Genomic DNA, 72,089 nt, shown 5'->3' with positions numbered 1-72,089 from the left:
GTGAAGGTAATAGGGGTGATGAAGAAGTGATGGGTAAGTACGGCATCCAGGAAAGGAACTTGGAGGGACAGATGAAGTGTTAATTTGGCCAGGCACTCTTCCTGATTGCATATTTTTTTAATGCATTATGTAATTCTGTGATGGATAAATGAGTATCAAGACTGTCTTAAGTTTTTGTGTTTAACTGAGGAATGTTTAGATCAATAATACAAGTTTCAATTTCTTTTTGGTGTGGGTTGCTCGAAGATGCATATAAGCCGCTATAATAATTGGAAAATATTTCACTTATTTCTAGCGGTGACTGTGTACAGTTGCCATTAAAATCTTGAATGGCTGTAATTTATGATTTTTCCTTATTGCATTGAAGTTGGTTTGCGAGAAATTTGCCTGATTTATTATTGTACTCCAAGTTAGTGTATAAATTCTGTTCTTTTTGATATGATGATGTCTAATTGATGTTTTGCCTTTTGAAATTAGTTTCTAACCATATCAGTTGGATTAATTGCATATTCTTCTGTGAGATGTTTCATTTTTTCCACAATTTCCTTTTCTAATTTTAGTTCTTGTTTTTTTTTTTTTTTTTTTGTACGTATAGAGTATGATATGATTTGACCTCTGCATTTCCTGGTTTCCCACAGCAGAGATGGGGATATGGTTGGAGAGTCATTGATTTATATAAAAAAAAAAAATCATCCCATTCTTGAAGTCCAGGGGCCTCATGTACAAAAGGTGCGTACGCACAAAAACGTGCCGTACGTTCTTTTTCACGGCAAAGTTCAGATGTATCAAGAATGAAAAGACCGTGGAAATGTGCGGTGCCTCACGCCAACTTCATGACTGGCGTAAGCACGTTTCTACAGCTGTTGGTGCTTTGGTGACACTTAGAGGTGATGCTGGGAAACTGTTATAATAAATCTGCAAATCAGAGACACATGAACAATTAGCACTGATGAACTCATCCCCAACAACATTTGATTTCAACAATGTAAACGATGCTAGGACTCTGAATTCACTTGTTTACCAGTGTATTTAATGAATCCCTGATATTTGTGGACACCTATTAATTGATCAAGGAGATCATTTCTCATTTCTTGTGACTCCAGCACATGCACTGGAAAAAAAAGTCCTTTGAATTTACTTAATTTGAACATGTACATCAGTTCCACATGATTAAAATGTGTTAAAATGACATAATTTACCCCTCTTCTCCTAAAAACAAAACATGATTTTTTTCAGTGTGTGTGTCCTGTCCTGTGTGTTAAAAAATAAATTGAGTAATCAAAAAGGAGTCAAAGTTTTTGATATCCTCTTTGATATGCTGATGTGCTTCTATTTGTATTGAAAAGATTTATTACAAATACCATACATATAACATTTACGCATAAACCTTTATCTCACAGGGCTGAGTGTAGGTTACTGTATGAACACATTTGTTGTGAGTAATAAAAAGTAGATGGTATTCATCTTGTGTGGTAATCAGTCAGCCACGTGTACTCCCACCACCCCTGAAAGAGCAGCGTCACCCTGATTGCAGCGACTCTCTCCGCGAATGGGATAAGGCCTTCCCCGCCGGTTCTTCCACCTGTTTTGGCCACACTTTGGCAGTGGGCAGCTGTCCTCCACTTCACCTCCACCTTAATGTGTGACCACTACATTTTTAGTTCAGCCTGTGTGCGCTGTTCCGACCCCACAGCATTGGGACAACAGCGTGACATATACAGACCCTTTCAAAAAAAATCTTTATATCATGGAAAAGTTTATTTCTTTCCATCATCTCATGATCTGTGCCCTGCAGTTCATTTTTTGGAGCTTGGGTGGCGCTTTGTGCCTTGCTCTCTCTCTTACTCTCTCTTGCTCTGTCTCTCTCTCTCTCTCTCTCTCTCTCTCTCTCTCTCTCTCTCTCACTCTCTCTCTCTCTCTCTCTCTCTCTCCCTCCCCAGCAATCACCACCTCCTCGCTCGCGCACCTGTTTCCAATCAGCACTCATCACTGCCTGTCTGCATTTAAGCCTGTCTGACCCAGGTATCTGGCACTGGAGTATTCGTACTCGTTCGTGGTACACAGGCCGACTCTCAAGACTACTCCTCCTGTTTGTAAGTTGATTACCTGGCTATCCGCACTAATATTATGCTCTTGTGTTCTTCTCCGCTTCTTGTATTCCTCCTGTGTCTCTCCAACTACGCTGTCAAGCTCGTCCACCTGCCCACGCTCCAGCCTCCTGTCAGTTCCTTGCTCCTTCGGATTACCCTCATGTGTTGGACATACTAACCTCGAGCTACTCTTAAATAAACCATTCTCCTCTACTCCCTCCGCCTCAGTCTGCTTTTGGGTCCTCTCCAACACCATACGATTATATATCGTGACAGAATCCTCTGGCCATCATGGACCCAACGACACCGGAGGTGTTGACGGAAGCACTCGCCCACCAAGGCACTCACATCGGCAGACAAGATAATGCTCTCCACGAAATCGTAGACTCATTAGGTGCTCTCACACAACAAGTATCTCTCCTGTCCTCCCAGATGCACTCCGGCAACCCCCACCTCAGCAACCCTCCCGTGAGTATTCCTTCCGAGCCCGTAGCCTCCGACCAACCCCTCCTCCCATACAAAGAAATTCAAGTTCCTCTTCCCAAACCTTACTCTGGGGATTTAGGTTCCTGTGGTCAATTCCTGTTAAACTCTTGTTAAATGCCATTGACCTCCTGGCTGGAGCCCTTCTCCCCTCCACTCACCTCTTTAACATTTCCCATCCCGAAAAAGAGGCTATGGAAAATATCCACAACTCCTTTGCCTCCGAACTCATCCGGCCCTCTTCTTTGCCCCGGGTCGCCCTTTTTTTGTTGAAAAGAAAGATACCACTCTCAAGATACAATTCTCACCTCCACCAGCTCCCCATTACAGTGGACCCCTGCCGCATCCCAAGCCTCCGAGCGCCTGAAGGAACTTTTCACCAGTGCCCCCATCCTAGGACACCCCGACCCATCCATCAAGTTCATTGTAGAGGTTGACTCCTCGGACACTGGAGCTGGGGCCGTCCTCTCCCAGAAGGACCCCAAATCCCAAAAACTACACCCTGTGCCTTCTTTTCCCAGTCGCCTTTCTCCGTCTGAACGGAATTATGACACTGGAAATCGTGAGCTGCTGGCCATCATTTGGGCTCTGGAAGAATGGAGGCACTGGCCTGAGGCTTACCGTTTCTTCATTTATCATATGGACCGACCACAAGAATCTCGCCTATCTCCATCCCGCCAAGTGTCTTAACCCCGCCAAGCTCGTTGGGCCCTTTTTCTCAGTCGTTTCCTCTTCAGCCTGTCCTTCCGCCCTGGTTCTCGTAATGGCAAGCCTGACGCCCTCTCTCGCCTCTCCCCCCTCCAGCCCGGTAGAATCGGAACCCATCCTTACTTCCTCCTGCTTCATTGGGGCTGCCACGTGGGAGATAGAACAAGTGGTAGAAATTGTTCAGATATCCCAACCAGATCCCAAGACCGGACCACCAGACCGGCTCTTTGTGCCCAATTCTACATGCTCTGAAGTACTTCAGTGGGCCCATAACTCCAAATTTACCTGTCATCCTGGAATCACCCGTACCATCCAATTTATCCAACAACACTGCTGGTGGCCCAGCCTGGTAAAAGACACCCGAGAGTTCTCGCTACCCCGCTCCGTCTGTGCCAGAGAAAAAGCTTCGTATCAGCCTCCAGCTGGTCTGCTGTGCCCCTTATCCATCTCGAGGCGCCCTTGGTCCCATATTGCCTTGGACCAGCCAACCCCCCTCTACAGGTAACACCATCATTCTTACTATCATTGATCGTTTCTCCAAGTATGTCCATTAGATACTCCTTCCCAAGTTACCCTCTGCCTTCGAAACTGCGAACCTGCTAGTCCTTCACGTATTCAGACTTCACGGCATCCCCATTGACATCGTATCAGACCGAGGTTCTCAGTTCTCCTCCCAGGTGTGGAAGGAGTTCTGTAAAGCGGTGGGTGCAGCAGTCAGTCTGTCTTCAGGATACCACCCACAATCAAATGGCCAGACGGAACGGGCGAATCAAAATCTGGAGTCCGCTCTTTGCTGTGTGACTGCACCCAATCCCGCCTCGTGGAGCACCTTTCTCCCATGGGTGGAGTACGCCCACAACTCCCTCACCAGCTCCGCCACAGGTATGTCTCCCTTCATGGCATGCTATGGTTTCCAACCTCCTCTGTTTAAAGAACAGGAGCACACAGTGGCGCTTCCCGTGGTGAGGGAGCACCTACGACGAGTCCAATCAATTTGGAAGGACGTCAGGGCTGCCCCAGCTCGTTCAGCCGAAGGAAATAAGTGGCTGGCGCATCTTCATCGCTCTCCCTCGCCAGTATACAAGGTGGGTCAGATGGTTTGGCTCTTCTCCTGTGATCTCCCTCTCCAAACCGTATCCCATAAACTCACAGCACGCTTCTTTGGTCCCTTTCCGATCACTAAAGTCATCAACTCCACCTCAGTACAGTTGAAACTTCCCCAATCTCTCAAGATCCATCCGACATTTCATTTATCGCTGCGCAAGCCTGTCTCAACCAGTACCGTTAGGCTCCAGCCGTATCCCCCCTGCATCATCGACAACCATCCTGCTTTCACGATGTCACGCATTCTTGATGTGCGGCCCCGGGGCCTGACTCAGGGATCCGGCGCCAGAGTATTCCCACTCGTTCGTGGTACACAGGCCGAATCTCAAGACTACTCCTCCTGTTTGTCGATTACCTGGCTATCCACCCAAGTACTTATTCTCTTTTGTTCTTCTCCGCTTCCAGTATTCCTCCCGTGCCTCCCACTTTGCTCCTTGCTCCAACCACGCCGTCAAGCTCGCTCCCGCCTCCTGTCAATTCCTTGCTCCTTCGGATTACCCTCATGTGTTGGACATTCTAACCTCGAGCTACTCCTAAATAAACCATTCTCCTCTACTCCCTCCGCCTCAGTCTGCTTTTGGGTACAGTCCACTACCATATGATTATATATCGTGACACAGAATTCCATTCAAAATGTTAAACTTTCATAGATTATAGATTCAGGGCCCACAATTTAAACAATTTCAAGTATTTATTTGTACATAATTTGGGCTTCCAGCTCATAAAACCCACGAAATCAGGAATTCAAAAAATTTGAATACTGTGACAAAATCAGCCCAAATTTTGCAGCCACATAAATGTTTTAAACAGAGTGTCACACACTAATCAGCTCCTAAACTCTAAGCACCTCCACAGGTTTCCCCAGGTGTCATTAAATTGCTTCAGTTTGGTTCAATTGTCTCAGTTGGGTTCAATATGGGTAAGACAGGAGACTTGACAACTGGCCAGAAGACCATCATTGACACCCTCCATAGGATGGGTAAGCCACAAAAGTTCATAGCAAAGGTCTCAACTGGGCCAAGGAGAAGGACTGGACTGTCGGCCAGTGATCCGAGGTCCTCTTTTCAGAGGAAAGTAAAGTGTGCCTTTCATTCGGGAGTCAAGGTCCAAGGTTTTGGAGGAAGACGGGTGAAGAACAGAACCCAAGCTGCTTGAGGTCCAATGCGAAATATCCACAGTCAGTCATGATTTGGGGTTCATTGTCCAGTGCAGGTGTTGGTAAACTGCTTTCTTAAATACGAGGTCACCACAAACGTCTACCAGAATGTTTTAGAGAACTTGATGATTCCTTCTGCTGAGGATCTCTATGGAGATGCAGATTTCATCTTCCAGCAGGACCTGGCCTCTGTCCATACTGCCAGAAGCACCAATACCTGGTTGGATGCCGATGGCATCACAGTGCTTGGCTGGCCAGCCAACTCGCTGGATCTAAACCCCATTGAGAATCTATGGGTTATTATCAAGAGGAAAATGAGGGGCACCACACCCAAAAACAAAAAAGAACTGACAGCAAGCATCAAGGAAATATGGTTTCCGTAACTCCCAGGCAATGCCACAGGCTGATTGCTTCAATGCCACGGTGCATCAAGGCAATGATTCAAGCAAAGGGATTCCCAACCAACCAAGTATTGAAGATTAACATATCGTTTTGAAAGTACCATATTTTGATTGATTTAATGTGACCCTAATTTCTTTCTTTATTTCTACAAAAACTGAGAAGTAAACGGTGATTTCTTCACTGTATTCAAATTTTTTGAATTCCTAATTTTGTGGGTTTCATGAGCTGGAAGCCCAAATTATGTAAAAATAAACTAATAAATTCTTGAAATGGTTTAAATTGTGGGCCCTGAATCTATAATCTATGAAAGTTCAACTTTTTGAATGGAATTATGGAAATAAATATACTTTTCCATGATATTTGTTTTTTGGAAAGGGTCTGTAATGGGTGCATGTATACACAAACAAATGTAAAATATAGATAACAAACAATAGTGCTAAGGGGATAATATTGTGTGTCGTTGTTTGTAGTGCATGGGGAGAGTGTTGTCAGTATTTTGTGTTTGGCGTGTGTGAGAACAAGAAGAGCAGGGAAACAGACAGAAAGAAGTGAGGACTCATGCTGGTGTGAAGTGTGGTTCCGTTCTTTTATTTGCCTAAGCAAAATGAAAAGAGAGAAACAAAATACAAGCTTTTGAAAATTACTCAGAACAACAAATCAGGAGATGTACTTATCTAGAAGAGCCAGGGGGTGATGGTGGCATCACGAAACGATTGACCGTCAACGAACAGCTTGTCGACAACCAACCACACTCATTTGCCTTTCTCACGGTTGTTCTTCATCAACGGGTACAAGATTTTACGCCTCTTGTTGATTTCCTTGGGGAACTGGTCGTTTATTCCAAAAGATGTCCCTTGGAGCTCACGAACTTTTGTTTTCACAAACTTCTTTTTTTTTTTTTTGGGAAGTCTTTTTGGGAAGTCAGACTTTGCAATGATGGGACATGGTCAGTTTCCTGGATGGGTACCTCCTAATCGATGAACACGGTGAAAGGTAATCTTATCGACTCGATCTTGCTGTATCTTGAGCCCAGACATCAGGATTTTTTAAAATCTGTGCCTCGGGGTCTTCCAGTACGTTTTCTGGAATGTCCGAGAAAATTAGATTGTCGCGCATGCTTTGTGATTGAATGTCCAGCGTGGTTGCTTTCATGATTTTATATTCAAATCTGAGAGTTTTTTGATCGGAGCACAGAATTATCTAATCACAGCTCCTTGACCTGTTGCTGCGTACATTTCAACCTATTTTTGAGCTCGGTGATCTCTTGGCAAAGCAAGTTGAGTGTAATTGACAATTTATTGTCGATTGAGAGGAGGAAACTGGCCTGTGTCGCTGGTGAACTGAGTAGATCTGTCGAGGTAGACAAATCTGTTTTCTTCCTCTTCAGCGGCTGCTCAGCTCGAGAACTGGGATTCTCCATGACTGGGATTAGAGTTGATGAAGCTGTCAGTGAGAATCTCAAATGGCTCTCTGCTAGTTATTGCAGTTAGTGAAGCTGGTGATGGAGAAGTGAAAAAAACAAAGCGAAAAACCATCGCTGAAAAAGAAAAAAGACTTCGAGTAGCTGCTTTTTCCAGGTCTATACAAGAGCCGCCGCCATGTTTTAGTTTCCGGAAATCACGCAGTCTCTAGTGTTTTCACAGCATCCTTGCGTTCCTCCAACTCTCCCCTTCCTCTAACTCTAGTAAAATTTTGAGACACAAGCACAGTTTCTAAAAATATTCAATCTGTTTTACTTTGGCTAATCTTCATACCTCTCCTTTGCTGCACATTCCTCCACCATTCTAAATATTCCTCCACCTGCTCCTGTTTTCACTGCAGATTACCATGTCATCTGCGAACATCATGGTCCATTATTCCAGTCTAACCTCATCAGTCAGTCAGCCTATCCATTACTATTGCAAAAAGGAAGGTGCTTAGAGCTGATCCCTGATGCAGTTCCACCTCCACGTTAAACTCCTCTGTCACACCGACAGCACAGCTCACCACTGTTCTGCTACCTTCATACGTCCTGTACTATCCATCCATCCATCCATCCATCCATCCAATTTCTGAGCCACTTCTCCTCACTAGGGTCGCGGGTGTGCTGGAGCCTATCCCAGCTATCATCGGGCAGGAGGAGGGGTAGACCCTGAACTGGTTGCCAGCCAATCGCAGGGCACATACAAACAAACCACCATTCACACTCTCATTCACACCTACGGGCAATTTAGAGTCTCCAATTCATGCATGTTTTTGGGATGTGGGAGGAGACCGGAGTGCCCGGAGAAAACCCACGCAGGCACCGGGAAAACATGCAAACTCCACACAGGCTGGGCCGGGGATTGAACCCCGGTCCTCAGAACTGTGAGGCTAACGCTCTAACCAGTTGTCCACCGTGCTGCCTGTCCTGTACTATTCTAACATATTTTTCTGCCACTCCAGACTTCCACATGCAGAACCACAGTTCCTCTCTGGGTACTCTGTCATAGGCTTTCTCTGTTTACATCTACAAAGATGAATAAAATAAAATAAAAAAGACCCACTGGATATTATGTCCAGGCTTCTTGTTATAATGTATAAATGTTGTAATCAAAGAAAAAATGACTAATATGCCACGGTGTGGGATGTGTATGCAAGTTCTGCATTGTAAACGCATCCTATGTACAGTATGTATCTTGAAACAAGCGTGTCATGTACCTGTATGTTCTTCTGCCCTCTCTAAGCATGTTTTAAGTTTTTTAATGACACACCGTTTTAAATTTACTGTAAAACTAAACGAAAAAGAATTACACACACTGTATTTTGAAATACATTTTGCTTTAGAGATCTACAGCTTAATGCAAACACTCAATGAAGAACCCTATTGACGAGCTAGCTACAATTAGCATTCACGAGTGGGCTTTACCTTCAAATCAGGATTATTCACACACAAACGCTGTAGTAACACATACAGACAGGTAATATCACAATAGTCACAGACATACATTCTTCCTTATCTGTGAAAAACAAGTTTAAGTTAAAGTTCTATAACGATGTTCTTCGACTCTTCTTTTAAGCTTACAGAAACATGTACATACTGTACGTGCAAATCAGTCACCTTTCGGTGAAATTCGCTGTTTTGGACCCAAAATAGGGCATTTATGTAAATTGTATAGATCCGATGAGTTTTTACATGGAGGGGGGGTCGCCGGCGCTGTCGTCATAGGCTGTTTCGTATACTCCTTGAACGCTTGCAGCAAGATCCATTCCACACATCCACCTTCCACACACAGATGTAATTGTGAATATTATTCTACAGGGGTCTAATATGCCAGCGCATTGGCCTGAGGTTCCACCTGTGCGCTCTGGACCTGCTTTGGATAAGTCACAGGAGTTGACAAGACCAGCAAAAACACTTCCGCCGCTTCTCCTATTAAGAAGTACTCTGTTTCAATTATCGAAATGTCGCTTGCTACTTTTATTTATTAATTATTGCTTATTGAGCAACTATTTCGTGCGCGAGACAACGAGTTCGACTTCCGCTTTGGTCGCTATTTGCGCCAATCCAATTTAAGCGCTATTGACGTGTAAGTCTAGTTCACCAACCAAACGACACAAGAAAGTCACATGACCTCACACAACGTCTTCTATTGGGCTTCCTGGGCATAGGTTTAAAACTAGATATGCAGGCCCGGCTGATTGTCGTGCCTACATGTTGGGAAGGTCGTCGTTACCATGAAGGCAACAGCGAGCTATTCTTGTTTACATTTAAATGAACAAAAACAACACCTTTCATGTATTGTTATATTTGTCTGGCACTGTCTGCCCAAACGTGGATATTTCAGCTCAATTATAACTTGAGAAAACACCATGCAGTAAATTGCAGATGTTTTGTTGTAGTTTTAACTGTGGATAGACACACACACACGCGCACGCACGTACACCCACCCACACACACACACACACACACACATGCGCACACATCAACATCAGACTTTGCACATTCACATTTTATTTTGTAATTGTTCATGTTCATGCTGTGGTTAAAAACAATCAGAAGTTACTCACTATTTACTCAGTACTTGAGTAATTATTTCACTGTGTACTTTTAACATTGAAGTAACAACTGGGACTTTTGACTTTTACTTGAGTCACATTATTATCAAGTAACAGTACTCTCACTTGAGTGCAATATTTGGCTACTCTACCCACCTCTCAAGGGGACATCCTCTATTGCTACTCTTACGTTTAAGCAACTTTTTTTTCTCAGATTAGCCCATGTCGTATTTCTTGTATTGGTCTTTTGTATTTTTGCGTTGAGGTGCTGCGGGTCGTGGCTCTGACTGTGGTCACAGCGGAACCGCAACGCACACGTAACATCGGTGACAAGTGTTGATTCGCTAGTACATCTTGTATTAATTCGGAAACGCGCCTACAATTATCTAATTAGTTGACGAATGTTACTGTTAAATGTATTCAGCGACGGAGCAACGTTATGAATTATGTCACAAACCAGAATGAACTAACTTAATTCAGAAATGGCCAATAGAAACGGAAAAATACTGTACTTAATATTTTACTGCACGGCAGGGTGGACGACTGGTTAGAGCGTCAGCCTCAGTTCTGAGTTCAATCCCCGGCCCCGCCTGTGTGGAGTTTGCATGTTCTCCCCGTGCCTGCGTGGGTTTTTTCTGGGCACTCTGGTTTCCTCCCACATCCCAAAAACATGCATGAATTGGAAACTCTAAATTGCCCGTTGGTGTGAATGTGAGTGCGAATGGTTGTTTGTTTGTATGTGCCCTGCGATTGACTGGCAACCAGTTCAGGGTGTTCTCCGCCTCCTGCCCGTTGATGGCTGGGATAGGCTCCAGTGTATAGCTTTTTCATAACCTGTAGATGGCGGCATACATTTATAAAATGGGAATGTCTTTTTCATTTTCTCCTATACCTATGTATAATGCGCACTATTGAAAAAAAAGGGCATTATACACGCCAAGTGACGGTACTGTATCACATTTTGACTGCATCAAAATGCATCTTTCATGTATTTTGTACATTTTGGTTTTTTTCCCGGCTGTTAGGTCAAGCAGAATGGAGGATCTGTATCCCTTTTATGCCGGAACAGTTTTGCTGCATCACAGGGGAGTTTTTAAGCTGCCGCTGTGGTTTCTTAGTTTAATAATAGATATTTATATAGAATCAGAGTTAATCAGTCGAACAGAACAAGGTCTCTAGAGGGGAGTGAGAAAGGAAAACAACAAAATTAGATATATTAGATATGAGTGTTGTATGGGGCAGTAGTGCTACACCCTGTGAGGGAAGGATAGGAAAAGATAGGACAGGACAAGGACAGGACAGGAAGCATGCAGGACAAGGGTCGTGAACCCATCTGTACAAGTGAAATATGGTGGGAATGGCTATGTAAATTATAAACGTCTACAGGACCAGAGTGCGAGTGAGAGGATACCCAAGCAATTCACATATTCATTTATTTTAGTTATTTGTCGCAATAAGTGAGTGGCTCCACACACAGCGAAAACGTCCCGGGGGTGTCTGCCTGCAGACACATGCAAGTGAATTTACACCGTTTCGCATGCACAAATGACTGACAGAAGTGTCCTGTAATTGCTGTGCCTGCACCACGGAGGCTGAGGACCCCACCCAATCAATCGAGAGGTGGGATCGGGCCCAGGAGTCAACTCGAGAACACCCCGGCAGACGGGACACGTCCTACACCGAGGGACCCAGGGCGGTCCACCGGCCCCACCGAGGCGCCACGACACCCGGAGGAGGCCGCAGGGACCCAATGCCATCCACCAACCAAACAGGGTTTAATAGCTAAAGTAGTGTAATTTTTAGTTGTTTAGAGTTAAATTCATCCATCCATTTTCTGAGCCGCTTCTCCTCACTTAGGGTCGCGGGCGTGCTGGAGCCTATCCCAGCTGTCATCGGGCAGGAGGCGGGGTACACCCTGAACTAGTTGCCAGCCAATCTAGAGTTAAATTGATTTCTTTTTTAGTTGTGTGTTTACAGCTGTTCTTGGTGGCAATTTGGAACCCTTACTCAGAATAGTTAGTGTGAGGTAGCATATTAATACCAGTAAGGCTAAGGCCACAAAGGCCAGATGTTGTGTGAATGCCAGTTGATCCATGCAATGCATACGCTGCGTAAAATATGCAGTGACTTGATGAGGGAATCACTAGAAAATTCAGCTAACAATTCCAACGTATCGTGAAAAAGGTATCGTTCACTTTAGAACCGGTTCCCACTGATTGACTGTCAATTGACTGTCTGTTGTCGTACTAGAGCGGCTCCAACTACCGGAGTTTTTGGATTCTGATTCTGATGCTGATTGTTGATGCCCATCTGTCTAACCTGGGATACATGTCATGATATGCCTCTTCTTTGGCCTTTGCCACCTGCACCTTACTACATCTTTGACCCAGGAAACGTGGAACGCGTGTTCATCCTTCCTCTTTCATTCATTCATTTATTACTCAGGTCGTCACAGATCCACCATCAAAATATAAAAAAAATAATAAAACACTATGTTTGAGACACTGTGGCATATGGAGTGGCATGGTATGTCTGCCACACATGTAAGTATGCTGACTTAAGGAAAACTAGGAGTGCTCTCTTTATAGCTGTATGTATTGTGTACATATTGATGCAGAACACTGTACAGTGGCTTGCAGATGATGCTTATCAAAATCATCAATCATACATTATGTATTTTTTTTTTTTTTTACAATTAGGACTTAAAGCTTTTCATCACATCCATTGCATTTATTTGGGTCACTTAGTAATGCATTGAACAGACACCAGTTTGTAATGGTGTTTGTAGAAGCCCATCATGTAATATCAGCCCATAAAGGTAGTAATGTATTCAGTGTTAAAAAAAAAACATCATATGGTTCTCACAGAAATACATTTTAAAATATGCGGCTTTCGTGGCTCTTAGCCAGAAAGGTTCCAGACCCCTGCACTGGATACTCTGCAGTTTACCTACCAGCCCTATGTGAATGTGGATGATGCTGTCATATTTCTGCTGAATGTGCACAGGTGCATTTTTTTGCAAAAAAAAAAAAAAAAAAACACCAAGATGTTCCACAGCACTACTGGCTGGCAAACTGTTTTTTTGGAACAGATTAAACCAAAGTTGAGTTGTTTGAAAGGAGCGCACAACACTATGTGTGGAGAAAAAGAGGCACATGACACCACCATCAAAACCTCATCCCACCTGTGAAGTATTGTGAAAGGAGCATCATTTTATGGTTTGGGACTGCTTTGCTAAGACATGGACTTGACACATTGCTATCATAAATGGAAAACTGAATTACCAAGTTAATTAAAACATTTTGTGTTCCGCTCGTGTGTCAGAATATCGAGTTCAAAATGTAGAGCCACAAAAACTTGAGCAAAACAATTTTATTTAAAAAAGGGAGCTTAAAAAACGTGAGCAATACAAATAATAACAAAAATAACGTCAACAAAAGGTCGATGCAGAAACACAAGAAGCAGCGAACACTGAATAAACACTGATGGGTTTATATGACCCATCAATGATCAACATAATTTCTGAGCCATCGATGGTTAATTATTAATTTAAACAGCTAAAAGCTGGCTAATTAAAGTTATGGGAGTGTATGAACTATTATTCCTAAAAATCTAATTTATGAATGAAAATTAAAATTCCCCCTCAAATGTAAACCAACATAATGCGATAAAGTCACTTCGACAAATAAAGTTTGACAAACATAGACACAGTGAAAATGTAAACGGTGGAACTACTAAGAAATTTGTCTTTGGTGGCTTCAGAAAAATGGACACCTCTCAAGCTCAGCTCCACTGAGAATACAGAAAAAGAGCACACACAAAAAAAAAGTGTCCCTGCCCTGACCTGGGGACACAGTGACAGCATCTCTGTGTGCATAAGAAGGAACAGTAGAGAAACCATCTGTGTGAGAATGTGACAGATAGAATGACAAGGACAGGGGAGCAGAGAAGTCCCCAGTGATTGTGGTTTATGTCTTGTTACATATTTAGTCCTGACAGATGATGAGGGCTACATAAGGTTGTCAGTGGACAGTTGCAGAAAAAGGCATTCATATATATATATATTTTTTTTGCCCAGTCAAATTATGAATCGAATTATAAATCTATGAGTAAGACGTCACAATTCCAAAATGTCTTGTGTATGAATATGATCATTTTGTAAAACTTGAGAGAGAAAAAACAAACATGCAGAATGCATTGAAGCACATCTTATAATGATACTGAACCTTGGGCCTGCAACACAACAAGTGACGGGTCCGAACCCCACTGAACTGTTGCACAGTGTGCGTTGCTCTGCCACTAATTTTCACAAGGGGCTAACCGTTGGTCACTAGTTTTGCTGCAATACGAAATGTGAGTCACAGGTGACCACAGGTCACAACGTAATGTAATTGACAATCAAAATCGCCACGTTGTATCACAAGAGCTTTCACCACAAAAACTAACGTTTCCAGATGTAAAGCGAGATCTAGCTTGTCACCAACGAGCCGTAACAATATATTATATGTATTGTGTTTTACAATAATACTGTCATGGTCTGTGTTTTGGGTTTAGTTTGTAAAGACCCTGGTGCTTTGTGTCCTGGACGACCTCCTGAACCGCTCAGCCAAGCAACACACATCGGGTGGCCTGGACGGCCACCAGACTGACCTGAGGGGTGGACGCTGCACCTTCCTCCAGGCCTCCTTCTACTGGTGACTTTTTGGATGTCTTTTGGTTAACGTCTGGGATCCGTTCCGTCAGACGGGGGTACTGTCATGGTCTGGGTTTTGGGTTTAGTTTTGTTCCAGGTTTTCCTGTGTTCCATGTTTGTCGTGTGCTCATTTGGTTTTTGCGTACACATGTTCTCATCAACCTTCTGCCTTGTGTCGACCAATCAGCTCTCTCCAGCCACTCGTGTCTTGTCCAGGTGTTCCTCGTTGTCTCGTCAATCTGTTTGTATTTAGTTCCCTGGTTTCTTTCAGTTCTTGTCGGTTCATTGTCTTTGCAGTATCTCATTGTCAGGTGTCATTGTCCCTATCTGTTCCATGTCTTACTCACCAGTCATAGTTTGTTTTCAGATTTAGATTAAATATAATTTTTTTGAGACTCCTGCACTCCTGCCTTGGCTCCCTGCTTGCCTGCACTTGGGTCCTCCACGTTTTTTTGCCTTGCCTTCCTCACCTTCGACAACCCCAACCGTGACAAATACTTTACTATATTTATGACTTCATATGTATCTGTCCCTGTAAAAGCAAGGTGTGGCGAGTCTCCGTAACTGAAATGTAAGAGTGCAGTCAATGAATGGCGCAAGGAGCCTCTCAAATATCCACTCTCTCCTTTATTTCTCACCCTTTTCCTCTCTTTGGATTATTATGATATAGCGACAGCAGCAAGGCAATGCGTTTCTTCCTTAACAATGGCGGCATATTGTTTGTGGTTCAATAAAATCCTATGTGCCTCAAAATGTTGTTTCCCGATGACACAGATTTTCCATTGCAGCAAGTTGGTTTATGTGTTTGAAGGGCAATTGTCTGGTATATGCATTTGAGTTGCAGACTGTTTCTTTCATGATTTTCCAGTTCAATAGTGTTCGGCTGTCTGCTTGGTGTCGAGCAGACCTTAAAATATCACATTTTTAGCAAAAAATGATGCAGTTCTAGACAAATAAGTAGCCTATTCAAACAGGAAACTCAACAGAAACTAAACAGGACACTGTTTATTAGACAAGTTCTGGCTCAATTTATATAGCATTTAGACAATCCTGCTTTGGAATAAACATAACTGGACTCGGTTTAAGTACAGCGTAAACATGAGACAGTGAAATAAAGTTTCACTTTAAACTTTCTCTTTTGTAAGTAAATACTGGGCCAGTGTCGTCTATACTGATACCAATACTTTTTAATAAAAAATCCTGATTAAGTTTCATGACCTTTAAGTGTTTTTGTGATATTTCTTTTTTGTTCTTAAATAGGGAAAACACAGCAAAGAATTAGGACAAAGTTTATTGGGAAACGAAAACTCTTTATAATATAAATAGTTTTCTGTTGGTGTTTGCTTTTCCATGATTTTTCATGTGCTTATATAATTTTGTGATGTTACCACTGTGCCTTAGGGTTGGGCATCATTTGAATTTGAGTGGGCAGCATGGTGGACGACTGGTTAGCACATCTGCCTCACAGTTCTGAGGACCGGGGTTCAAATCCCGGCCCCGCCTGTGTGTAGTTTGCATGTTCTCCCCGTGCCTGCGTGGGTTTTCTCCGGGCACTCCGGTTTCCTCCCACATCCCAAAAACATGCATGGTAGGTTAATTGAAGACTCTAAATTGCCCATAGGTGTGAATGTGAGTGTGAATGGTTGTTTGTTCATATGTGCGCTGCGATTGGCTGCCGACCAAACACCTATAAACACCCTGAGGTTCTCGCCCAAAGATAGCTGGGATAGGCTCCAACACGCTCGCGACCCTAGTGAGGAGAAGCGGAACGGAAGATGAACAAATAAATGAATTTGAGCGATTCCGTTTCCAATTCCAGATCCTCATTTTGATTCCGGTTCCAAACAATTCTCATTTCCGATTCTTTTAGGGGACTGGGACAAAAAAGTTTGCATGGTTTAAATGAAGGGTGTCCAAGTTATGAACATCCATTTTCTTAGCAGCCCGCACCATTGACTAAAATAAACATTTGACTAGGGGTTCTTAATAACCAGTATCAATATCAAACCTATGAAGTAAAAGACAATGTGTGTGGAACTAACCCAATTGACTCAATTTTCATGAATTAATGTTACAGCTAGGCGGCACGGTGGGAAAAACTGATTAGCACATCTGCCTCACAGATCTGAGGATCGGGGTTCAAATCCCGGCCCCGCTTGTGTGGAGTTTGCATGTTCTCCCCGTAACTGCATGGGTTTTCTCCGGGTACTCCGGTTTCCTCCCACATCCCAACAACTTTGTATGGTAGGTTGATTGAAGACTCTAAATTGCAAGAAGGTGTGAATGTGAGTGTGAATGGTTGTTTGTTTATATGTGCCCTGCAATTCCCTGGCGACCAGTTCAGAGTGTACCCCGCCTCTTGCCCGGAGATAGCTAGGATAGGCTCCAGCACACACGTGACCCAACTGAGGATAAGCGGTACAGAAAATGGATGGATGGATGGATGTTGAAGATAGCATTGTTAAAATGGTTATTTGTGACTGTTTTATCACGTCAAATGGTTTATATGTGCAACTTTTAACTTGACTTCCTGTTTTCAGCTTGTAGCCTTTTATTTACGCACTGAAACTCAGCATTTTGGCATTTTGGATGGATTCCAAGATGGCGCCTACCAGTGTGGTCGCCTCGGTAACGCGCTCTCTCGTATTGTCTTTGTTTTTATGTTTTTCGTCCGTCTTTGGAGACCTTACACGACTCACTTACACAAGGGGAGACCTGCTAACCATCAAGGAGGCTACTCCGGACTTTCTGTCACCAACTTACTCACCGGAGCGGCGTCCGCGGTTTTCGGCGCATGGAGGCGGAAGCGGCACCACAGACGGAAACGAGCCGGCATTCAGGTGAAACTCCGCGAGAGAGGACACAGATTGGCGTTCCCGCCGATCCACCTCGCGAATGTATGCTCCCTTCACAACAAAATGGACGAGCTTCATCTTCTGTTAAAGACCAGTAAAGACTTCGGACGTTCCGCGGCCATGTGCTTCACGGAGACCTGGCTTTGCGACGCTGTACCCGATGGCGCCGTCATGCTTCCCGGCTTCAACATTCATCGAGCGGACCGCGATAATGGAATCATCGGGGAAAACAAAGGGCGGCGGGATATTCCTCCATATCAACGAAAAATGGTGTACGGACGTCACGGTGCTCAGCACACACTGCAGCCCGCATTTGGAGTCGCTGTTTTTGAACTGTAAACCATTCTACTCGCCACGTGAGTTTGCATCGTTCATACTTGTTGGAGTCTATATTACGCCTCAAGCTAACACGAACGCTGCATTGCTAGCGCTCGCTGAAAAAGTCAAAGAAATTGAAAAAAAACACCCGGACTCACCCCTCATTATTCTCAGGGACTTTAACAAAGCTAAACTCAACCACGAACTCCCTAAATACAAGCAGCACATCGACTGTCCTACCAGGGAAAATAATACTTGAGACCATTGCTACACTACGGTAAAAAACGCATACCGTGCTATACCTCGTGCAGCCCTGGGCTCGTCTGATCACTGCTTAATTCACTTAATACCGACGTACAGGCAAGAACTTAAATGTGCGAAGCCTACAGTGAAAACAGTCAAAAAGTGGACCAATGAAGCCAAGATGGAACTTCAAAGCTGTTTAGACTGCACAGACTGGAGTGTCTTTGAAAATTCAGCTGGCAGCCTGGATGAATATACGGACACTGTCACATCCTATATCAGTTTCTGTGAAGAGGTTTGTGTACCAACAAAATAATTTCGGACATTCAACAACAACAAGCCGTGGTTCACTGCTAAATTTAAGCAGCTTCGCCAAGCTAAGGAAGATGCATATCAGAGCGGGGACCGGGCCCTGTATAATCGAGCTAGAAACCAGCTTACTAAAGAAATTAACATTGGAAAGAGAATCTATGCAGCAAAGTTGGAAAAACAGTTTAGCGCGAACGACTCTAAATCAGTCTGGCATGCATTCCAATCGCTGACTAATTACAAGCGACGATCCCCCCAAGCTGAGAACAATAGCACACTAGCCAACGACTTGAATACCTTCTACTGCAGATTTGAAAAGGACAGTTTCACACCACACACCCACCCGGCCGCACCCGCGACCAGAACCACACCTCTGACTTCTGCGTTAACCATCCATGAACAGGATGTGAGACGCAGCTTCAAACAACAGAAGATCAACAAAGCGGCAGGCCCGGACCATGTGTCCCCATTCTGCCTCAAAGTCTGCGCGGACCAGCTCGCTCCAGTCTTCACTCAGATCTTCAATAGATCTTTGGAAATGTGCGAAGTTCCATCCTGTTTCAAACGCTCCACCATCATTCCAGTCCCCAAGAAACCTGCAATCTCTGGTCTGAATGACTACAGGCCTGTCGCTTTGACATCTGTGGTCATGAAGTCCTTCGAACGTCTCGTGCTGGACCACCTAAAGAGTGTCACAGGTCCCCTGCTGGACCCCCTGCAGTTTGCCTACCAAGCGAACAGGTCTGCGGATGATGCAGTCAACATGGGACTGCACTTCATCCTAGAACACCTCGACAGTGCAGGGACCTACACGAGGATCCTGTTCGTGGACTTCAGCTCAGCGTTCAACACCATCATCCCTGATCTCCTTTCAACCAAGCTTCACCAGCTCAGCGTCTCACCTGCCATCTGCCAGTGGATTTACAGCTTTCTGACGGGCAGGACACAGCAGGTGAGGCTGGGGGAGGCCACCTCATCCACACGCAGCATCAGCACTGGGGCGCCCCAAGGTTGTGTCCTCTCTCCGCTGCTCTTCTCTCTCTACACGAACGACTGCACCTCAGCGAACCCGACTGTCAGGCTCCTGAAGTTTGCAGATGACACCACTGTCATCGGCCTCATCAAGGACGGTGACGAGTCTGCATATCGACAGGAAGCGGAGCGGCTGGAGCTGCGGTGCGGCCGACACAACCTGGAGCTGAACACGCTCAAGACTCTAGAGATGATCGTGGACTTCAGGAGGCATCCTTCGCCACAGCTGCCCCTCACGTTGTCCAGCTGCCTTGTGTCAACCGTCGAGACCTTCAAGTTCCTGGGAATTACAATCTCTCAGGACCTGAAGTGGGCGACAAACATCAACTCTGTCCTCAAAAAGGCCCAGCAGAGGATGTACTTCCTGCGGCTTCTGAGAAAGCACGGCCTGCCACCGGAGCTGCTGAGACATTTCTACACAGCGGTCATCGAATCAGTCCTGTGTTCTTCCATCACAGTCTGGTTTGGTGCTGCTACAAAAAAGGACAAACTCCGAATGGAACGGACAATCAAAACTGCTGAAACGATTGTCGGTACCCCCCTACCCACCATCGGTACCCCCCTACCCACTTGCACGCTGCCAGAACTAAGACAAGGGGGTGCAAAATCCTCTCGGACCGTCTGCACCCCGGTCACCAGCTCTTCCAGCTCCTTCCCTCAGGTAGGCGCTACCGATCAACGCAAACTAGAACTAGTAGACATTCCAACAGCTTCTTCCCTCTTGCGGTCAATTTCTTAAACACCTAACCTATAATTCCATTACAACAAGCTGGAAATTTTTTGACTTGAGTTCGTTGTCACATTTCTGTGGGGCCAATTATGTATTACTTGTGCACTCACTGTAGTTGCATGCTGCACTATTTGCATATACTGGCCACTCATGCCAGAGTAGCATCTGCTCCATTTGCACACTTATTGAGGAGTATCTGTAACATTTGCACAACCATCATTGTCCCAGATGATCGCACTACTCATCACTTTAAACCGCATACACTCGTTGAAGTTTCAGCGCCCTTTGCACAATGGTCATTGCACCGGACTATTGCAATATTAGTCATTCGAACTGCTCTAAGTGCTAGAGGACTCTGCATCTTTTTGCACAATTGTTTTTTGTCAAAGTCTTTATGTCTCCAAAGTGTTCTGTAAATTGACTGTCTGTTGTACTAGAGCGGCTCCAACTACCGGAGACAAATTCCTTGTGTGTTTTGGACATACTTGGCAAATAAAGATGATTCTGATTCTGATTCTGATAAAAAGTAACTTCACACGAACCCGTTGAATTTTTAAAACGAAGGTAAACCTAGACCGCAAGAAAAAGAGTAATAAATGAAACCAAATACTATAAAACAATTCCTTTACGTACCCACCGATAAGGCACAAGCTTTGTGTTTGAGATACTGTTTGACGTTTATGTGAATTTTGTCCCAATTCATTGTGATATAAAGTTGCTAGTTTGACCTTTGGTTAAGTTTTAGCTCAATGTTAAGCTTTTTTTTCTGTCATCGGCTCTCATGTTGGTTTGAAGACTAAAATAAATGCTAAAAACTATCAGTACAAGAGTGCAAACCACCGTTTAACTTGTGAGCTTCCTCTTCCGCATTGACTTATTTCATTGTTTTACTAACCCAATATGATCCGCAGACCTGTTTGCTCTGTAGCAAACTGCATGGGGTGGAGTAGTGGACCTGTGACGCTCCTGAGGTGGTCCAGCACGAGGCGTTCAAATGACTTCATGACCACAGACCCGAAATTGCAGGTTTCTTGGGGACTGGGATGATTGTGGAGCGTTTGAAACAGGATGGTACTTCACACAGATCCAGAGATGTATTGAAGATCTGCGTGTAGACTGGAGGGAGCTGGTCTGCGCAGACTTTGAGGCACAATGGGGAGACAAGGTCTGGGCCTCCCGCTTTTTTGATCTTTTGTTGTTTGAAGATGCGTCTCACATCCTGTTCGTGGATGGTCAACGCAGAAGTCAGAGGTGTGATGGTGGTCGGTGGTGCGGCTGGGCGAGTGTGGAATGTGAAAGTGTCCTTTTCAAATATGCAGTAGAATTAGTAGTAGTAGTAGAACCCCAACTGGTATTTATTGAATACTTTGTACAAAAGCCTTTGTTTGCAATGACAGGTTCAAGACGCCTCCTGTTTGGAGAAACAAGTCGCATGCATTGCTCTGGTGTGATTTTGGCCCATTCCTCCACATAAGCAGTCTTCAAATCTTGAAGGTTCCGTGGGCTTCTTTTATGGAACTTGAATTTCAGTTCTTTCCATAGATTTTCGATTGGAATCAAGTCAGGTGATTGGCTGGGTCATTCAAGCAGTTATTTTTCTTTCAATCCAATAGAAAGTTTCCTTGGCAGTATGTTTTTGATCATTATCCTAATGAAATTTCCACCCTCGTTTCATTTTCATCATCTTCTAAGATGGCAGCAGATTTTTGCCAAGAATGTCTCAGTAGATTGGCCTGTTCATCCTTCCTTCAATAAACTGAAGTTTACCAGTACCATTTGTTGAAATCCAGCCCCACACCATCATATTCCCACCTCCGAACTGCACTGTTGGTATTATGTTTTTAGGTTGATGTGCAGTGCCATTTCTACTCCAAACGTGGTGTGCAGACGATATTCTCCCAGTATTTAACTGGCTTGTCCAAATGTTGTTCAACAAACCTTTAACGAGCTTTGACATTTTTTTTTTTTTAGCAATGGGGTCTTGTGTGGTGAGCGTGCTTAGAGGCCATGGCGGCGGAGTATATTACTCACTGTTTTCCTTGTGACAACAGTATCTGCTAATTCCAGGTCTATTTTTAAAGCTCTCCGCAGGTGGTCCTTGGCTCTTGGACAACTCTTCTGATTAGTCTTTGCACCCTCCTGTCAGAAATCTTGCGAGGAGCACCTGATCGAGGAAAATTTATGGTGGTATGATTGGCTTTCCACTTACGTATTATGGCCCCAACCGTGCTCACTGGAACATTCAGAAGCTTAGATATGCGCCTGTAACCAATGCCATCGTTATGTTTTGCAACAATTATTTTGCGATGGTCTTTAGATAGCTCTTTGCTCGAACCCATCATGAGATGTGTCTTGACTCAGACATTGGCAATGAGACCTTTTTATAGGCCATCAATTAGGACTGAACGAGCTTATATTCCTTTGCACTGACAAGGGGCTGGATGGCTGTTTGATTATTGCTCTGCCGCTTCGAGCCACTAATTGATTACAAAAATCTTCAGCTGTGGACGCAGGTGGAACAGGCATTACCACCACCAACTCGGGAATTGTCCTCAGAACGGTGCCTGGTGTTGGACCAATTGGAGGACGGCAACCTGTCAGGCCGCACCCCTTCAAGTGACGACACCCCCATTGACGACACCACCGAGTCCCCTGAAGCCACCTCACCACCGCTGAAACCAACTTAAAGAACTCGACACATTTCTCTGCCATCTTGTTCAACCACCGCATAAAGAATGCGACTGCCCCACTGTTGCTGGCGGGATGAATTTGCATGACTGCCCCCTGTCAGAAGGAGTTTCAACTCCCACCTCTGACAGAACTTTGCTCATGTTCTGGGGGCGGCCGGGGACATCGAGTCCGAGTGGACCATGTTCCGCGCTTCCATTGCTGAAGCGGCCGACCGCAGCTGTGGCCGTAAGGTGGTCGGTGCCTGTCGTGGCGGCAATCCCCGAACCTGTTGGTGGACACCAACGGTGTGCGATGCCGTCAAGCTGAAGAAGGAGTCCTATTGGGCCTTTTTGGCCTGTGGGACTCCAAAGACAGTTGATGGGTACCGGCTGGCCAAGCGGAATGCAGCTTTGGTGGTCGCTGAAGCAAAATCCCGGGTATGGGAGGAGTTCAGTGAGGCCATGGAGAAAGACTTCCGGACGGCTTCGAGGAAATTCTGGTCCACCACCCGGTGTCTCAGGAGGGGGAAGCAGTGTACCACCAACACCGTGTATAGTGGGGATGTGGCGCTGCTGACCTCGACTCGGGAGGTTGTGAGTCGGCGTGGAGAATACTTCGAAGACCTCCTTAATTGCACTGACACGCCTTCCCATGAGGAAGCAGAGTCTGGGGTATCTGAGGCGGGCTCTCCTATCTCTGGGGTTGAGGTCACCGAGGTGGTTAAAAATCTCCTCGGTGGCAAGGCGTGGATGAGATTTGCCCGGAGTTCCTAAAGGCTCTGGATATTGTGGGGCTGTCCTGGTTGACAAGCCTCTGCAACATCGCGTGGACATCGGGGACAGTGCCTCTGGATTGGCAGACTGGGGTGGTGGTCCCCCTTTTTAAGAAGGGGGACCGGAGGATCACACTCCTCAGCCTCCCTGGTAAGGTCTATTCAGGAGTGCTGGAGAGGAGGGTTCATCGTGAAGTCGAATCGCAGATCCAGGAGGAGCAGTGTAGTTTTCGTCCTGGCTGTGGAACAGTGGACCAGCGCTACACCCTCGGCAGGGTACTCGAGGGTGCGTGGGAGTACGCCCAACCATCTACATGTCCATTTTGTGGACTTGGAGAAGGCGTTCGACCATGTCCCTCGGGGAGTCCTGTGGGGGGTGCTTATGGGGTACTAAACCCCCTGATACGGACTGTTCGGTCCCTGTACGACCGGAGTCAGAATTTGGTCCGCATATCCGGCAGTAAGTCGGACTCTTTCCCGGTGAGGGTTGGACTCCACCAAGGCTGCCCTTTGTCACCGATTCTGTTCATAACTTTTATGGACAAAATTTCAAGGCGCAGCCGAGGCGTAGATGGTGTGCGGTTTGGTGGCCTCAGTATTGCATCTCTGCTTTTTGCAGATGATGTGGTTCTGTTGGCTTCATCAGGCTGTGATCTCCAACTCTCACTGAAGCGGTTCGCAGCCGAGTGTGAAGCGGCTGGAATGAGAATCAGCACCTCCAAATCTGAGACCATGGTCCTCAGTCGGAAAAGGGTGGCATGCCCTCTCCGGGTCGGGGATGAGATCCTGCCCCAAGAGGAGGAGCTCAAGTATCTTGAGGTCTTGTTCACGAGTGAGGGAAAAATGGAACGGGAGATCGACATGCGGATCGGTGCAGCGTCGGCAGTGATGCAGACTTTGTATCGGTCCGTTGTGGTAAAGAAGGAGCTAAGCTGAAAGGAGAAGCTCCCAATTTACCGCTCGATCTACGTTCCTACCCTCACCTATGGTCACGGTCTGTGGGTCGTGACCTAAAGAACAAGATCCCGGATACAAGTGGCCGAAATGAGATTCCTCCGGAGGGTGTCCGGGCTCTCCCTTAGAGATAGGATGAGGAGTTCGGTCGGGAGGAGTAGAGCCACTGCTCCTCCACATCGAGAGGAGCCAGATGAGGTGGCTGGGGCATCTGATTCGGATGCCTCCCGGATGCCTCCCTGGTGAGGTGTTCCGGGCACGTCCCACCGGGAGGAGACCCCGGGGATGACCCAGGACACGCTGGAGAGACTATGTCTTTTGGCTGCCATGGGAACGCCTCGGGATCCCCCCGGAAGTGGCTGGGGAGAGGGAAGTCTGGGCGTCCCTGCTAAAGCTACTGCCCCTGCGACCCGACCTCGGATAAGCGGTAGAAAATCACTGGAAACGAGTCCGACTTACTGCCGGCAATGCGTACCAAATTCTGGCACTGGTCGTACAGGTACCTAACAGCCCGTACCAGCCCGTACTCCTGAAGCACCCCCCACAGGACTCCACGAGGACACGGTTGAACGCCTTTTCCAAGTCCACAAAACACATGTCGACTGGTTGGACAAACTCCCATGCACCCTCGAGGACCCTGCCGAGCGTGAAGAGCTGGTCCACTGTTCCACGGCCAGGACAAAAACCACACTGCTCCTCCGGAATTTGAGATTCGACTTCCCGACGGACCCTGCTCTCCAGCACCCCTGAATAGCCCTTACCAAATCCATAGGCACTGTCCCCGATGTCCACGCGATGTTGCAGAGGCGTGTCAACTTGGACAGCCCTACAACATCCAGAGCCTTTAGGAACTCCGGGCGAATCTCATCCACCCCCGGGGTCTAGACACCCAGGAACTTTTTAACCACCTCGGTGACCTCAACCCCAGAGATAGGAGAGCCCGCTTCAGAGACCCCAAACTCTGCTTCCTCATGGGAAGGCGTGTCGGTGGAATTGAGGAGGTCTTCGAAGTATTCTCCCCACCGACTTACAACGTCCCGAGTCGAGGTCAGCAGCGCCCCATCCCCACTATACACAGTGTTGATGGTGCACTGTCTTGGAATAAAAGTACATTGTTATCCCATATTTACTCTTATAGTATTTTCAAAGCATGCATTTAGCAGTATGTTGATTGTATCATAAAGGTTGATGTTGTCTGTGAAGAGGACTGGGCCCTCATCACAAAGATAGCGGCTGGAACATTTTGTGGTCAGAAGTCAAAGGTTGAAGCAATCAACCCTGAGGAAGAACACATCTCCACAAAGAGTCATATATGTGATTGTTTACGATGCTACTATGTGCTCCCCCAACTTTATAGCAGCAACAGCTGTGTAACTAGGAACTGCCCAAAAGGAAATAAAAAGAGAGGGGACGGACAGAGTGAACTCAGAGCGGTATAGAGACTGTAACTAAACACACTCTCGTCCGTTTCTCCTTGCAAGTCTGAAAACTGAACTGCCTCGGTGTCTGTCTTGTTTTAGGTGTTTTGAACCTGACACACTGGACCAGAATTTCCTCGAAGCCGTCCGGAACTCGAGTTTTTTCCTCAGCGATCACCCAAGCTACATTCCGCTTGGCCAGCCGGTACCCATCAGCTGCCTCAGGAGTCCCACAGGCCAAAAAAAGCCCGATAGGACTCCTTCTTTAGCTTGATGGTATCCCTCACCGCTGGTGTCCACCAACAGGTTCGGGGATTGCCGCCACAACAGGCACCGACTACCTTACGGCCACACCTCCGGTCGGCCGCCTCAGCAATAGAGGTGCGGAACATGGTCCTCAATGTCCCCCGCCTCCCCCGAGACGTGGCTGAAGTTCTGCCGGAGGTGGGATTTGAAACTCCTTCTGACAGAGAATTCTGACAGACATTCCCAGCAGACCTTCACAATACGTTTGGGCCTGCCAGGTTGGACCGGCATCTTCCCCCACCATCGGAGCCAACTCACCACCAGGAGGTGATCAGTTGACAGCTCCATTGAATGGCGACCTAGGGTGTCCTGGTGCCAAGTGCACGTGTGGACACCCTCAAGCTTGAACATGGTGTTCGTGATGGACAATCCATGGTGACAGAAGTCTAATAACAGAACACCACTCGGGTTCTGATCGGGGTGGGGGGGGGGGGGGGGGGGCGTTCCTCCCAATCACCCCCTTCCAGGTCTCACTGTCATTGCCCAACGTGAGCATTGAAGTCCCCCAGCAGAACGATGGAGTCCCCAGCTGGAGCGCTCTCCAGCACCCCCTCTAAGGACTCCCTTTTTGACTCTGAACTGCTGTTTGGGGCATAGGAACAAATAACAGTCAGGACCCGTCCCCCCACCTGAGGCGGAGGGAGGTTACCCTCTCGTCCACCGGGGTGAACCCCAATGTACAGGCGCTGAGCCAGGGGGCAATAAGTATACCTCCACCTGCTCGGCGCCTCTCACCATGGGCAACTCCAGAGTGGAAAAAAGTCCAACCAAGTCCAAGAGGACTGTTACCAGATCCCAAGCCGTGTGTGGAGGTGAGCCCGACTATATCTAGTCTGAACTTCTCAACCTCACACACCAGCTCGGGCAACAAAGAGGCGGTGTAAACCAATGAAGAAGAACAGGCACGATGACGTGCTTGTACCCAACAGCAGTGGCAGCGAACAGTGGCGGTGTGTCTCAACTTTGTTAAAATGAATGACCAGTCGCCTCAGTGCAACACTTGGAATAATATTATATTGTGCAAATGTCTGACGCGCTCCAAGCCTCAGGCTTCACCACACGGACCTTTAGTAAAGTCAGCTTTCAGACAACTGGGTGAGTGAAGGAATAAAATACGGCTATGACAACATTGAGACAGCTAAAAAGGTAAAAAGGTTGCGCTGATGGTTTTTAGCATTTATTTTAGCCTTCAAAGCTTAACATTGGGCTAAAACTTCACCGTAGCAACTTTACATCACAATGAATTGGGACAAAATTCACATAAACGTTGTCTCACAGTATCACAAACACTAACCTTGTGCCTCATCGGTGGGTAGCATTTTATAGCATTTGGTTCCATGCATTAAAAAAATAAAAGAAAAAAAATAAATTTGTGTGAAGTTACTTTTTGTGCCAAAATGCTGAGTTACAGTGAGTATCCTTCAAAATAAAAGGCTACAAGCTTAAAACAAGAAGTCAAGTAAAAACTTACACATATAAACCATTTCATGTGATGGCAGCCATACAGCATTGTTAAAATAACTATTTTAACATAACTGTTTTAACAATGCTGTCAGTGAAGTCAACTCTCAGTCAACTGGGTGACTGAAACAATGAAATAAAATAGTTAAAATAACTATTTTAACAATCCTATATTTAACTTTTAGCTGAAACATTAATTAATGATGTGCCCTGCGACTGACTTGCGACCAGTTCAGGGTGTAGTCCGCCTTTCTCCCTAAGTCAGCTGGGATAGGCTCCAGTGTCCCGCGACCCTAACCAGGATAAGCAGTGTTGAAAATGATGGATGGATTAATTAATGAATATTAAGTCAATTGGGTTAGTTCAACACACACTGCCTTTTAGTTCATAGGTTTGATATTGATACTGGTTAAAAAGAACCTCGATTCAAATGTTCAAAATTATGTAACACAGAAAGATCTGTTTTCAGATTTTTAAATCTGATCAGGTGGCACGGTGGAAGACTGGTTAGCGCGTCTGACTCACAGTTCTGAGGACCAGAACACAGAACAGATCACCTGTTTTGTGACCCTCGAAAGCCTTTTTAACAAGCATTTATGTAGGAACTCTGCCCATAGTTCAAAGCATGCAGTGCACAAAACATGGATATACAAATAGCATTTATAATGCTATACATTCGCTCTAGTCTCACTAGAGGGCCACTCTTAGTTTCCTTCACTCTCTTAGTGCTCAGGACTCTGAGTTGCCATGGTGATGAAGTTACACTCACACACAGACAGGCTGGGACTGCTAACTGCCTAGTTTTATTGCAAAATATCGTGAATCTGTGTGTTTCGGTTGGACGAAACTTGGTATCGTCTCACACCGGCTTGCAGCACTATGTAGCGTATATTGGTTTGGATAAAAACTTAATTAATTTAGGAGAAAAGAAGAAGCCAGAAGCGACGCCTGCATTGCTGGCAGGATGCCCTGTGGCGGTGAAGGGTAATACAATCATTAGTGGCGCTGTTGTGATGGTAACACTGGTAACGTTCATGTAAAGTTCTTAAAATATCATACATCATTCAAATTCGGTGCAGATTGTGATTAATTCCCCCAGAGTTGCAGTAGATTTCCACCGCCTGTGGGTGTTGCTATGCTCCATCCATTGTCCCAGACAGAAGGAACAAAAGTCCCTGTGGCTTCATGGGGAGCCAGCGAACAGCGGGTTTCTCACCTTCTTGGGCATCAAGAAGTATTTGTTGGTGAGACTCTTCAGGCTGGCTGGGGTGAAAGTTAATTAACTTAGCGTCCGAGTGAGAAACCAGCTGTCCATGTCTCAGCTTTGATGAGCTCCTTTGGACTGGCTAGGAATTCATCTAGCATCCATACGCGAAGTTAAGTCTCCCATGCTTCTCCTTCGATAAGTGAACCAAAGTGTCCTTTTCAAATCTGCAGTAGAAGGTCTTCAAGTCGTTGGCTAGTGTGCTATTGTTCTCATCTTGGGGGGATCGTCGTTTGTAATTTGTCAGCGTTTGGAATGGATGCCAGACTGATTTAGAGTCGTTAGCGCTAAACTGTTTTTCCAACTTTCCTGCATAGTTCCTCTTTCAGCTGGTTTCTAGCGCGATTAAACAGGGCCCTGTCCCCGCTTTGATATGCGTCCTCCTTGGCTTGGCGAAGCTGCTTAAGTTTGGCAGTGAACCACGGTGTTGTTGTTGAATGTGCGAAATGACTTTGTTGGTACACACACCTCTTCACAGAAACTGATATCGGATGTGACAGTGTCCGTATTTTCATCCAGGCTGCCAGATGAATTTTCAATGACACTCCAGTCTGTGCAGTCTAAACAGCTCTTTGCTTCACTGTAGGCTTCACACATTTAAGTTCTTGCCTATATGTTGGTATTAAGTGAATTAAGCAGTGATCAGACGAGCCCAGGGCTGCGCGAGGTATAACACGGTATGCGTTTTTTAGCAGAGTATAGCAGTAGTCCAAAATGTTATTTTCCCTGGTAGGACAGTCGATGTGCTGCTTGTATTTAGGGAGTTCGTGTTTGAGTTGAGTTGATCAATAGGGATTACAGGTGGCTGAGGGTTGTTGGAGGTCGGGATGGCAGAGAGAAGACAGTGGGAGTGGCAAAATGGACTCCAACCGGTGATGGACAAGTGAGTCCAATCGATAACAGGGTTGTGTTTCTGGAACCAAGGGATAATGAAGTGACCTGGCTGTCCACAATAAATGCATAATCACTGAGTAAAGCGGTGCTGACGTTCCAGGGGGTCTAAATGGGTCTTGCCTTGTTTCATGGGCTCCTCCAGTCCAGTGGAGGGTGAAGGGGAGGTGGGAGGGGGTTCAGCGTGCGGCAGAGTGGCTGGGGGCAGTGTGCCCATGCATGGTGCTATTATTCATTCTATTTCCTCGCTCTAGAGCTCTTTCTCAAAGCCGATTGTCCAATTTGATGGTTAATGATATGAATTCCTTGAGAGAAGTGGGTTTGTCCCTGGCTGCGAGTTCGTCTTTGAGTTTCTCTGATAAGCCTTTGAAAAAAAATCCTTTAAAGCGGTGTCGTCCCATCCACATTCACTCGCAAGTATCCTGAAATCTATTAAGTATGACGCCACGGAACTCGAACCCTGAGTGTGGGCTAGGAGGCCCCGAGTGGCTTCCCCACCCTTAACGGGGTGATCGAAGACTTTCTTTAGCTCGTCCAAAAATGAGTCAAATGATGCGAGGACCGGAGAGGAATTATGCCAAAGGGTGAATTATGCCATTTGGCAGCTCTTCCGCGCAGAAGGTTAATGATAAATGCGATTTTGGATTTGTCCGTGGGATAGCTCAGCGATTGTAGGTCAAATACTAATGAACAGTTTAGTAAAAATTGGCTACATGAACCTAGGTCCCCAGAGTAAGTTTCGGCTGGAGGAACGAGTGGCTTTTTATGCTGGAGGAGGGGTTGGTCGGAGGCTGCGGGCTCGGGAAAAATACTCATGGGAGGGTTGCTGAGGTGGCTCTGGAAGGACAGGAGAGATACTTGTTGTGTGAGGGTATTCAAAGAGTCCATGATCTCGCGGAGGGCTTTGTCCTGTCTGCTTATATGAGCGCCCTGGTGGGTGAACGCTTCCCTCAACACTTCCGATGTTGCTGGGTCCATGATGGCCAGAGTATTCTGTCACGATACTAAATCGTATCAACTTCGACTGGACCCAAAAGCAGACTGAAGCGGTGGGAGTCGATTAAGAATGGTTTATTTGGGGTTGGCTCAGGGTAAGGATAATCAAAGCAACGAGTGTGAGCAGGTGGGAGAGCTTGGCGGTGTGGCTGTAGCAGACAGCAAGGAGGGGGGCACGGAAGGAGTACTGGAGATGTAGAAGAACACGAGGTAAGTACGATTACGTGAAGTCAAGTAACTGACATACAAGAGTGCGAGAGTCGGCCTGTGTACCACAATAGAGTGTTAATACTCTGGTGATGGATTCCTGGTTTTGGCAGGCTTATATGCAGGCAGTGATGAGTGCTGATTGAAGACAAGTGCACGGCCAAGGTGGTGCTGATTGCTGGGGAGAGAGAGAGAGAGAGAGAGAGGGGGGGGGGGGGGTGGCGCCCCCAAGCTCCAAGAAAGGGACTTTAGGACACCGACCATGACATAGTCATTTTATAGGCTCAGCAAAATATTAATTGTAATAACATTAGCCTCGTTACATAGCCCTAGACAAACCTTTTTTTGTGATGGAAATTTCTGCAAGTATTTAGAAGATTACTGTATTGCAGCCCGTTCTGTTCACGAGGCTTTTTATGATGCAAAGAGATGATTGTCACTTAACAAATACTGGTTGACACTGGGCGGCACGGTGGGCGACTGGTTAGAGCGTCAGCCTCACAGTTCTGAGGTGTGAGGTTCAATCCCCGTCCCCGCCTGTGTGGAGTTTGCATGTTCTCCCCGTGCCTGCGTGGGTTTTCTCCGGGCACTCCGGTTTCCTCCCACATCCCAAAAACATGCATTAATTGGAGACTCTAAATTGCCCGTAGGCATGACTGTGAGTGCGAATGGCTGTTTGTTTCTATGTGCCCTGCGATTGGCTGGCAACCAGTTCAAGGTGTTACCCGCCTCCTGCCCCATGACAGCTGGGATAGGCTCCAGCACGCCCGCGACCCTAGTGAGGAGAAGTGGCTCAGAAAATGGATGGATGGATGGTTGACACTGATCTTAATGAACAACTGTATACATTGTAAAAATCCCAATTCCAATTAAGTTGGGACGTTGTGGAACATGTAAATAAAAACAGAATACAATGATCCATCAAATCCATCTTTAGCGCTTCTTCTCGCTAGGGTCGCGGAGGTGCTGGAGCCCGTCCTATCTATCTTCGGGCGGGAGGCGGGGTACACCCTGAACCGGTCGCCTGAACCTAGATTTGCAAATCATTTTTTTACCTGTATTCAATTGAGTAGAGTATAAAGATATTGTGAGGCGGGTGTGCTAACCAGTCGCCCACCATGCCGCCCCCAAAGGAACATAGAACGGCAAATGTTGAAAATAAGCATTCGCGACAAGAAAAGATGCAGTTGGATAAAACAGCAGACGCGATTTACGGACGTCATTCAAACAATAATACAAGATATAAAAAAATAATACAAGATATTTAATGTTCAAACTGATAAATATTCTTTGAAATTTGATGCCTCCAACACATTCCAAAAAAGCTGGGACAGGGACAACAAAAGACTGGGAAAGATGAGGAATGCTTAAACATCTGTTTCGAACATTCCACAAGTAAACAGGTTAAGTGGAAACAGGTGAGTGTCATGATTGGGTATAAAAGAAACATATTCGAAAGGCTCATTTGTTCACAAGCAAGGATGAGCCAGTATTCATCTCTTTGTGAACAGGGACGTGCCTGCTTATTCCAGCAAAACAGTGCCAAGCCACATTCAGCACGTCTTAGAACAGTGTGACTTTGTAGAAAAAGAGTGTGAAGCAGTCGAGACCTGTCTCCCACTGAAACTGTGTTATGCATTAATGAAGTGTAAAATACAATAACAGAGACCCTGAACTCTTGAGCAACTAAAATTGTACATCAAGCAAGAATGGGAAGGAAGTCCACCTCCAAAGCTTCAACAATTAGTGTCTTCAGTTCCTAAACTCTTATTGAGTGGTGTTACAACACAGAAAGGTGACGTAACACAGTGGTAAACATGCCCCTGTCCCAGCTTTTTGGGAACTTGCAGGTATCAAATTCAAAATGAGTGAATATTTTGAAAAAAAAAAAAAAAATTAAAGTCTATCAGTTTGAACATTAAATATCTTGTCTTTGTAGTGCAGGGGTGTCAAAACTCATTTTAGTTTGCGGGCTCTATTCACCCCAATTTGATCTCAAGTGGTATATCCTTGGCCTAATAAGCTATCAATAATGACAATTCAATTGTTTACTATTTTTTGGGCGCACATAATTACAACTACATTTGGAAAAATCTTCACATTAATTGATTATTATCTTGGTGCAAATCTTTTTTCAAATCATATGAGCAATCTCAAATGTATAATAAAAATTAGTGCAATTCTAATAAATTATGAGTAAGTATTTTCATTTACACTTGTAACTTACAGATCACAGTAGATCTATAAACTCTATGTACCTTTATAAAACAACTAATTTAGAAATTATTTTTAAATTTACATAAATTTCAACATCCATCTGAAAATTTTGAAAGGCTCAACTCACTCATAACACCATACGAAGTGGGAACTTCTCAGGATTAAAGAGCAGTTATCCCCCTGCCTTGTAAATGTATACAGGCAGATTGACAAAGAAAAAAAATGAAGACAAAATATATTAGCTATGTCTATTAAGTACATACATATGCACAGTAAGTGCAAAATCTAAACTTAAATTGGCTGCTTATTTAATAAGCACCCAGTATCTTGCCATAAAAAGCTGCAAACACAAACAATCAATCCATATGAGGTTAGCATTAGTCTGCACAAACAATTAGAAACCCCTCTCCAACTATTAGCATGCATCAAATTAGCTTGTAGCCTCAATCTTACTAAAGAAGTGACTTTCAGCTTTTGCCTGTCAGGGTTCTCTGCCACAGCAAGGCAATCCCATGATTTGTTTGTCTGATGTAACTCAACCATTTTATCAGGGCTTTAATAAACCCATGTCCCAATTAACTTCACAAACTTATTTTTCATTGCACATGTGCATATTTGCACATGAATTTACTGAACAAACAATAACTATATATATAAATATATATATATATATATATATATATATTTATATATATATATATATATATATATATATATACACAGTGGGTACGGAAAATTTTCAGACCCCCTTAAATTGTCACTCTTTGTTATATTACAAAAAAAATTCTGCTGCACTTAAGGTTCCTGAGAGCACAGTGGCCTCCATAATCCTGAAATGGAAGACGTTTGGGATGATCAGAACCCTTCCTAGAGCTGGCCGTCTGGCCAAACTGAGCAATTAGGGGAGAAGAGCCTTGGTGAGAGAGGTAAAGAAGAACCCAAGGATCACAGTGGCTGATGTCCAGAGATGCAGTCGGGAGATGGGAGAAAGTTCTAGAAAGTCAACCATCACTGCAGCCCTCCACCAGTCGGGGCTTTATGGCAGAGTGGCCCGACGGAAGCCTCTCCTCCTTGAAAGACACATCAAAGGCCGCATGGAGTTTGCTAAAAAACACTGAAGGACTCCAAGATGGTGAGAAATAAGATTATCTGGTCTGATGAGCCCAAGATAGAAATTGTTGGCCTTAATTCTAAGTGGCATGTGTGGAGAAAACCAGGCACTGCTCATCACCTGTCCAATACAGTGCCAACAGTGAAGCATGGTGGTGGCAGCATCATTCTGTAGGTGTGTTTTTCAGCTGCAGGGACAGGGAGACTGGTTGCAATCGAAGAGAAGACGAATGCTGCCAAGTACAGGGATATACTGGATGAAAACCTTCTCCAGAGTGCTCAGGACCTCAGACTGGGTCGAAGGTTCACCTTCAAAAAAAGACAATGACCTTAAGCACACAGCTAAATCAAGCTAAAACACTGAAGGAGTGGCTTCAGAACAACTCCGTGACTGTTTTTGAATGGCCCAGCCAGATCCCTGACTTGAACCCAATTGAGTATCTCTGGAAAGACCTGAAAATGGCAGCCCACCAAAGTTCACCATCCAACCTGACAGAACTGGAGAGGATCTACAAGGAGTAATGGCAGATTATCGCCAAATCCAGGTGTGAAAAACTTGTTGCATCATTCCCAAAAAGACTCATGGCTGTATCAGCTCAAAAATGTGCTTCTACTAAATACTGAGCAAAGGGTCTGAATACTTATGGCTGTGTGATATTTCAGTTTTTCTTTTTGAATAAATCTGCAAAAATTTCAACAATTCAATTTTTTTCTTGTCAGTATGGGGTGCTGTGTGTATATTAATGTCAAAAAAATAAACTTAAATGATTTTAGCAAATGGCTGTAATATGAAAAAGAGGGGGTCTGAATACTTTCCGTAACCACTGTGTATATATATATATATATATATATATATATATATATATATATATATATATATATATATATATATCCATCAATTTTCTGAGCCGCTTCTCCTCACTAGGGTCGCGGGCGTGCTGGAGCCTATCCCAGCTATCATCGGGCAGGAGGCGGGGTACACCCTGAACTGGTTGCCAGCCAATCGCAGGGAACATACAAACAAACAACCATTCGCACGCACAGTCACACCTACGGGGCAATTTAGAGTCTTCAATTACAGGAACAAGTTTGTTCCTGTAATTCTGGTGTAGTTTGTGGTGAGGCGAAGCGGAATGGAAGATGAATGAATGTTCCTTTGGGTTACACGTAGTCTTTGTATAACTTTGGCGTTCGTAGTCCAAGTTTCACTACCGTAAGTGCAGACTGGTAAAATACATTGATCGAAAGCTTTTCTTTTCAAGCAAATGGGAAGATAGTTCTTGAATATAACACTAAGCCTTCCATAAGCCTGCCAGACAAGCTTAATGCGGCGCTCAACTTCAGTGCTTGTATTTCCATCCATTGTTACAAGTTGGCCTAAATATATGGAGTTGTCGACGGCGTCTAGGACATAGTCCTCCATTTTGATATCTTTTTGTGGACAGTAATGATTAAACATGACCTTCATTTTGCTTTTGTTCATTTTCAGATCTGTGCAACGGCTTTGTAACTCTAATTCCTGAATATGACACTGTAGTTGTTCAGCATCATAGGAGAATAAAATGATGTCGTCTGCAAAACGAAGATTGCTCAAATAAGCGCTGTTAATTTTTAGTCCTTCTTTTTCCCAATTGAGGTTTTTAAATATTTATTCAAGGCAAGCTGTAAATAACTTCGGAGACAGTATGTCGCCTTGCCTGACCCCTTTTCCGAGACTTATTGACACTCTTTCATCATCAATTCCTATTGAACCTGAAGAATCATTGTACAACCCTAATTCCAATGAAGTTGGGACGTTGTGTTAAACATGAATAAAAACAGAATACAATGATTTGCAAATCATGTTCAACATATATTTATTTGAATACACTACAAAGACAAGACATTTAATGTTCAAACTGATAAACCTTATTGATTTTAGCAAATAATCATTAACTTAGAATTTTATGGCTGTAACACGTTCCAAAAAGCTGGGACAGTTGGCAAAAAAGCTCATCAAACACCTGTTTGGAACATCCCACAGGTGAACAGGCTAATTGGGAACAGGTGGGTGCCATGATTGGTTGTAAAAGGAGCTTCCCTGAATTGCTCAGTCATTCACATGCAAAGATGGGGCGAGGTTCACCTCTTTGTGAACAAGTGCGTGAGAAAATAGTCGAACAGTTTAAGGACAATGTTCCTCAACGTACAATTGCAAGGAATTTAGGGAGTTAATGATCTACAGTCCATAATATCATTAAAAGGTTCAGAGAATCTGGAGAAATCACTGCATGTAAGCGGCAAGGCCGAAAACCAACATTGAATGGCCGTGACCTTCGATCCCTCAGGCGGCACTGCATCAAAAACCGACATCATTGTATAAAGGACAGCACCACATGGGCTCAGGAACACTTCAGAAAACCAATGTCAGTAAATACAGTGCAACGCTACCTCCGTACGTGCAACTTGAAACTCTACTATGCAAAGAAAAAGCCATTTATCAACAACACCCAGAAACGCCGCCGGCTTCTCTGGGCCCGAGCTCATCTAAGATGGACTGATACAAAGTGGAAAAGTGTGCTGTGGTCTGACGAGTCCACATTTCAAATTGTTTTTAGAAATTGTGGACGTCGTGTCCTCCGGGCCAAAAAGGAAAAGAACCATCCAGACTGTTATGGAAGCAAAGTTCAAAAGCCAGCATCTGTGATGGTATGGGGCTGTGTTAGTGCCAATGGCACGGGTAAATTACACATCTGTGAAGGCACCATTAATGCTGAATGGTACATACAGGTTTTGGAGAAACATATGCTGCTGCTTATTTCAGCAAGACAATGCCAAACCACATTCTGCACGTGTTACAACAGCGTGGCTTCGTAGTAAAAGAGTGCGGGTACTAGACTGGCCTGCCTGCAGTCCAGAACTGTCTCCCATTGAAAATGTGTGGCGCATTATGGAGCGTAAAATACGAAAACAGAGACTGTTGAACAGTTGAAGCTGTACATCATGCAAGAATGGGAAACAATTCCACCTACAAAGCTTAAACATTTTGTGTCCTCAGTTCCCAAACATTTATTTGATGTTGTTAAAAGAAAAGGTGATGTAACACAGTGTTTAACATGACCCTGTCCCAGCTTTTTTGGAATGTGTTGCAGCCAAAACATTCTAAGTTAATGATTATTTGCTAAAACAATAAAGTTTATCAGTTTGAACATTAAATATCTTGTCTTTGTAGTGTATTCAATTAAATATAGGTTGAACATGATTTGCAAATCATTGTATTCTGTTTTTATTTATGTTTAACACAACGTCCCAACTTCATTGGAATTGGGGTTGTATATAGATTGTAGAATGTTGATATAGGTCGGCTCGAGCCCTTGATTTACTAGCGTCTGCAGTATCGAAGTTTAAGGTGACTGAATCAAACGCTTTTTTCATAGTTGATGAAGGCTACACAGAGGCATTTTGTACTCGTCTTGATGTTTGATTATTTGTTGAACTGTCTGTATGTGGTCCATAGTATTAAAACCGCTACGAAAACCCGCTTGTTCTATCGGTTGTGCTTCACTGAGTTTGATTCCAATTCGTTTGTCCAATATCTTTGCAAAGACTTTATAAATTGTTGAGAGCTGGCTTTTTGAGCGATAGTTTCTTTGGTCTATTTTATCGCCTGATTTATGTAGCAAAATGATTTCTGCGTATTTTCATGTCGCCGGTACTTCTTGCAAGTCCAAGCAGCGTTGAAATAGTTTTACAAGGATCTTATTAAGTTTGTTCCCTCCTGCTTTAAGCATCCATCCATCTATTTTCTGAGCCGCATCTCCTCACTCGGGTCGCGGGCATGCTGGAGCCTATCCCAGTTATCATCGGGCAGGAGGCAGGGTACACCCTGAACTGGTTGCCACCCAATCGCAGGGCACATACAAACAAACAAACATTTGCACTCACATTCACACCTGCGGGAAATTTAAAGTTGTCAATGAACCTACCATGCATGTTTTTGGGATGTGGGAGGAAACCGGAGTGCACGGGGAGAACATGCATGCTTAAAGCAGCACCGTGCCGCTGCTTTAAGCATTTCAACAGAAATTTCATCCAGACCACAAGCTTTTCTGGCCTTAAGTGAACTAATAGCATTTTCAACCTCTTCATTCAGGATACATGGAACTGGGTCTCCTTCTAGATTTCCAGTAATCATTCGCAGCCCTATGGGTGGCACAAGTCAGTGCAAACTGTAGGCCGGTCCCAAGCCCGGATAAATGCAGAGGGTTGCGTCAGGAAGGGCATCCGGCTTAAAACCTTGCCAAACAAATATGAGCGTTCATCCAAAGAATTCCATACCGGATCGGTCGTGGCCCGGGTTAACAACGTCCCCCACCGGCGCCGTCAACCTGCGGGGCGCCGTTGGAAATTCAGCTACTGTGGGTCGAAGTCAAAGAAGAAGAGGTGGAAAGCGGGTTCTTCGGCAGAAAGAGAAGAGGAAAACACAGAGCCTAGAACTGAATGTGGGGACTTTGAATGTTGGGACTATGACAGGAAAATCTCGGGGGTTGGTTGACATGATGATTAGGAGAAAGGTTGATATATTGTGTGTCCAGGAGACCAGGTGGAAAGGCAGTAAGGCTAGAAGTTTAGGGGCAGGGTTTAAATTATTTTACCATGGTGTAGATGGGAAGAGAAATGGAGTCGGGGTTATTTTGAAAGAAGAGTTGGGTAAGAATGTCTTGGAGGTGAAAAGAGTATCAGATCGAGTGATGAGGCTGAAATTTGAAATTGAGGGTGTTATGTGTAATGTGATTAGTGGCTAATGCCCCACAGGTAGGATGTGACCTAGAGGTGAAAGAGAAATTCTGGAAGGAGCTAGATGATGTAGTTCTGAGCATCCCAGACAGAGAGAGAGTCGTAATTGGTGCAGATTGTAATGGACATGTTGGTGAAGGTAATAGGGGTGATGAAGAAGTGATGGGTAAGTACGGCATCCAGGAAAGGAACTTGGAGGGACAGATGGTGGTAGACTTTGCAACAAGGATGCAAATGGCTGTAGTGAACACTTTTTTTCAGAAGAGGCACGAACATAGGGTGACCTACAAGAGCGGAGGTAGAAGCACACAGGTGGATTACATCTTGTGCAGACGATGTAATCTGAAGGAGGTTACCAACTGTAAGGTAGTGGTAGGGGAGAGTGTGGCTAGACAGCATAGGATGGTGGTGTGTAAGATGACTCTGGTGGTGGGGAGGACAATTAGGAAGACAAAGGCAGAGAAGAGAACCATGTGGTGGAAGCTGAGACAGGACGAGTGTTGTGCAGCTTTTCGGGAAGAGGTCATACAGGCTCTCGGTGGACGGCAGGAGCTTCCAGAAGACTGGACCGCTGCAGCCAAGGTGATCAGAGAAGCAGGCAGGAGAGTACTTGGTGTATCTTCTGGCAGGAAAGGAGAGAAGGAGACTTGGTGGTGGAACCTCACAGTACAGGAAATCATACAAGGAAAAAGGTTAGCTAAGAAGAAGTGGGACACTGAGAGGACAGAGGAGAGGCGAAAGGAATACATTGAGATGCGACACAGGGCAAAGGTAGAGGTGGCAAAGGCAAAACAAGAGGCATATGATGACATGTATGGCAGGTTGGACACTAAAGAAGGAGAAAAGGATCTATACAGGCTGGCCAGACAGAGGGATAGAGATGGGAAGGATGTGCAGCAGGTTAGGGTGATTAAGGATAGAGATGGAAATACGTTGACTGGTGCCAGCAGTGTGCTTACTAGATGGAAAGAATACTTCGAGGAGTTGATGAATGAGGAAAATGATAGAGAAGGGAGAGTAGAAGAGGTAAGTGCGGTGGACCAGGAAGTGGCAATGATTAGTAAGGGGGAAGTTAGAAAGGCATTAAAGAGGATGAAAAATGGAAAGGCAGTTGGTCCTGATGACATTCCTGTGGAGGTATGGAATCATCTAGGAGATGTGGCTGTGAAGTTTTTGACCAGCTTGTTCAATAGAATTCTAGTGCGTGAGAAGATGCCTGAGGAATGGAGGAAAAGTGTACTGGTGCCCATTTTTAAGAACAAAGGTGATGTGCAGAGCTGTGGCAGCTATAAGGGAATAAAGTTGATGAGCCACACAATGAAGTTATGGGAAAGAGTAGTGGAGGCTAGACTCAGGACAGAAGTGAGTATTTGCGAGCAACAGTATGGTTTCATGCCTAGAAAGAGTACCACAGATGCATTATTTGCCTTGAGGATGTTGATGGAAAAGTACAGAGAAGGTCAGAAGGGGCTACATTGTGTCTTTGTAGATCTAGAGAAAGCCTATGACAGAGTACCCAGAGAGGAACTGTGGCACTGCATGCGGACGTCTGGAGTGGCAGAGATGTATGTTAGAATAATACAGGACATGTACGAGGGCAGCAGAACAGCGGTGAGGTGTGTTGTAGGTGTGACAGACGAATTTAAGGTGGAGGTGGGACTGCATCAGGGATCAGCCCTGAGCCCCTTCCTTTTTGCAGTGGTGATGGATAGGCTGACAGATGAGGTTAGACTGGAATCCCCGTGGACCATGATGTTTGCAGATGACATTGTGATCTGCAGTGAAAGCAGGGAGCAGCTGGAGGAACAGTTAGAAAGATGGAGGCATGTACTGGAAAGAAGAGGAATGAAGATTAGCCGAAGTAAAACAGAATATATGTGCATGAATGAGAGGGCTGGTGGGGGAAGAATGAGGCTACAGGGAGAAGCGATAGCAAGGGTGGAGGACTTTAAATACTTGGGGTCAACCGTCCAGAGCAATGGTGAGTGTGGTCAGGAAGTGAAGAAACGGGTCAAAGCAGGTTGGAACGGGTGGAGGAAGGTGTCAGGTGTGTTATGTGACAGAAGAGTCTCTGCTAGGATGAAGGGCAAAGTTTATAAAACAGTGGTGAGCCCAGCCATGATGTATGGATTAGAGACAGTGGCACTGAAGAGACAACAGGAAGCAGAGCTGGAGGTGGCGGAAATGAAGATGTTGAGGTTCGCTCTTGGAGTGACCAGGTTGGATAAAATTAGAAATGAGCTCATCAGAGGGACAGCCAAGGTTCGATGTTTTGGAGACAAAGTTAGAGAGCGCAGACTTCAATGGTTTGGACACGTCCAGAGGAGAAATAGTGAGTATATTGGAAGAAGGATGATGAGGATGGAGCTGCCAGGCAAGAGAGCTCGAGGAAGACCAAAGAGAAGGTTGATGGATGTCGTGAGGGAAGACATGATGGCAGTTGGTATTCGAGAGGAGGATGCAGGAGATAGGCTTACATGGAAAAGGATGACGCGCTGTGGCGACCCCTAACGGGACAAGCCGAAAGGAAAAGAAGACTTTTTTTGACTTTTTCAAGAAACTTTATTTAGCACACCTTTTGACAAAAAAAAGATCCCAATATGTATTTACTTTAAAAACATGAAAAAGGATATCACCAGAAACATATTTAAAACAAAACAAATGAAAATGTACACAAAATAAAAAACTAAAATTTAAAAATTCAACACCAGTGATCCATATTCATCTACTGAACACAAAACATTCCCAATAGCCCACCGATCCACAAAATCCTCCAGATTATTGGTAACCGTATAAAAGGTGTGCTCCACCCTTAAACGGGCTGCCACCAACCCTCTCAAACAGTAAAGAGGATCAGTCCAACTAGCTCCAACAATCTTGTTTTTCCTACTTTTCCATATAGCCAATTTAGCACTTGCAAACATAAAATTCATTAACACCACAGTTTTCTTTCTTTTTCTGGAATAAATTGGTCCAAAAATAAAAAGATGGAAAGAGAAAATCTCTCCCAACCCCTCCACCCACTCCTTTAACATTTTAAAGAAAACAGCCAAACGGGGACATAGAAGCACTAAGTGGTCCAATGTCTCTGGGTGTAAACAAAAAGGACAACCTTCCCCAGTGCTAGGGTCAAAGTGAGCTCTGTATCTGTTCGTAGCTATTATTCCATGTATAATCCTCCATTGGATGTCACCCATCCGTTTTTCAACAGGAGGTTTATACAGGACCCACCAGCTTCCTTTTGGGGAAAATTCCGAACCAAACACCTCTGTCCACCTCGACTCTCTGACTCCAGTGAGCGATCCATTGTTCAGCACCTTTACACAGCTCTCATACAGCCGCTTTCCACTGCAAGAGCTGAAGTTCCCAAGTTTTGGAGTTTTTAGGGACAGTACGATTCCACATTGCTCCCTCCATTCCCCACCAGCAGGAATCACGCCAAGAGGAGGAAAAACGTACTCAGCCCCCTCACTCCACTGGCGAGCTAAATCACTGTTCCGTATATAGTCCTGGTGTTTCTCTGACAGCAAGTGCCACACCTCCTTCACCAGACCCTGTAGAACCCGGTTGGAGTGGACACCAGTCTTCTCCGCCAGTGTCTCTGGTGATGTCCTCATTAGGTGTCCCATCTTCACAATCCCTGCCTCCCTGAAAGCGCTTCTCATTGTGTCAGACGAAAAGGCACTCAAAGGTAGAAAACTGTTATTGAATAGTGGCTCTTCAAACAACCACAATCCAGGCTCTGCAGAGGCTCGAGTAAAGTCCAAAGTCTGCCAAGCATCAAGGACAGAGCTGTAAAAAGGTGACAGTCCATCCAAACCGGAGCTAGAGGACAGCAGAAACAGATGTTTGTCATAACCTAGCCGTCCGGCCCTCCGGAGCAGCAGACGAGCGACGGCTGACCAGCAGATTGAGTCTTTGTACAACAGTCTCTGTGCCGTCTGTAAACGAAAACCAGCCATCCTGGAGGCAATGTCTATAAGGCCTTGCCCCCCTTCCGTCACAGGGAGATACAGGACTGACGCTCTCATCCAGTGATGACCAGACCAAAAAAAGTCCACCAGCATCTTCTGTAGCTGTTTAATCAGTCCTGGTGGGGGTGCTAACACCTGAAGTCTGTGCCACAAAAGAGAGGCGACGAGATTGTTTACAATCAGAGTTCTTCCCCTGTAGGACAGCTGAGGTAGCAACCATTTCCATCTAGACAACTTAGCTTGCACTTTTCCCAGCACTCCCTCCCAATTTTTAGCAACCATCTTGTCGTCACCCAAATAAATCCCCAGAATTCTCAACCCACTATTTCCCCATGTAAGGCCACCAGGGAGACCATACGCAGTCGCCTGTGTTGGATTACCAACCCAGCATGCCTCACTCTTTTCCCAATTTACCTTAGCTGAGGAAGCCTTTTCATACAGCGTTAGACTTTCTCTCAGTGCCTCTATGTCCCCATGTCTCTGGACCATTACAGTAATGTCATCAGCATAGGCTGACACGACTATGGGAAGGCTATAAGTCATCTCTGGCAGACATAGACCTCTCAAGGTTTTCCTAAGTCTCAATAGGAGAGGCTCGATAGCAAAACTATACAATAGTCCCGAAATAGGACAGCCTTGTCTAATCCCTCTCCCGACCACGACTGGTCTGCTCAGTCCTCCCCCAACCTTAACTACACAACATGCACTCTCATACAGGAGTCTCACCCATGATACAAAGTGCTCCCCAACTCCAAATGCGCGCAATGTGGAAAATAAGAAAGATCCACCCGATCAAATGCTTTTTCCTGATCAATAGAAATAATGCCTACATCAACACCGTATGCCTTGCACACATCAAAAATATCTCTCATTAAAAATAAATTGTCCAACAAAGATCTGCCAGGGATGCAGTACGACTGGTCTTCACCAATTACGATGTCCATATAAACTTTTAGTCTATTTGCCAAAACTTTGGATAAAATTTTATAGTCGGTACATAGTAAGGCAACAGGTCTCCAATTTTTGAGCAAAGTTAAATCCCCCTTTTTTGGCAGAAGAGAGATCACCGCACGCCGACAGGAAGCTGGAAGAGTCCCTCTCCCAAAGGAGTCCTTGAAAACCTCCAACAAGTCAATCCCAATTATATTCCAAAAGTGTTTATAGAAATCTGCTGGTATTCCATCCAAACCTGGGGCCTTACCAGAGGTCAACTGGGTCACCGCAGTCGTCAATTCCTTTAGAGTAATGTCAGAACCCAGGACATCTTGTACATCAGATCCCAGCTGAGGGACACCCTGAAGTAGTGTCTCGGTAGCCCTTCCATCGCACCTTTCTGCCTCAAACAGGTTGGAGTAGAAAGACACCGCGAGCCTTCTCATTTCTGCAGGATCTGAAGTCAGCGTCCCATCAGGCCGCTGTAGGCACACCATTTGTTTCCTCTGTCCAAAAGATCTCTCCAGGTTAAAAAAGAAGGAGGTGGGTGCATCGATGTCCCTCAGTGTGGTAAACCGTGACCGGACCAGAGCTCCTTTAGCCTTCTCTTGAAGAAAACAAGTCAACTGCTGTCTTTTTTTTTTTAACTGCTCGGTATTTTCAGCAGCCACACTCTCCAAAACCTCAATGTCCTCTTCTAGTTTCTCTATAGCCTTCCTAGTATTAATACTAGAGTAGGATGCGTACTGTTGGCAAAACACTTTCACTTGACTTTTTCCTACCTCCCATCACTGAATTAAGGAGGGAAAAAAACTCTTTCTTGGCTCTCCAATTACTCCAAAACAATTTAAAATTTTCACAAAAAACAAAATCATGTAAAAATTTGACATTCAAATGCCAGAATGATTTCGGCTTGTCCATGTGGGACAAAATTAGTTCCAATAATACCAAATGATGATCTGTAAACCCAACTGGTGAAATTTGACGATTAATTGCCCTGGTGTTAAAAGCCACAGACATATAAAATCTGTCTAATCTGGCTGCAGTAACCAAAAAAAACTTTCATTCGGGTATATTGTCTGTCGGTCGGATGCTTTGTCCTCCACACATCATCTAAATCCAACTCCTTGGTCATCTTTGACAAGAAACAGGATGACTGGGTATGGAGCTCCTGTCCTATTCTATCTAAAGCGGGATCGGTGCAACAGTTCCAGTCCCCCCCAACTAAAACACATTCTACTTTATCACAGTTGTCCAAATTTTCCTTTAGTACTTTGAATAAACTCAAACGGTCCCGCCCGCAATTTGGTGCATATACATTCACAAATTTAAACATAATGTTTTGGATTTCTGCTTTAACCATTACAATCCTCCCTGCAACTATTTCTGTGATCGCTAAAACATTAACACTAAGAGTGGGACTCAATAATATACCGACCCCCGCACTAAGATTAGAGCCATGACTGAGAACGTACTGACCGCCCCAACATAGTCCCCAGTCCGTTTCATTTAAATTATCACTGTGTGTTTCTTGCAACATAGCGATATCGATTCTTTTTTGTTTTAGGATTTCTAACACTAGCGCCCTCTTCTGTGCATTTCTACCCCCGTTAATATTTAAGGATGCAACACGTAAAGAATTCATATTAATAAAAGAGAGAGAAAACCAACCAGCCAAGAGACAACAGCAGAGAAAACACCCAGTGTTGTAGTTCCATTCCTAATTTAATAATCAACTTTCAATTTTTTCTGTCTTTTACCACTTAAAATTTTCCTAGCAGCAGTCACATGCTTCCTCAGGCGATATCTCTTCTTGTCATCAAGCAAGTCTGTTCCTACCACCTTTTGTAGGGTACTCACAGTCTTCACAAACTTTCTAACATCTGGAAAATATTCTTGTACATCAACCGTTTTACCGAATGTATCCTCCAAAAACTCATCTAATTCTTTCAAAGGGTATAAATCCTTACTCTGGGAAACGCTGTCAGCAATTGAAGCACCATCAGAGTCACCATCAGTCTCCAGCCCCATAGCCTGGCTACCATCACCATGCTGAACCTGGTCTACTATATCAGCCTTCAGCTGCTGTCTCACATCACTAGCCGGTGCCATTTTCATCCGAGCAACAATACTATTCTGTTCTATAATTTGCATGTCATTCTTACTTTCATCCTTCTCCATAATAGCACGTTGTCCCTCTACCTTCGCCACCGCCGATCCACTGCTTTCAGCAAGGGGTACCTCCGCCGTCGAGACGGCATTCACACTCATAGGGCCCACTCCAACGGAGTCAGGCTCAGCCGTCCGCTCCTCAACGTCAACGACCCCGTCCACAACCGGACCTGCCTGGGCGTGCTCCTCGGGGCTATCAACAGCAGCAGGTCTCACTGTAGCATTGTTATGCGGACACGCCACCCGTTTATGACCAACATCTCCACACTCAAAACATTTGATGCTTCCCGAGCTCGCATACACCATGTACATTCCTTCCTCATGACGAACACGGAAAGAAACATCCAACGTCTGCGTCTGAGAGTCTAAAAACATGAAAACCTGTCGTCTAAAAGACTGAACATGCTTCAGTTTTTCATTCTTGCATCCTAACCCAACATTACGAAATCCGCTAGCAAACTTACCAAAACGCTTCAGCTCCCGTTCCAGCGCCTCGTTCGAAATAAACGGAGGGACGCCCGAAATAGTGATCCGTGTTGACGGTACGGCCAGCGGGGAAACTGGGATAAACTCGTCGTTTAGAATTAATCCATTCTCTATAAGTTCCGTTACATATTTTTGTTGCTTAAAAAACACGACCACCGCTTTATTCATGCGGGATGCATGTGAGATATGCATATATCCCACCTGTTCGCCAACAGCCAGCAGCACTTGCTCCACCGTGAAGCTAGGCTGTGGCACAATCCGCACGCCGTGCCTCAGAGACGGTGGCGTCTCAGGCGGCGCCATCCTCGCCACGAGGCACGGACAAAACCTTACGAAAAAAAACTAACCTCTATTAATACCCAAAAGCCTACACCGTGAAGATACAATAATCACACTGTGAGAAAACATGTATTTACATAAATATACAATTTTTTTCTTCCAACTCTCCCTCACACTTCTCTGAAATACACCACCACAGAAGAAGAAGAAGAAGAAGAAGAAGAAGAAGAAGATTCGATGAGGGTCACTGGATAGATTTGTGTAAAATTATTTAACTCGTCTGATTTCTTGGATTTCTATCGTTCCATCTGCCATTTTCAAACCAAAAATTATTTTCTTGTGGTGAATTAATGCGCATTTAACGTTTTTTATTCCATGTCCAGCTTCAAGCGTTTTTTGAACAAGCCGAATGTTGTAAGTTTTCCATTCTTCTCGTATCTTTTTCCGAATCGTCTTGCACAATTCAACATACTCAGTTTTGTTGATAATGCTGCCCCTTTTCTTAATTTCTCATCGCTTTTTCATTAAGTTGAAAGTAGCTTTAGATGTTCTGGATGTTCTTTCTTGTTGATGCCGCTACTTCGTGTGCAGTTTGAACAATCCCGTTTACAATTACGTCGTTGTGTGTTGACAAATCTGTGTCTTCCAGCGTTAGAAGAACTTTAAAGCGATAAACATTTGAAACTCATCGCTTCTTGAATTAAATTTAGATTGGTTGGCTTGCTCTTGAGAAGTTTCTTTTGTTCAAGTTGGCAGTTGATTTGCACTTTGACCTGAACCAATCTGCGGTCACTTCCAATGTCAAATTTGTTTAGGGTGGTGCAATCCATAAATACCCCTTTGTCGTTGGACAGGAAGTAGTGTATGATGCTAGTGTTACCTTTGGGGCTTATCCATGTCCACTTTCTGTTCCATTTCTTGTTAAAGAACAAATTGATAAAGTATAAGCCTTCTTGTTCAGCAAATTCTATTAAGCGTTCTCCTCTTTCGTCTCTTGATCCCATTCCGTAGGATAAAATTGATTTCTCGCCAGAGTTAAGGCCAATCCTGGCGTTAAAGTCACCCATGACTATTCGAAATTTGTGCTTCGATTGACTATAAAGGCGGGATAAATTCTTCCACCTCATCGTCGGTGTGGCTAATGGTCGACGCATATATTTGTATCAATTGAAGCGAGTCACGCTTTCTAATAGAGATGGTACATGTGGCGATTCTTTTGACGCTGGTAACGTAATTGGCGATACTTTTATTAATAATGAAACCAACGCCACCATTGCGTCCGCTTTCTGATCCTCTGTAATAAAATAGATGGCCATTATCGAGAGTCAACATAGCTTCATCTTTCAGATGTATTTCACCAAGTCCAAGTATATCCCATTTGATGGCTTCGAACTCATGTAATCGCTCTTCTAATCGAGAATCGTCCTTTAGCGTTCGCACGTTGAGCGGCCCAAAAATAAGATTTTGTGCGTTATGTCTTTTTTGCTTCTTTCTTGCTACTTCTAAAGATTGTCCTTTGGTATGACTTAAAATGTTTGTAGGAGTAACCGTATTCTGGTCTAGCATAGCCAAGTCCGTTGTCCGTAAGCAGCCATAATTAGCCCGGTGATTCTTAGCACAACTCTGCCGCCAAGCTTGTCTGCCTGCTGCTGTAGGCAGAGGCTCTTTGGCCTACGGGGAATGAGGGCCGTGGTTTTTGTTGTACTTCCATAAAGAATGAATAGGCCCAAATCTGCCCGCAGTTTTACTTACAGTTAAGCCCCTAAGCGACGATGCGTTGGGCCTTTAGGGGATATATATATATATATATATATATATATATATATATATATATATATATATATATATATATATATATATATATATATATATATATATTCATTTATACATATATATATATATATATAGTTCATTTATACATATCGACTCTTATTTTCAAACTCATGCCTATATTTTGACTCAAGCACCATAGAACTGGAAGTATATGTATATATATATATGCCTATATTTTGACTCAAGCACCATAGAACTGGAAGTATATGTATATATATATATAGATCCCATTCCCATAGATATATATATATATATATATATATACATATATATATATATATATATATATACTTCCAGTTCTATGGTGCTTGAGTCAAAATATAGGCATAAGTTTGAAAATAAGAGTCGATATGTATAAATAAACTAAAACCTGCCTGACAGACAGAAAAATGCCCACGGGCCTGATTGTACCCCCTGGCGGGCTCGTTCTGGCCCACGGGCCATACGTTTGACACCATGTTGTAATGTATTCATGTAAATGTAGGTTGAAAAGATTTGCAAATTGTATTCTGTTTTTATTTACTTTTTACACAATGTCCCAACTTCATTGGAATTGGGGTTTGTAGTAAATACTTGTAGCGATTATGGATGAAATAAGAATTGTGCTTAATTTAGAAGGAAACGATGAGTTGGAAGCGGCGCCTGTGGGTTATAGTAATTTTAAATTTCAGCATTATAAATCAAGATATTTGATATATATGAGGGGCACCACGTCATATTTTTACAAATTTAACTTGACAGGAAATGACGACAAACCTTTTTAATCAGTCTCTTATCGGAAGGTGGCTACACTTTAAAAACTTTGAGTTCTAGACTTTCCAGAGGTTTCGTTTCGAACCCAAACGCACACACAATCAATGCCAGTGGTGAATTTTATAGAAAAAGTAATAATAAAAAGTGGTTTCTACAGGATAAAACACAGACAAACACAAAACAAACAAGGTACAGATGAACATTGGCAAAAGAAGGGATTTGTGACGTGAGATTAGCACAATGGGCGTGTAGTGAATACGAATAGCTGAGAACTCCTGTTCTCCTTAATTTAAACCCAAATATGCACTAATCTGTACTTTTAGTAGACCGCAATGTCGGATTTACATGTCTGGAACACGTTTGAGGCAGGCGAGTCAGGCTCCCGAGTGTTCGGCCGGCCCGGTCCCCACCGGGAACAGGTGGATTCGATGGAAGGGAGGAAGAAAAAAAGGGCATGACGTCTCTCGGTTGTCTCTGTTTGCAAGACGTTGGGAGCGGGCGCGTTGCGTCCGTCTCTGTTCCCTCGAACTGAGCTCGGGCCCCCAAGCAGGGAAGCTCGGAGCGCTTGCAGGAGGCTCTGCAGGCAGGGATCATCCGATGCGTCCTTGCCACCTCGGGTGAGGTGGGCGTCCTGCTTGGCCCGGTTGTCGGCGAGTTGGTCAGGGTGAGACCAAAGGAAGACTTCTCTACCAAAACTCCCAAAAACCTCTCAACTGATCCCAGCTCCGGCCCCTTTTATGGCCGAAGCGGGACAAAAAGGCCCCCCTCCTCCCTTTTTACCACCTTCTCGAACACAGAGGAGCTGGACTGCCTTTTGGCATTATTTTTCCATTTCAGGATTATTGTGTGGTTTAAAACCAGTGGAATAAAATATTAATTATTGGATTTAAGATAACGAGGCCATTTCCTCACCCTGCATTGTTCCACGCTCATCCTGTTTCATACCTGTAATGAATGTTTCAAATGTAGTGTGGTGTACATTATTATTTCCCATGTAACATTTGTGGTTTGGGGTGAAACATTTCATCTGGTTCAATTAACAACAGATTTGACGTTAGACATTCAAGTTTGCAGCAATACAGTCACTAGTGGCGTTCATATAAAGTTCTTAGAATATTAACGCCCAGTCAAGTCACAGACTGTCTTATGAACCCATGTCTGTAGTGTTGTTCCGTCGCCCGTGGGTGTCGCTGTTGCCTGTTCCAACTCCCAAGTTGCGGGACTCAACAGGGTGGAGGCACCTTTGTTGGTGCAATCCTTCCACTGGCGGGGAGTTAATTAACTTAGCGTACAGGAGCGAACTCGGCATCCTTGGGTCTCCGCTTTGACGCGCCAGACAGCCGTGATTCACTTAGCGTCCGCATTTTTGATAGTTTATGGCATCTGATTCATTTAGCGTCTGCGTGTGACGCTGTGTCTCGCTAGCAGGTAGTTGTCTACCTCGGCCGGGAGCGGCGGTAGTGTGAGGCTGGGGTGCAGAGTGGTATCTTTGCGTGGCGTGTCCGCTACCTCCTGTACAGTCCTTGTTTTGTTGTTGTTGTTGTTTTCTTTAATATGAGTCTTGAATACTGACTTTAATATGAGTCAATGTAACAATCCTTTGGAACAGATTAATCTCCATTGTGGCTCTGACTTTAATGTGGTGATTCTACAAAATTGTGTTGGTGTCTTCCTTCTTGCTCGTTGTCTCCTTATCTGTTCTGGTTTCAGTATGGTGGCTGGGAAGTGCCCAATATAACAAATTGTGAGACACTTACATTTCAGAAAACAAATTTACAGTTCAAAAAATAAATAAACAAAACACCAAACAAATTATATTTCAGAAAACAAAAGTTGAAACAAATTTACATTTCAGAAAAAAACGAACAAAAACTAAAACACCTAAAATTCAGAAAACAAATGAAAAAAAACCAAACACTTACATTTCAGAAAACAAATTAACTAAAGATGAAACAAATTAACAAAAGCTGAAAAAAATTACAAGTGACACAAACCGAAAAGGGAATGTACCATCTCACAGATTGACGCATTATTAGGATTCCCACGCATTCGTCCTGGCAGGACATGCCCTGCTCCAATGTTACTGGCTCCAGGACATGTGCCCCTGTACTGTGATTGGCTGCTGTATCCCGGCAGAACACCCCGCTGCTTAGAGACAGTAAAATAAATATGTGTAGCAGTTATAGGTCAAATAAGAATTTTATTAATTTAGGAGAAAGTAATAAGCCGGGAGCGACGTTTGCGTTACTTCCGGTTTATCGTACTTTTGAATTTAATTGTTGAAATCAAACTAATGTCTCGGAAAAGGGCACCACGCCAATTTGTTGCAAGTTTAACTTTAGGCGAAATGACGACAAACCTTTTTAATCAGTCTCATAATCGGGAGGTTGCTACAGTCTACGACATTTCGAGTCCGAGGTTACAGAGGTTTATTTAAACTCAGAACAGACACAAAATATGACCAAGAGTGGAATTTTATGGTATATTTAATGACACACACAACTATAACTACAAACTACAAAAAGAAAGAAAATGAGGCGTACGAAAGTGGAAAAGAGGACATCATGTGTGGTTGCTGGGCTAAAATCAATGAGCGTGTGAGCGTTTAATGTGGTGAGCGAGAGAAGGCAAGGTTGGGATTTCGTATGAAGCTAGTAATTTCCCCACAATTATTAAGCACTGATGTAAGGATTGCAGTGTCGACTCACGAACGCAGATCAGCTGGTCTCTGGGGGTGGTCTTCCTCCGCAACTCAAGTGGAAACGAAGCAGGTTTGGTTGAAGAAAAACCAGATGCACAAAAAGAAAAAAAAGAAATAGAAATTGTTATCCCGTTTGGGATGCGCTCATAACTTCCCTGCCGGTTGACCTGGTGGTGGACCGAGCTCTGGCCCTCAGAGGCGTGCGGGACTCGTCCCGAATGCCGGCAGTTGCTCGCTGAGGCCCCGCCGACCGATCATGGATAGGGAAAGCGATTGAAGCCGCATGGCCAAGTTCTTCGATTGAAAACACTGCCGGCTTTGTTGCGGTGGGCCTTTGCGCACACGGTGGCTCCCGCAGTCGCCCGAGGACAAAAGGGAACAAAAGAAGGGGGAGGGGGTTGGCCAGAGGCCACCCAGCTGGCGAGCTGCCAGCAAGGTAGAGTAGAAGTAAAACAAGACTAGCCACAACTCAACTCCCCGAGAAAGGTGGGAGTTTAGAGTTAAATACCCCAGGGGTGGGGCGTAGGAAGAGGGAGTGGCGACTTGGAGAAGACCACACCCATCAGCCTGAATTTGCGTAAATGGGTTTAAAATCATATTAATCTAAAACACTCCCAACTTTGTACTCTCACGCATAGAATCATTGTTTAAACTTTGGTCATGGCAGATGGGTTGATTATTGTTCAATACATTTCGTACCTTTTGATTTAAAATCATGAACAGCTTTCAAAATCTTGCAGAGGACCTGTCAAAGTGAGAATGGGGACACAGACAGCAAAGCATACATTTGGAATATTTCTCCAGAGTTTGTAGGATATCAAAACGAACATTTTATCTTCCGTTAATAAACAGAGGCGCATCCACGGGTGGCGCTTGCAGTTCCTTTCAACGCCAGTGGGTGGCGCCTCACGCGCATGGGTGAATATTAACCACATAGTCTCCTTGAAGGGAGTGTCCCTCCAATCTTTTGGTCGGGGAAGGAGTCTTTTGAAGACAGGAATCAAGATTTGACGGGAACCTGCTAATTAGGTTAAGGTCCACTTGACGTACACCAGGCACTGTCCTCGTCGCCGTCTCACAGCAGGGCAGCGTGGAGGAGTGGGTTTTCTCAGGTTGTCGCGAGTCTCTGTGGCGCCTCGATTTGCGGAGCCCATGTCCGCTACATATGTGAATTATTAAGTGTGGCGGTGTTCACATAAATGCCATTCACCCTTAAGCCTGCCGCACACTGCGCAACGTGGTCGAACCCGACTGGACCGGACCATCCCATAACATAAGCGTTGCCGACACACCCCGCACATTGAGCAATTGTATATATGGACGCCCTGAACTGCAAGCTTGTGTAGCGATTATGTATTAAATGAGAATTGTAATTAATTTAGAAGGAAACGATGAGTTGGAAGTGGCGCCTGCGTCACTTCCGGTTTATCGTAATTTTAAATTAAAGCATTATACATCAAGCTATTTGATATATATATGAGGGGCATCACGTCACTTTTTATGTGAATCAAATTTAGGCGAAGCGACGAGAAACCTGGTTATGGGTCTCTTATTCGGAAGGTGGCTACACTTTACAAACTTTGAGTCCTAGACTTCCAGAGATTTTTGTTCCAAACCAAAACACACACACAACAAATGCAAGTAGTGAATTTTGTGGAAAATGTAATAATAAAAGGGGTTTCTACAGGATAAAACCCAGACCAACACAAAACAAATAAGGAACAGATGAACATTGGCAAAGCGTGTGTAAGCGCTGTGTAAGCGTCTCAGGATCAACTTCCAACTTGTATTGTCGGAAAAAGTTAGAAATCTCGATTTCGCTCTCATAATTTTCGGTTGGCAGGTGGTAGAGGGGGACGTCCTCAATATGCAAAAGGACATCTTTGGGGACGTCGAGCTACATGGTTTGATTTGGCAGGGCGAGTCTCGTCGTGGTGGTCGTAACTCAGCGTTGCGCTTAGGGCTGGTGTGTTGACTAGCCACTTGGACCCAACAATTTCCGCCTGAGTAGTAGTAACCTGGTAGCGAGGTGTAGCTTCTGCTCTACACCGTGACCCATCCTTCATGGGCTTAAGGCCACAAATCCCATCCGCTACATCTCGGATGAACAGCTTACTGGGACACAGGTAATGGATGTCTTTGGTGAGGATGCACATGTGCAAATTTGGGCCGGGTAATCGGTCAGCACATGACCCGGTTGTCGTTCAATTAAACTATTGACTTCTCGGCTAGATGTAACTTTGATAAGGTACAGTCTGTCGTCCGTAGTAGCAGAAGGGAATCATTTAAGGTGAAATTCGAGGTCTCTAATGTACGCGGCTGTGTCGTGTGATCCGTTTGGCTTAGGTTCAAACCTCGGAATGTTGTGCGCCACTTTGTCTAAGTCTCTTAGAGTCATACCTGGAGCAGCGCTGGGTGGCGGGAGAGTCGGGGGTGAGTGGAAAAGGTGAGCTGCGACTGGTGGGGCTGCCACCCGTGAGGAGGCCCCACGGCACCCCCTGAAGGTGGGTTCCGGCCCAAAGGCTGGAAATGTTTTGTAGGGCTTGATGACACTTCTGGCGAGGGAGAGCCCCACGCTGTCTGTAGCAGGGCCCGGAGCACTGGGATGAGTCAGAGAGTCGGTGGACAGCTGTCGAGCTAATTGTAGCTCACGTCTGACATGGGCTAACTCATCCTCTTGGTCCCGGAGCTGTTGCTGGAGGCGGGACAGCTCCGTCTCCCTGATTACCATCTGTGTCTTGAGCCCGTACGACTGTTCTGTCTCTTTGGAGCGTTCCGTTTTGAGTGTGTCGGTACGTTCGGTGAGCCGCTTAATGTCACTGGAAGCTTGCTGCAGCGAGGCTAATTCTACCAATTTAGCTTTTAAGTAGGCAATCTCTGCATAAGCTTCTTGTAGTTGGTTATGCTGACCTCCGGAAGTTAATTTGCTCGAGGTAGGGGCTTGGGTTGGTTTATCATCGTCATAGTTTAATCTGCCGCTGTCTTTAGACGTCAACTGTGCAGCCTCAGCTGCAGCAGTGAGGTCGGCTATCCGAGCCTCTGCATCATCGTATTGCATTTCAACGTCAAGTTTAAGCCAAGTTTAAGCGCGTGGTGGTGTCTTTTAATTGTGCAGTTAATGCTGGTCAGCTTCCAGTCTGCGTTTCACCAGAGTGTCTTCGCAGTCGCTCCGTTTGAGTTGAGCCACCAAGTTCAGCACCATGCAGCCAAGTGTTCACACGAGATTTTTATCTTTTAAGGTTTTGTGCTCGGCGTCACTCATAAGTTGTGCGATGTTATCATTGAGGACTTCAAGGCCAACATTTTTGACGGACTCTGCATGACCCGGGACTAGGTCCTTGGTTAAATTGCTGACGAGCTCTTCCAGTTTGTCAAGATTGTCGTATTGACTGGGGCTTTCTGGAAGTTCCGCCATGATTTGCGTTGCACGTGCAGTAGCTTGTACTAGGTACGCAACTAACTTGTTTGTAATGTAGGCTCATTTGAGCAGTGCATCTAGTTTGGAATAGAGGCGCATTCTAGGCGATGTACTTTTGTGTTAAACACTTAAATTGCGTTAGCAAATTATGGTGTGAGGGTTGATCACGTACTTTAAAGGTGTTTGAGAATGTGCATAGAAGCAGTCATCGAGTAGCACAAAAGTGTTGATGGCGTCAAGCGATGCGCACAAAATTTATTTGATTGAATTAAATTGCTAAATGAGAGTTGGCAATTGAATTGGTAATTTAAAATAGTTATGAAGGGCACTTAGTGGAGTGAACGAATCCGCTTGTTGACTAAATTTGAAACTAATTTAACCAATTAATTTATTTAGTTTGGGTGAATAAATTAATGTTGGTTATAATTTAGTTGAGCAACTTGATTTGACAGTGTGTGATGGCTATCACTGCAAGTCAATTCAATTAGTGAAGCGATTTAGGCCTTCAGCTGATTCACATAAGTTTTATTTAACTTTGGGTAAAAGTCAAATGTACTTATAATTAGACTTGTATGGGTAGTAGTGGTGTGGCTTTTCGGCCAAGTGAAGAGGCATCAAAAACAAGAAGCGATTCAAAGAAAGAAAAAAAATATATAGATTTTTATTTTTGGTTAAAAAAAATTCCAAACAAATTAATAAAAAACTAAATCAAAATAAAATAAATAAATAAATAAACAAAACAAATTTTAAAAATAATGAAAAAACAGATTTAAAAAAAATAATTCCCCCATTTTCTGAAAAAATTAAATCAAATCGTTTTCCTTTTTTTTCCCCCCAAAAAATGAAAACCCAGAGTGATTAAAACAGAGAAGTAATTAATTAATAAACTCCACTTTGTAAAAGAAATCCATTAATTAACTGTGGTTACTGTAAGCGGTTGTCAGTTTAATTCGTCATTTACTGGCAGAAGGTGACAGTGTTGCTGTATAGCAGTGCCGACGCTTTCTGGCGGTGAAACTCTTAAGAGTCTCACGTTGTAAATCCCACAACTGGTTAAAAATACCAGGCATAAAGCTTTAAAGAACGATCGCGCCGTCGGCGTTTTGAAAAATGAGCGAAAACGGAGGCTTTTAATTTTAAAATGCTCTTACTAACTATTGTGAATTGAGGCAAGCTCTCGGGGGTTGTTTCGATTTGCCTCAGCAACAGGTGACACCAGGCTGTGCGGTGCGCAGAGCAGCGCACAACAGAAGCTTATCAGCACACAAAAAGCACACGGCGGTGCTAATTATGAAAGCCCACGTTTATTGTTTCGAAAGCAACGACCCAAGATGAACACGATGCCTTAGCACGCAATCGGTAATGGCTTATTAGCGGCTTGAGCCGCGGCTAGTCAGCGAAAGCTTCCAGTTTCGTGATGGAATGAACGTCCATGAGGGACACTCGAGGACAACCTGGAGCTTATGCTACGGATCACGCCACGAAGGAAGAAACCAAGGTGGCAACGTCACGATGACATCACGTCTCTCCAAGAAGGAAGACCAATTACGAAGACTTAAGTCTAAAAATGACCAAATGGCATTCAATGAGAGGCTTGTGATTTTAACACAAAGCGAAAATGGCGACCGTCGTGGGTGCAACGTGTTTTTTTTGGGGGGGTTTTTCACGCACAAAGAGCTAGCACTTTAGCTCAGAGTTCGATTGACGTAACAGGGATTCTCGGGATAGAACACGTTCTTGTGACGAGTGACTTTCCAAACCTCCTATTTACACAGCAAAGCTCCGAATAAAATTCCCAAAACCACAACGGTCCTATAGCGAGTCTGGTTAGCTACTCCAGATCTATACCGGGAAAAAGATGAGGACCGTGCAAACGCTTAGGATTCGTGACCCGTTCGCGATCCCCGGAAGGCTTTTCAACAAACATTTATGGAGGGAATCTCCCCAGAGTTCATAGCATGCAGCGCACAAAACGGATATCCAAATAACATTTGCAATGCAACAAAACTAGTTTCACTAGGGCTAACCTTTGTTTCTCTCATAAACAAGTGCTCGGACCTTGGTCGCTATGGTAACTGAATGTGCTCACACATAGACAAAATAGCTCAACCGAGATAGCAGGGGACGTGCCTAAACATGTCTCTGCCAAGATGGCGGCTCCCGTCTAGGTTTATTGCAAAATATCGTGAGTTTTGTGTGCTTGGATTTGGACAAAACTTAGTATCTCCTCACTCGGGGCACCAAGATGTAGCGATTATGTGTTAAATGAAAATTGTAATTAATTTAGAAGGAAACGATGAGTTGGAAGCGCCGCCTGCGTCAATTCCAGTTTATCGTAATTTTAAATCAAGGCATTATACATCAAGCTATTTGATAAATATACGAGGGGCACCATGTCTCTTTTTATGTGAATAAAATTTAGCGACAAGAAACCTGGTTATCAGTCTCTTATTCGGAAGGTGGCTACACTTTAGAAAGTTTGAGTCCTAGATTTCCAGAGGTTTTTGTTCCGAACCCAAACACACACACAACCAATGCAAGTGGTGAATTTTATCGAAAATTTAATAATAAAAGGGGTTTCTACAGGATAAAACACAGACAAACACAAAACAAACAAGGTACAGATGAACATTGGCAAAGGAAGTGATTTGTAATGGGAGATTAGCAGAATGGGCATGTAGTGAATGCATATAGCTGAGGATAACTGTTTTCGTTAATTTAAAACCAAAATATCCACTAATCTGTACTTTTAGTAGACCACAATGTTGGACTCACATGTCTGGAAAACGTTTGAGGCAGGCAAGTCCGGCTCCCGAGTGTTCGGCCGGCCCGGTCCGCACCGGGAACAGGTGGCTTCGACGTAAGGGAGGAAGAAAAAAAGAAGAAAAACAGGAGGGCAACGAGTTCCCAGGCAGGCCGTCTCTCGGGTGTCTCTGTTTGCAAGACATTCGGAGCGGGCGCGTTGCGTCCGCCTCCTTTCCCAAACAGGGTAGCTCAGATCCGTTTAGCGTCTGCATGTGAAGTTGCGTCTCGCCAGCCTATATTTGCCTACCTCAGCCGGGAGCGGCGGTAGTGCGAGGTATGTCCGCTACACCTGTATAGGCGTTTGATGCTGTACATACAATATATTGTACATTATCACATTACTTAAACCATAAAAAGATAGATTAATAGTTAAGGAAGAAGTAGTTTGCTAAAGAGAGAGGATGTTGGTGAGTATTAAAGCGAAAGTGTGGATATTTGAAAGAAAGCTCAATTCATTTTAATGTATGCTCTGGTCACAAACTGCTTTTTCATCCACAGACACATTATACATTATGGATATAGTTTAGCCGTGATGTAAAACACCATTTGATGCTTTCCACTATTTATACGACTTGAGCTGAGGCGACGCGGCGGCATGGCTCGCAAACCCGTAAATTTATTTTCACAGTGAGGGAAAGCTTCTGTGCATTTTGACTGAATGTAAACTGCGACGTTAAGACGGCGTGCAATGACAATTCAAATTTTTAATTGCGGCAAAACCTGTGGCTGACCAATCAGTCACTCATGGAAACAATTCCCAAACCACGTGCACGGTGCCATAGTTTAATCGGGTTCGGTGGTGTCACTAGGTGTGCCGCAGCCTTAACCTTAACTCACCACAGACCTAACATTAACCCTTCCTAAATCGCCTTAAACCCAACCCTAGTCGTAAATCTAACCATCACAAACTTTTTTATTTTGTACAAATGTGATAGATATTTGGGATGGTCATCTCGTTATATCTGCGTAGCCTCTCCTCCCCGCGATGCAGGAGCCATCATCCTTTCTCCCAGTAAACTCACACCTACTCCTTGTCACCTAATCACCCACTTTTGCTCAAATACCCCTTTTCTACTTTTCCAAGCTGTCAGATTGTCTTGTCTGGCAAAGTTCTAGACCCACCATTTTTCAGTATTTTCACATTTAACCTTTTTGTAAAGTTCTTTGAATGTATTGTAAAATCTATGTTAACAGCGATCCGAAGTTGATGCTAAATTGTTGAATTTTCCTCTCTCCTATCTTAAGTGCCGACTTCTGCAAGATGCAGCACCTGACCAACCAGCCTCAAGCTTAACCTCTCAATTCAAACCAGGCTCAGGATTTGTGATACTGCTGAAATAAATATTTTTTAAAAAGAAAAAAGATTAGAGAGAAGCAGAATTCTTTCCTGCTTTCTCATTCTCCTCCCCCTTTCTCTGAACACTGAGACAAATGTGACACTTGGGATCTTCTCTCTTTTCCATTTCCAATGATGAATTGCACACACTTACACACACATTGATTTGTGTCCTGTGAGGCAGAATAGAGAGGAGTTGGAGCGCTCACAATTCCAGAAATTGTCATTCACCAATCATTCATCTACATTTATAAACCATCAGTCAAGAGCTCACACAGATGTTATGAGAAGGGTCGAGGTAATGTGTGTGTGTGCGTGTAGGTGTGTGTGTTCGTGTGTGTGTGTGTGTGTGTGTGTGTGTGTGTGTGTGTATGTATGTATGTATGTGTGTGTACGCGTACGCGTACGCGTGTGTGTGCAAGACACATGGCAATATACAAGCATCGTATCTGCAAATGGCTACATTTTGAGTCAAGTACTGTAGGTGAAAAAAAATTATTGTGAGTGGCAAAGTTTGTCAAAACATGTATTACCGTATTTTCACGACCATAAGGCGCACCTAAAAGTCTTAAATTTTCTCCAAAATGGACGGGGCGCCTTATGTGTGCACCGAGTTCCAAAATCTATAAATGTTGTTGTGTGATGAGCGCTCCACTTGACTGACTGGAGCATTTCCTCCCGACACGCTGCTTATACAGAGGAAAAGCGGACGTGGCTGAGGACAGCATGTGGCCGTTAAAGGGGGAAGGGTGCGCGTGAAGGAGGACGGCACTGTGTCTAATCCTTACATCACCACTGTTTTATAAACTTTGCCCTTCATCATAGCAGAGACTCTTCTGTCACATAACATACCTGACACCTTCCTCCACCCGTTCCAACCTGCTTGGATGCGTTTCTTCACTTCCTTACCACACTCACCATTGCTCTGGACTGTTGACCCCAAGTATATAAAGTCCTCAACCCTTGCTATCTCTTCTCCCTGTAGCCTCACTCTTCCCCCTCCACCCCTCTCATTCATGCACATATACTCTGTCTTACTTCGACTAATCTCGATTCCTCTCCTTTCCAGTGCATGCCTCCATCTTTCTCACTGTTCCTCCACCTGCTCCCTGCTTTCACTGCAGATCACAATGTCATCTGCAAACATCATGGTCCACAGGGATTTCAGTCTAACCTCATCTGTGAGCCTATCCATCACCACAGCAAACAGGAAGGGGCTCAAGGCTGAACCCTGATGCACTCCCACCTCCACCTTAAACTCCGCTTTCACGCCTACAGCACAACTCATCACTGTTCTGCTGCCCTCATACACGTCCTGCATTATTCGAACATACTTCTCAGCCACCCCAGACTTCCGCATGCAGTACCACAGTTCCTCTCTAGGTACTCTGTTATAAGCTTTCTCTCGATCCACAAAGACAGAATGTAGCTCCTTCTGACTTCTCTGTACTTTTCCATCAACATTCTCAAGGCAAATATGTATCTGTGGTACTCTTTCTAGGCATGAAACCATACTGTTGCTCGCAAAATATTCACTTCTGTCCTGCGTCTATCCTCCACTACTTTTTCCCATAACTTCATTGTGCGGCTCATCAACTTTATTCCTCTATAGTTCCCACAGCTCTTCACATCACCGTTGTTCTTAAAAATGGGCACGAGCTCACTTTTTCTCCATTCCTCAGGCATCTTCTCACCCGCTAGAATTCTGTTGAACAAGCTGGACAAAAACTCTGCAGCCACCTCTTCTAGATGCTTACATACCTCCACAGAATTGTCATCAGGACCAACTGCCTTTCCATATTTCATCCTCTTTAATGCATTTCTAACTTCCCCCTTACTAATCATTGCCACTTCCTTGTCCACCACACTTGCCTCTTCTACTCTTCATTCTCTCTCATTGACCACATTCATCAACACTTCAAAGTATTCTTTCCATCTGTCCAGCACACTACTGGCACCAGTTAACACATTCCCATCTCTATCCTTAATCACCCTAACCTGCTGCACATCCTTCCTATCTCTATCCCTCTGTCTGGCCAACCTGTAGAGATAATTTTCTCCTTCTTTAGTGTCCAACCTGGCATACATGTCATCATATGGCTTTTGTTTGGCCTTTGCCACCTCTACCTTTGCCCTTCATCACATCTCAGTGTATTCCTTTCACTTCTCCTCGGTCCTCTCAAAATCCCACTTCTTCTTAGCTAATCTCTTTCCTTGTATGATTTCCTGTACTGTGAAGTTGCACCACCAAGATTCTTTCACTCCTTTCCTGCTAAAAGCTATACCAACTACTCTCCTGCCTTTCTCTCTAATCACCTTGGCTGTAGTCTTCTGGAAGCTCCTCCTGCCCACTGAGAGCCTCTCACCTCTTCCCGAAAAGCCGCACAACACTCTTCCTTTCTCAGCTTCCACCACGTGGTTCTCTGCTCTGCCTTTGTCTTCTTAATCTTCCACTACCTTACAGTTGGTAACCTCCTTCAGATTACATCGCCTGCACAAGATGTAATCCACCTGCATGCTTCTACCTCCGCTCTTGTAGGTCACCCTATGTTCCTGCCTCCTCTGGAAAAAAGTATTCACTCCAGCCATTTTTCCATCCTTTTTGCAAAGTCTACCAACATCTGTCCCTCCAAGTTCCTTTCCTGGATGCAATACTTACCCATCACTTCTTCATCAACCCTGTTTCCTTCACCAACATGTCCATTACAATCTGCACCAATCATGACTCTCTCTCTCTCTGTCTGGGATGTTCAGAACTACTTCGTCAAGCTCCTTCCAGAATTTCTCTTTCACCTTGAGGTCACATCCTACCTGTGGGGCATAGCCACTAATCACATAACACATAACACCCTCAATTTCAAATTTCAGCCTCATCACTCGATCTGATACTCTTTTCGCCTTTTAATTTCTATTCCAATCAACACCATGGTAAAATAATTTAAACCCTGCCCCTAAACTTCTAGCCTTACTGCCGTTCCACCTGGTCTCCTGGATACACATTATATCAACCTTTCTCTTAATCATCATGTCAACCAACTCCAGAGAATTTCCTGTCATAGTCCCAACATTCAAAGTCCCCACATTCAATTCTAGGCTCTGTGCTTTCCTCTTCTCTTTCTGCCTAAGAACCCGCTTTCCATCTCTCCTTCGTCTTCGACCCACAGTAGCTGAATTTCCACCGGCGCTCTGCAGGTTAACGGTGCCGGGGGCAGATGTTGTTAACCAGGGCCACGACCGATCCGGTTTGGAATTCTTTAGATGAACACTCATATTTGTTTGGCAAAGTCTTAAGCTGGATGCCCTTCCTGACGCAACCCTCTGCATTTATCTGGGCTTGGGACCAGCCTGCAGTTTGCACTGGCTTGTGCCCCCCATAGGGCTGCATTGTGTGTGTGTGTGTGTGTGTGTGTTGTACACACACACAGTATATACATCCATTTTCTGGACCACTTATCCTCACTAAGGTCGCGGGCGTGCTGGTGTCTATCCGAGCTATCTTTGGGCGAGAGGCGGGGTAGACCCTGAACTGATCGCCAGCCAATCGCAGGGCACATATAAACAAACAACCATTCGTACTCACATTCACAACTACGGGCAATTTAGAGTCTTCAATCAACCTAGCACGGATGTTTTTGGGATGTGGGAGGAAACCGGAATACCCGGCGAAAACCCACGCAGGCAAGGGGAGCACATGCAAACTCCACACAGTCGGGGCTGGTCCTCAGAACTGTGAGGCAGATGTGCTAACCAGTCATCCACCGTGCCGCATTTATATATATATAATTATTCCACATGGCTCATTATCAGCAACCTCCAATTAATCAGCTGCCCCCAAAACATTGCAGAAGGTATTAGTGAAAAGAGATATTAGTGAAAAGAGGTATTAGTGAAAAGAGAGCAATGAATAGGGAAGAGAAAACTGAGCGAGAGAGAGAAAAGATCATTTTAAGAGTTCGACCCCAAGCTACATGCTAACCAATTAACTTTTCCACTATTACTGTATAACTACCATTAGTACGCTTATTCAATGCTTTTATTACACTGATCACCCTCATGTGTTATTCAGTAGTTTACAATGCAATTAGCCTTATCTGATTGGAGGTAGAGGGTATTCATTGAATCAAAGAGAAACTAAGTATTAGGATGAGGATGAAACGTAATAGTCATTGGAGGATGTTTTTTGATTTAAAATGTTATTGCGACATGTGAAAGTGGTACACGCTGTCCTGTTTGTTCAATAAAGTGACAATTAGTCCATATCATAAAAGAAAAATGTCTGCATTTACCTCTTAAGGAGGTAAAAAGGTCTAACATGCCAGTCACTCGCAGTAATCTTTTCTCGGTCACATCTACTTCAACAGGCTTCATCCAAGTTATTGGTGAGTTCATCCTTTGTTGTTAACTTTGACTGTGAAGTTGTTCATTAATTTATTTTTTATGACATTTAAGAATGTGGGCGGCAAGGTGGACGACTGGTTAGAGCTTCAGCCTCACAGTTCTGAGGACCGGGGTTCAATCCCCGGTCCCGCCTGTGTGGAGTTTGCATATTCTCCCCATGCATGGGTTTTCTCTGGGCACTCCGGGTTCCTCCCACATCATGGTCAGTAAAGAACATTTAAATGCAAGACTTTCCCTACTAATTTTCATGTTTGGACTGCTTCCGTCATGTGTCAGATTATATTTTTAGTTTCATCGTCCCATACACCAAACGAGATGCCCAGCCCTCACAGACTTGCAAGACACTGAAATACAAAACAAATGTGAGCAATCCACTAGTAATTAAAACAATGTTGCTCATTGACTAATCAACTTTACAATACCCATCCATTTTCTCAGCCGCTTCTCCTCACTAGGGTCGCGGGCGTGCTGGAGCCTATCCCAGCTGTCATCGGGCAGGAGGCGGGGTACACCCTGAACTGGTTGCCAGCAGGGCACATCGAAACAGACAACCATTCGCACTCACAGTCATGCCTACGGGCAATTTAGAGTCTCCAATTAATGCATGTTTTTGGGATGTGGGAGGAAACCGCAGTGCCCGGAGAAAACCCACGCAGGCACGGGGAGAACATGCAAACTCCACAACTTTACAATACTTCAACATTAAATAGTAACTTTAAAATATAAACTTTAAAATATACTATACTGTTAAAAAGTACATTTACGTTTGTACTCAAAATGGTAACTATGAGTCTAACCTTTAGAAAATCTCAGAAAACTAATAGATTGCACTACAAGGTGGCACTTCTAGTATGTCCTGTTTGAGACAGTAGAATGGCACATGACCAGAGAGAGCCCACCACAAGCCATGGCTTTAGAAGGATAAGTAAAATGAACAAAGAAAATATCTAGCTATTTTGCAAATATTACTAAAATTGTTATCATGGAAATTTCTCAGAGCAACTGTAATTTATGTGCAATTTTTCTTCCAGTAATATAATAGACGACTCTTACATACATTTTATAAATTACATACTACAGTTACATGTAATTAGTTACTACTACACTGGTTGTATGTACAGTACTCCAGATTTATTTGGTGCATAATATGATGAAGCATTTAATTCACTGTTTAATCCCATAACACATTCCCAGCAACTTTTAATCCAGTTTATAATTCATATTTTAATCAGTATCCAAAATATCATCCATCCATCCATCCATCCATTTTCTGATCCGCTTCTCCTCACTAGGGTCGCGGGCGTGCTGGAGCCTTTCCCAGCTGTCATCGGGCAGGAGGCGGGGTACACCCTGGGCACATACAAACAAACAACCATTTGCACTCACATTCACACCTACGGGCAATTTAGAGTCTCCAATTCATGCATGTTTTTGGGATGTGGGAGGAAACCGGAGTGCCCGGAGAAAACCCACGCTGGCACGGGGAGAACATGCAAACTCCACACAGGCGGGGCCGGGGATTGAACCCAGGTCCTCAGAACTGTGAGGCTGACGCTCTAACCAGTCGGCCACCGTGCCGCCCCAAAATATCACAAATTTGTATATCGATTTATTGACTGCTACTATGGAAGGTTTAAGTTCGCTTGTTAGTAGTGTTTCCTAACAACCAAGAGGTACCAAACTGCCAAACTGAAATACTCCTTCAGTGAAAAGCTTCTGTTATGTGATGTCATAAACAGCAAACCAAAAAGGTTAAAAAAACAACAACACTGTACATACACAGGTTTAAGAGAAGAGTTATTTTTTTACTTTTACACTCGTTGATTATATGTAAAGTATATGAATTACTTAACTCAATTTGTCATTCAAAGGGTACAGTTGTGAATGTTTTAATATAGCAAAATATTTGGTATTTCACATACACACGGAACGCACGCACACATGCACACGAATGCCAGGATTTAATGGAAAATATTTCACAGATTGTTCCAGTAAATTACCCTTTTAATTATTATTTTCAAATGCCAGGATTGACAAATAAATTTGTTTTTAATATATACTATGAAGGTGTAAAAAAAGAGCCACATTTACATACCACTTCATGAGGCGTGTTGTTTTCTCCCAAAGTAGAATCTTATTTTCATGTGCTTCTTAAACTTTGTTTTATTTGTTTCACACTGGAGAGAATGAGGGATAATGGACACATTGTTGTCTGCCATTCAACTAATGTTCTTTACTGAATGAACATTTTTCCCCCCTTATTTCTTCCTGCTGTTATAAGGGAGTTAACTGCAGACTTGTCATGGAAAATATTACAAGGCTTTTCATATCACACTGTTGGAGAAGTAGTTAATAGTACTGGATTCTATGCACTCAAGAGCAAACGCATCCAACCACAGTCATACCTCTGACAGCTTTCAGTTGAATACATGGAATCAGTCATGTTGGCATGGTTAAAATCCATCCAGCTGAAGTGTGTGTTTGATAGTTCTAAATGTAATGTCATAGTGGGACTGAGCAGAAGATACGTTTTGTCACCCTGTGACTGCTAAGTGGAATTTCAAACAAAGCTCAGTTTTTTTGCTTATCGCATGGCAGAATTCCATGCCATTTACCAAGGCTCGTTCACACTACAGATCAATTCCATTTTATTTATATTTTTGCCAAAAGTGACGTATTAATTTTATTCATGTCAAAGTGAACTGTACAATTCAGATTTTTTTCATATTTGACACAGGCCTCTTTCATATGTGAATATAAATCGGATATGTATCCGATGCTTGTGCAGTATGGATGCTCATGTCGCTGTCATCTGACCTATATGTCATCAGAAGGCCACAAACTTCACAATTGTTCATCAAAACAGACCTGCGGCAGTGGACAAAGAAGCAGAAAACAGTCAGTGACGAAAAGAAGATGGTTTAGAACTGATAAATACTGTAGAAGAATTTGTTGGCTCCAGTTGCACAAAATCCTTGAAATCCTTGTCACGTCGAGACCTACGAGGGTTGCCTTATTGACTTCCGTAAACACAGTGCCTCGTGTTTTGTGCATGTGACGTCAGACTCTGTTGACAGTTGAAGTCGCATGTGTTTTTGTAATGTGAACAACTACATAACAAGATGGTATTTAACAAAAAAAACCAATCAGAATTGGGCATCATGTCCTGCAATGTGAAAGTACCCTAAGAAGCAGTTCTATATAATGCCTCTAAAGCAGACATGCCCAAAGTCCGGCCCCCGGGCCAAATCCGGCCCGTATTCATATTTCCACTGGCCCGAAGCCTCTGTCATAAAACCAATAATATGTGGCCCGGCAGTCCAAAATACACGCGCAATTTTATATTTCACCAGAGGATGGCAGTAAACTTGTGGCTGAACTCTCGCGGGGCCGTTTTGCGCTTGATCTGTTTTTTGGCCATTTCTAAAATGGCAACTGGAAGTAAGAAAAGGAAAGTTGATAGCGAGGGCCGACGTTTCCAGGACAAATGGAAGTCTGAATATTTTTTCACTGAGTTTAGAAACAACTGCGTCTGCCTAATTTGCCAAGAGACTGTGGCTGTGTTCAAGGAGTTCAATATAAAGAGGCACTATCACATCCTAATTACGACAAGCTAACTGGGAACGAACGCAGTGAAAGATTTAAGCAACTGGAAGCTGGTTTAACGGCACAGCAACACTTTTTCACAAGAGCCAGTGAGTCGAATGAAAATACAACAAAGGCAAGCTATGAGGTGGCAACGCTGATTGCCAAGCACTGCAAACCTTTTACTGAGGGTGAATTTATTAAAGACAGTGTGATGAAAATGGTGGAGAACATTTGTCCTGAGAAAAAGCAACAGTTCGCCAATGTTTTCCTGGCTCGTAGCACTGTGTCACGAAGGATCGAAGAAGTTTCTTCTGATATTAAGAGACAGTTGGACGCAAAAGGAGTGGAGTTAGAATTTTTTTCGTGAGCCTGTGACGAAAGCACGGATGCATCCGACAGCGCTCAGTTACTGATTTTTTTTAGAGGATTGGACAGTGAAATTAACGTGCGTGAAGAGCTACTTGACCTCCAGAGCCTTCAGGACCGAACAAGAGGGAAAGATTTATTTGCTTCTGTTTGTTCCGCCGTACATGACATAAAATTAAAGTGGAATAAAATCACGGGGATTATTACGGATGGCGCACCTGCCATGGTTGGCGAGCACAGTGGATTATCAACCCGAGTGTGTAACAAAGAAAGCGAAGAAGGAGGTAAAGCTATAAAACTCCATTGTATTATTCACCAAAAGGTTCTATGTGCCAAACCGTTTCCGTGGATCTCAGTGACGTTCCAGCCCACCTGCAGTTGGAGCTCATTGAGCTGCAGTGTGACACGGAGTGTCGCAGGCGGTACCAACAACTACCTCTTGTCAACGTTTACCAGCAGCTGGATAAAGACAGGTTCCAAGAGATTCGTACATTTGCTAAGAAAATGTTGAGCTTGTTTGGCTCGACATACTTGTGTGAGAAGACATTCTCAGTGATGAACATGAATAAGAACCGCGTGAGGACAAGACTAAGTGACTCCCACCTGCGTGACACCTTGCGCATTAAAACCACCGCTTTTGAGCCACACCTGCCCCATTTACTGCAGTCAAGATCTCAGTATCACCCTTCACAGTAATGCAAACATGTTGTTTGTTGATTCTGATGAATAAAGTTTGAGTTTGAGTCAAATTTCATAAAAATACTTTATTTTACATTTCATTAATTTTTATTTTAACCTTCATTTATCCAGGTCAGGCAGTTATAAGATCTACCTAGCAACAGACAGCATAGTAAAACAGTAAAATAAAAATACAAAAAAGCATTCCCCTCGTCGATAGCATGTAAAATTAATGCTGGCCCGCGTGACAATTTTTTTACAGCAATGTGGCCCCTGAGCCAAAAAGTTTGGGCACCCCTGCTCTAAAGCATTTGTTGAAGTGTGGTCTTAACACAGTATGTTTATGAGATCGATCCAGCCATTCATTTTCCATACTGCTTTTCCTGTTCAGAGTTACAGGAAGCAGAAGCTTTTCCGAGCTGACTGCCTGCAAAAATGCTGACTACTATTTATCTATCTCCTTTTTTCTTTTTTCAATGCGCAAAACTGCACAACTGTAAAAGTTCCACGCAGATGTACTCAATGCAGATGTTGCTCCTCTGACTAAGAAATTACTGTGTTGAATGCCCTAAATAATTTACTTTTGAAGATCTACTGAAGAAAACTGGAATCGAATTGTATGCTTGCAAGAGCTCCTCGAGAGCTAAATAAATGCAATGATTGTTTTTTTTTGGGACAAATTGCATGGTCGGATACACATTGCAATCAGTCCAGCTATTATTATTATAATTATTTTAACATATATTTTAATAAATATTCGATTGAATGAAGTTGACGGCATGTTTTTATTTGGGATTGGAAAAAAGATGCATAACATTCAGTTATTTTTTTTTTGTCATGCCTGCCACTAAATGAATAAATATCATTAAACATAACTGCCTGTTCCCGAAATGTGTATTCCTTTTCTCAAAGATAGAACACTTGTGCCAACATTGGAGAAACCAGCGTTCACTACGTAACACTGCAGCTGAGTGATGAGCACACATCTCCTGGTACAGAATAAAATGCCAAAATAGCACTCAGAAATCACTCAACGAGCCCCAATCCCATTGGAGGAGCTTTTTAACATCACCATGTCAAAGCTCCACAATAGAAAATGTTTCTATCCGATGACACGACACTGAGCGTCAGACGCCCTCTGCATAGACACGACGCTCTGCGTCACGTCAAAACGCACTGACGCCCCCTCAGCACACACACAATAAATGGGAAAGTCAAGCGTGTCAGACGCTTTGCCAAGTGCATGTGTGAAAGGTCTTACACGACCAATGGTGAGTAAGTTACCGTTATGCTGCAAAACAATACCTGTATTAGACAACTATTTTTGTTGTCTAATACTTACACCATTAGAAAATAAAATGCCAACTTCACATTTAAGGAAGACTACTGAGGCCAGTGAATTTCCACATCAACATTAGTTTAGCCTTTTAAGTGATTGTCACACAGCCTGATTGAAATAATTATCAGCACACATGGATAAAAGGAGTGATTTTTGTGCGAGAAACTTCCGTCGTGCAGTAATATACAGTACTTTATTGAAAGTGGAATTGGATTAATTTTAAACAGTGCTGTCCTTTCCTATGTTTGAAAGGAAAACAACTTTTAATTTATCTGTGACCTGATGATGTTTTCTTCTTATTATTATTATTATTATTATTTTAATTATTATTGTTTCAATGACAAGTGTCCTTAGGTAACTGTTTCTGAAAATAATGATAATTCCTCTTACTGAGCTGTATCCTCCATCTACTTTTCATCATGAGATAATAGCTAATGAAGAGGATTACAGCGTGTCTTCCTCTTTCACCATTTCTATTTGCTGTTTTACAACAACTCTACTGACACACACTCTATTCTTTTTTTCTTTTCTTCCATTCTCTCCCCAAAATAAATATTTCAGGCATGTCCAATTGGCTATGGCCACCACATGCATGTGTCCCTGGTGGATTAAAAAAGGTGAAAAAAAAAACCTCAACTCAAATTGATAAGGCTGGGGGTTTTCCTCCCTCGGTCTCTCTCTCTCTCTCTCTCTCTGTCTGTCTGTCTGTTGGTCTCTCTCTCTCTCTCTTTCTCTCTCTCTCTCACTCTCTCAGCCGCACTCTCAGACACTCTAATACATACACACTCACATTTGCTGTGCACAATTTCAAATGGACCCGTGACTCGGGTAATAGGTCACTAAAAAAAACCTGATTTCTCATGAAAGACTCGCTATACTTTCCTTGTCCCCTCATCAGTGTGTGTGTTTGAGTGCGTCTGTTCTCTGTGGTAAAATTGTAGGTCCTCGCCTGGTTATGTACCACATAGGTCCTTTTTAAGTGGACTCTTGCTGCTCACATTCAGTCATACATACTAACACCCACCCAATCACAGAGATGTACATAGACAAAGTAAATTGGGTAGATTTATATTATTGCTGTTGTAAAACTTCTGTTGTGATTCAGCCTTGTTTTCTTCATTCTTTTGGCTTCATTCTCAACTGTCTAATCTTCCAGAGTTTTTTTTTGTGGGTGCATGATTTCTGCTGTAAGGTTTATCTTGCAGCCGCGATAACTTTGCAGTGACAGTATATCAGCCAGATCATAGTCATGGTCACTGTACTGTTGTAGTCATCTTCAACATCCAATACCAAAACAACCAATTAATTTTGTATTTTACTGAACCTTTATTTATCTAGGTAAGGCAAATGAGAACAAATTCTCATCTACAATGCTGATCTGGCGACAGACAGCAAAGAAAAATAAAGCTACATTTTTATAAAAATACAAATGAGTATACAACAAATTATACAATGTGAAATAGATATTTTGGAAAAAAAAAAATGGCTTATAGCAGAATAATTTTAGTAGGCCACAAATGAAAATTTAAACATTCAATGTCATTTATCTATCCATCCAACCATTTTCTGATCCGCTTCTCCTCACTAGGGTCGCGGGCGTGCTGGAGCCTATCCCAGCTATCATCGGGCAGGAGGCGGGGTACAGCCTGAACTGGTTGCCAACCAATCGCAGGGCACATACAAACAAACAACCATTCGCACTCACAGTCACACCAACGGGCAATTTAGAGTCTCCAATTAATGCATGTTTTGGGGATGTGGGAGGAAAACGGAGTGCCCGGAGAAAACCCACGCAGGCACGGGGAGAACATGCAAACCAATGTCGTTTAGTCTTCCTGATATGCTTTG

The sequence above is a fragment of the Phycodurus eques genome, chromosome 6 (genome assembly GCF_024500275.1).
Source record: "Phycodurus eques isolate BA_2022a chromosome 6, UOR_Pequ_1.1, whole genome shotgun sequence".
NCBI lineage: Eukaryota > Metazoa > Chordata > Actinopteri > Syngnathiformes > Syngnathidae > Phycodurus > Phycodurus eques.
Note: the sequence above shows the minus strand (reverse complement) of the source record.